The 72,089-nt window shown below is 35.3% G+C and overlaps 1 long non-coding RNA gene across 1 annotated transcript; it reads right to left on the minus strand.

Moving 5' to 3' along the window:
• Window positions 1–8,563: 8,563 nt before the first annotated feature.
• Window positions 8,564–36,348, minus strand: LOC141519977 (uncharacterized). The gene is made up of 4 exons (XR_012477493.1): window positions 36,115–36,348; window positions 21,437–21,816; window positions 20,954–21,105; window positions 8,564–8,928 (listed from the first exon to the last, which is right to left on the minus strand). It is a non-coding gene; the product is annotated as an uncharacterized LOC141519977 (long non-coding RNA).
• Window positions 36,349–72,089: the final 35,741 nt, after the last annotated feature.

A 72,089-nucleotide genomic window follows, 5' to 3' on the forward strand; every position in this document is an offset into this window, starting at 1 on the left:
GCAACACAATCTGAATGAAAATCATTATAATCTAATAGTTCTCTCTCAGGATAGCCCACAAAACCATTGTGCTTTCGGGAGCTAGAAGTAATTGCTTTAGGTGATAAGTAAATTTTTCTGCTTACTGATAAAGATTCCCAGGACTTCCAATATGCACATACTTTATTGCAACAGACAATTGTAGATTAAAAGAGGATAAATAAGTCTCCAGAGTTGGATTCACATATAGAATTGCATTTTCACTTCCTTTTCAAATGCTAAGAACCTCTGTCAGGTGCCCTGTTGCAAGTGGTGTAGGTAGTTAAGGCAACCTCCCCCAAAGTCATCTTCCCATCTACCTAGTAAAATGAATAGAGTGGATAATAAACACTTACATGACTACAATGCTGTCTTCTTTAGAGTCTTGGACAAAGGATTCATTTTAGGAGGACTATTTTATATGAAAATTTTTTCCTGGGAGTAACATTCCTAATTTGGGGGGGGGGGATTCAAGGTAGCTCCTTATCAAAAAAGTATACATAGAAAACTTTCCATTTCCCCTTTCTCTCTTCCAATCTTTGCTGCCAAGATAAAATGAATGATGTGCCTTGGGATTAGGTTGATTACCTCTTTCTAACTGATCACTAAGGTTAATTAGAGAACTATAGAAAACTGAACATAAGTGGCATAGAAACACATGGTTTTTCCAGGCCGTGTTGACAAAAGATTAATTGGGTGCCATTGCATTACTTACAGCTCTTTTCTTATAATTACACCCTCAACACAGGAGACTTAACTGCAGGCTCTTACTGTTGGACAAGATTGAAGGTATCACATATAGATTATTACTTCACTGTGAACAATTGAAAAAACTTGCAATAGTGTAATAAAAACTGTACCCTATCAGAATGCTAGAGTGCACCTTAAGGTCGTTTGCAATTGTGCTATATTTTAAACATTTTCCTATGGAGACCTTGGTTTGAAATGCACTGGTTTTTTAGGTTTTATGATGCATATTCCTATGGAACCAGATAGAAAGTATAACCAATATTTAACATATCTGGTATTATGGAAAGAACAATGGATTTGGTGACTGAAGACTTCATTCTAGTTCTGTCTCTACCCATTAAGCTGTATTATCTATTGATAAGGCATAACTTCTTTGAGCATTAGTCTCCTCATCTATACAAACTGTAGTATTTACAAAAACTTGTACAAATACAAATATATTTACTTTGACCAGAAAATCACAGGGTGTTGAGCAGAAGAGGGACCTAGACCAAATCTCTAATTTTATGAATGAGGAACCTGGCTCTCACAAAACTAAGTATCTTATACATTGGGGTGTGTGTGTGTGTGTGTGTGTGTGTGTGTGTGTGTGTGTGTGTGTAGAAGTTTTCCAAATTATGAAATCATATCAAATTATATCAAAATATAAGTAAAACAGGAATAGGATTGTATGTGAAACTGAAGATCTTTATTATGTAAAACTGGTTTTATAAAAGATTATAGGTGTTATAAAAGAGTATATTGTTATTGTTGCTATTTTTTCTTGGTTCTCAAGGGGGAACAGTGACATCAGGAAGGTGATATCTTGAATTGCAAGTGAACTGTATTTAAGTGAGGCAGGACTGTGCAAAGTCACCAGTCTCACTCTCTTTCCTCCAAGAGTCATCTGAGTCCAATGGCAAGACAGATCAGGATGCCTGGAGATGACCTCAGATGCCTTTTAAGTTTCAGTTTGTCTGAGGCAATACCATTCAGTGATTAAGGTTAGGTAAGAAATGAGGCAAAAATGGCCGATTTCCTATTCAAAAATCATCAGTCTGAGACAGGAAGACTTTTAGAGTTTATGACCAGAACAGAAACAATTGCTATTTACACTCAGTTTGAGTCATCAAAATCCAAAAGATGACCAAGGGAAGCTTGAATTGGGACTTATTGATTGTCAATCAATGAGAGCTTGAGTCATTTGAGTTTAAGGCAGGGTTAAGTAGGTTCATTTGAATCTCAATGTGTTTTATGAAAGCCTGATTTTTTCAGTGCTGTATTTCAAGAAATCATAAATGAAACTACTCGAGGCAAAAGAGTTGTGTCCCAGTTTTTTTTAAATGCTAGAATAAATAAGTAGGGAAAAGAAAAAAAAAACCTAGCCTGTGAACTCAAATATATCTTGTGAGATTTTAGTGACCAAAAATTACATTCCTTTTGGCAGGGTACCCACAAGTTAAGATATGACTCAAAGGGCAAGTAGGTGGCCCAGTGAATACAGTGCTACCCCTTGAGTCAAGAGGTCCTGAGTTCAAATCTAGTCTCAGACTTAGCAAAGACCTAGTAAGTGTGTGACCCTGGGCAAAACACTTAATCCTGATTGTCTTAAAATAAAAACTTATAATAGTTTCACCATGGTATTTTCAATCACATCCAATAGGAATTTCTTTCTGAACTTCTTTCTCTTCTTAGCATGAGGGGCAAAAAAGGCCTTTGATACCATTCCCCCCTTCTTTGTTTTTCTTTTTTTTTGGGCTAGACTTCCATCCCTTTCTTCTCCCTCCCCAAAGAAAGTAAAACACAATCCTTTTAACAAACAAGCAAATTTAAGCAAAAGAAATCCATATATTAATCAAATCCAAAAATGCATGTCATTTTCTGCATCTTTTTGACTATTACCATTTTCTTGGGATGTAACATGCTTCATCAGTTTTCTAGAATCATGATTAGTCATTACATTAGTAATTCTTAAGTCATTCAAAATTGTTTTCCTTTATAATGTTGTTACTATGTATTTTCTGGTTATTTTATACAGTGTCATCTTATATAAGACTTTCTATGTTTCTCTAAAACCATAATTTTAGTTACATTATATAATAAATATTTTATCACATTCATTCATATTGTTCAAATATCCCTTAATTTATGAACACCCCCCTTCTTTAAATTTGTTACAAGAAAAGAGTTATTTTAAATATTTTTGCATGTACAAATCTTTTCCCCCCCTTTATTTGATTTCTTTAGACCTAATAGTGATATTTCTGGTTAAACATACATACAATTTAGAGTCTTTTTGGTCACATTATTCCAAATTGCATTTCAGGATGGTATTGACTTCCTTCATAAATGTTATTTTCCTTTTTGTCATCTTTACCATTCTGATAGGTATAAGATGCTTTTTAACACACTCCTCACTAATTCACTTGGTGATTTCATTAGCTCCCATGATTTTAGCTATCATCTCTAAGTATCTCTCTCCTGAACTAATCATAGATCTTTTGGACATGTCAAACTGGGTATCCTGTGAACATCTCAAACCTGAATTGTTCAAAACAGAACTCCCCAAGAACTGTTGACTCCACTATGCTCCTAGTGATCCAAACTTTCAACCTCAGTGTCATTCTCAAATTCTTACTCTCCTTCACCTCCCATATCCAACCTATTACTAAATATCATTATTTCTACTTTTCTAGCATCACTTGCATATGTTTCTTTCTCTCTACTCATACAGGCACAACTGTAGTTCAAGCTCTCATGACCTCTTATCTGGACTATTGAAACTCCCCTTTAACTTATCTTAGGCAACTAATGGTACTGTGGATACATCAACACCCAATGCTTTTTGGGAAGCAAGGGATATTTGATTTCCAATTTGGTTTGAGACTTTCTAGCTATGTATTCCTCACTTAACTTCTGTTTCCTCATTTTCCTCAGATAAAAATACAGGGATAATAATGGTATCTATTTTGCAGGGGATCAAATGATTTGTAAACATAAAAGTGCTTTCTTAGCACAGTCTGGGACTTGTCTATGTAAATGGGCATTCCATTTTTCTCTTCTTTTCCCTCCCCTCTCCCAGACCTCATTGTTTCAAGTTTCCCCCTACTTCAATTCATTTTTTCACTTAGCTGTTGCCAAGGTGATTTTTCTAAAGCTTGTTTCTGACCAGGTGATGCCCTGCTCAATGAGTTCCAATGAAGATCTGTATTGCTTTCAGGATCAAATATAAACAAATGTTATTGTTAGGCATTTAAAACTTTTCCTGAGGCAGCTAGGTGATGCAGTGGATATAGCACTGGCCCTGGAGTCAGGAGGACCTGAGTTCAAATCCAACCTCAGACACTTAATAATTACCTAGCTGTATGATCTTGGGCAAATCACTTAACCCTATTGCCTTGCAAAAAAGAACAAAACAAAAACCAAAAATTTTTCATAATGTGACTCCTTCCCTACCTTTCCAGTCTTATGTCACTTCACTACCCTTTATGTACTCTAAGATTCAAGAATTCTTGACACTTAAAGTTGCATGAACATAATAAGCTCCATCCTTTTTCCTTTGGATTAGTTGCTCTCCATGAATGTCCTGCCTATTAAACTTGGCCTTCTTTTGTCTTCTGCTGGAGGTCTTTTGTACCCCTTTCATTTCCCCCAATTACTAAAGTTTTCTTTAAAATTGTCTTCCTTATACTCTCTATACATCTTAGTTATTTTCATATTGTCTTTTCCATTAGAATGGAAGTTGTTAGATATGAATTTGTTACTGTATTAGTTATAAGGAAGTTATACATTTAAAAGTAATTACATTTCATTGTTGTCTCTTTCATAACTCAGGCTTTTTGAGGTAAGGTGATTTTTTTTAAAGATTTTATTTATTTTGAGTTTTACAATTTTCCCCCTGATCTTACTTCCCCCCCCCCACAGAAAGCAATTTGTCAGTCCTTACATTGTTTCCATGGTATACATTAATCCAAATTGAATGGGATGAGAGAGAGATCATACATAACCTTAAGGAAGAAACATAAGGTATAAGAGATAGCAAGACAATAAGATATATAATAATAATATATCAGTTTTTTTCTAAATTAATGGTAATAGTCTTTGGTCTTTGTTCAAGCTCCACAATTGTTTCTCTGCATACAATGGTATTTTCCATTGCAGATAGCCCAAAATTGTCCCTGATTGTTGCACTGAGGGAATGAGTGAGTCCATCAAGGTTGATCATTGCCCCCATGTTGCTGATAGGGTGTACAGTGTTTTTCTGGTTCTGCTCATCTCACTCAGCATCAGTTCATGCAAATCCCTCCAGGCTTCCCTGAAATCCCGTCCCTCCTTGCTTCTAATAGAACAATAGTATTCTATGACACATATACCACAGTTTGCTAAGCCATTCCCCAATTGAAGGACATTTACTTGTTTCCAATTCTTTGCCACCACAAACAGGGCTGCTATGAATATTTTTGTACAAGTGATGGTTTTACCCTTTTTCATCATCTCCTCAGGGTATAAAGCCAGTAGTGCTATTGCTGGATCAAAGGGTATGCTCATTTTTGTTGCCCTTCGGGCATAGTTCCAAATTTCTCTCCAGAAAGGTTGGATGAGTTCACAGCTCCACCAACAGTGTAATAGTGTCCCAGATTTCCCACAACCCTTCCAACAATGATCATTATCCTTTCTGATCATATTGGCCAGTCTGAGAGGTGTGAGGTGGTACATCAGAGAAGCTTTAATTTGCATTTCTCTAATAAGTAATGATTTAGTGCAATTTTTCATATGGCTATGGATTGCTTTGGTCTCATCTGTAAATTGCCTTTGCTATTTGTCAATTGGGGAATGGCTTTTTAAAAATTGATTCAGTTCTCTTTATATTTTAGAAATGATTTCAGGTGATTTTTTTAAACCTTTGTTTGTATCCTCTGCACTTAGTACTGAGAGAAATTATTATTACTTTTCCCTCATATTAATAATCATTTATTTAATTAGAACCAGGATTTTTTTCAGAAGTTGTAATTTGTTTAGTTTATGAAAGACTTTGCTTATAATGAGATTGAATTAACTTCTCGTCATTCTTGTTCAGATCCCATCCAACCTTACAAGGCATTTAATCTAAGGCATGGAAGGCAATTAGCTCTGCACAGGTTTGGGTGGGCAGAAATTCTTTGATTAGATTGCCAAGGCTGGGCAACTTAGAAGTAACTGACATGATCAAAGTAACATCTCTCAGTCCCTTATTAGAATAGGTTTGCCTCCAGTTATAATATTCATTCTCTCTTATTAATTGTTAAATAATCAGAGTTGATTGTTACCCTCAAGAAGACTTACTCTTCCAAGGGCATATAAACTGTAAACCCATCACCATGATTCTTCTTTGACATTGGGAGTATCACTGACTCATTTTATTGGTAATATGCTAGTATTATTAATTAAAAGATTGATTATCCAGATATATTGTCTCTCAAACTTTTTTAATGTCACAACAAAATGCCCGGCACATATTAAGTGCTTCATAAATACATGTTGATTTGCTGAAGCTAAACCTCTAGAGTTTTAATTTGTATTTCTTTAATTACCTAGTTATTTATAGCATTTTTTCTCATATGACTTTTGATAGCTGGGTATCCTTTCTGTGTCAACTTTCTGTTCATATCCTTTGACAATTTATCTATTCAAGAATAATTATCATTCTTTTATATTTTAATCATTTTCTCATAAATTTTATGGATTCAAACAGAGTTTGAACCAAGATTTCCTAATTCCAAATCAAGCTTTATTTAACCAACTCTATAAATGACCAATCAATTTAACTTTTGTTTTTATTTATACCAAAACTTTTCAACTTTACATCCTCAAAATTATTGATTTTACTTTCTATGATCACCTTTATCCCTTGTCTGATTGGATATACTTTTATAAATCTGAAAGGTAATTTCTTTCTTGTTCCTCTGATTTGTTTACAATATGACATTTTATATCTAGGTCAAGTATTCATGTGGGATTTTTTGTTGTACATGGTGTGAAATTTTGAGCTAAACCTAGTTCTATCAAACTGCTTTCCGATTTTCACAACAGTTTTTGTTGAATCATGAGTTTTACTGAAGTAGGTGTGATCTTTACTGAGTACTATATTATTTTATTCCTTTGTTTCTGAATGTTGTCTGCTTAATCTATTCAGCTGACTCACTGCACTGTTCTATTTTTTAACCAGTACCAGATAGATTTGACAATTGCTGCTTTTTAATTCAATTTGAGATCTGATTGTAAGGTCTTTTCCCTCCTCATTTTTTAAAAAATAATTTGTCTTAAGAATGTTGATCTTTTATTCTTGCTTTTTTCCCTACTCTCTGAAGTAATTCTCTGTTAGTTTGATTGATATGTTACTGAATCAGTAAATTAATTTAGATATCATTTTTCGAATAATGACATTGATTTTATGTTTTTAAAAGTTGTTGAGCTTGACTGCTGGGTTTTTTCATCCTATAAGCAGATTTGGATGATTATACTTCAAGAAATCTTGTTATATATATGAAGCTGTGCTACCTAATCTGAGCATGTGTGGTTGTAAATTTCTTTGATGACTTCTTTATTATTTTTTCCAATCAAATAGCTGCACAGTTAACTCAGACCAGTTTCAAGTAAGGCTTAGAATCATAGAACAATAGAAAGTTAGATCTGGAAGAGTCCTCAGTGGTTAGTCCAACTCCCAGGCCAAAGATATTGATGACACAGTCAGGTTTAGAACCCAGCTTTACTTTCTCGTAAACCTTTGATAACTCTATATTTTTTCCATTTTTGACAGAGTTGTTTTTACTCTAACAACTTCTCTATCATGCTCAATTAGAACTCATCCTATTCATAATGATGCAGCCAGCCTCTCTGGCTGGTGTTTCCAGTGTTGTGAGAAGGGAACTTAGAGATCATATATCCAAACCCTATTGTTTTGTTGGCTGGAGGGACTAGGGTGAACATGCCTGAGCTCACTCAAGCTGTAAGTGGCAGAACCACTGATTAAAACCAGATTCCCTAACTCCAGATCTAGGTTTATTTAACTAATAATGGATAACTATGTATAACTGATTGATTAATCAACAAACATTTGTTAAGTGCTTCTCATACTAGGCACTGTAAAATACTAAAGTATAAGCCTTCATGAAGTTAAATCCTACTGGATTTAATAAAATTTTATTCTGTGGGTTTAATAAGCATGCTTTCTACTCTAACATGTTATCATAGAAATTATTAGAGGAATCAGGATTTGTTTTGACCTGTGTTTAATCTGACAACATTAATAGACAGAGGACATTGATTTTAGTTTTTAAGAAATTTTAAAAAAATGCCTAACCCTTACTACCAACACGACAGTCTCTCTAGGCAAGGACTGTATTTGAAGATTGATTCCTAGGCCCGAACAACTTTTCAGTGTAATTTCAACTTTATCGTTTTTCTCCTGACACACACACATTTCTAATCATCAAGTACTTTATAACTGAAAAGTGCAGGGCTTTTATTAACTTTTTAAAAATGTAATTTTGGAAAATTCCTATGGTATTCATCCTACGACACTGGCCTCTTGTATTGTAAGCCTGACCCATCTTTGAAACAAGTCTAGTTCTGAGACTGATGGTTAGTTGTACTAATCCTATCTTCCCTAAGGTGGAGCCAAGGAGGCTCCTTTGCTAAGAAGGATGATTCAGGTAAACATGTATATTGTCCTAAAATAATTGACTGTTATTACTAATTCCATTGGTTTCCCCATGGCCTGAGTAGTTGTGATGTAATAAGCTGGAGAAATATGAAAATGGTACTTGAACTGCCTCTTTTCCCCCTAGCTAAATAAAGTAGATTGAAAATTTGACTTGTAGTTCATATGTTAGTCAACCAGAATAACTAGGCTAAGGAGATAATTATATCTTTAGAAGAAAATAATAACCTTGTAATTTGGGGAGGGGTAACCCCACAATATAGTGATACTCTTTGAGAGAAACTCTTTAATTTTAATCAGAAGATACTGTTGGCAAAAATGTATTCCACCCAAGGAAGCATTATCTTGGAAATGAGGCCTTCAGCAAACCACTCTTAAAAGTGGGAAGAAACTATGCTTCTCTCTTCTGAAGAATCCACCCCAGTGGACACTGAAGTAGCAAGAGCTCCCATCAGAACAATTGAAGAACAGGGTTCAGGGATCTGTAAAACAGATTCTGAAGTTAGGAGTGCCTAGCCCAGCACCTTAGTAGGCATTTAATGAACAGTTAATGATTTGAATCGAAATAGCAGAAATGATACCAGATGAAGTGTTCTTATCTGACTGTGCTTGGAAATGTACAACATCATGGCCTTTTTAATTCAACAACTTTTTAGTTCAAAACCTTATATTCATTTATTAAATGTGGTAAAATGAATAGTCAGTCTTTGAGCCAGGAAGAAGATGGGTTTAAATTCTGCCAATGATACATAATATCTGTTTTTTTTAAACTTGTTTTCTAGGCCAGAATACAGAACCTGCTCATTGGGAAATATTTAATAGCATAAATAAAAACTCAATAAAACCTATATAGCTTATATTTTAAAACTAAACCAATATACACCTCCTGTCTGCCTTGGATGAATGATTTCCTGTCCTTGGGTCAGTTTTCTCATGTATAAGAAGAAGGGGCTGTGCCAGCTGACTTCTGAGATCTCTTCTAACTCTAGCCTTATGATCCTAGAATTTCAACATTTGAGTTGGAATTCAACAAATCAGTAAGATTGTAAAGGTTAGAGTAGAAGGAGAGAAGATTAGAATTCTAGGAAGAGAAAATCATGTGATTGAAGGTGCTGAAGTGTGAAAGCATATAGCAATATTCTGAGAATGGCAAGTTGACTAGTTATTCTAATTTCTAAAAAGTCAATAAATAATTTATCATATTATTTATTAGTGGAGATCAAAGTGGTAAAATCAGTTTTTACTTTACTCTGAAATTGATATTTTCAATATTGACCTTGTAAAGTTAAGTGGGGTTTATCAGAGCCCATTTCTAGAAGATGAAGTGGAAATTAAATTACCTGGTTCTAGGGTTAACATTGAGAATATTATTGCCAAATTAGCTCCCTTAATAAATGAATGAAGTATTTATTAAGCTTCATCCATTTGGATGTGGATGTGGATATTGAAACTTTGAATGAAATGCTCTCAATGTGAAGAACAGAAAAATCTGTTGCTTCATAGCCTGTAAACCCTTGTACAATTTTCTTTTTCATTTGAGGAATTGAATTAGATTTCATGTCCACTCTCTACCCTTCCTCTTTTCCCCCCTTCATTCCTTTTAAATAGGAGGTAAGAAATAAATCAGTGGGTGGTATCTTTTTTGTGTGCATTTGGCAGTATTCAAAATGTAAATAATGAATCTTTTCCCCCTCTCCCCTCCATCTGTAATTTACCTTTGAAACAATTCAATCTCAATAGATAGAGAAAAATATGGGATTACCTTTCCAACATTATGTTGGGTGGGACTTACAGAGAGTCCCCAATTTAATAGCTCCTGCTAAGACACACACACACACACACACACACACACACACACACACACACACACAAAACATCAAAGTACAAATATGTTTGTCTTTGTATCTATGTATGTGTATACATATATAGATATATAGATATATTTATCTGTATATATATATATATATATATATATATATATGTGTGTGTGTGTGTGTGTGTGTGTGTGTGTATGGTTTCAATCTTTTCTTGGTCTTGGCACATTCACAGCTCTCTAATCTGGCATGCTATAAAAGGAATCATGAATTCCCAGTCTTCAGGAACCCAATGAACAGTTGCCATTTCTAAGCAAAACTATAATCATAGCTGGTAATGTGTTCATGAATCAAAGACTCAATGGCTTAAAAGAGCCCTCAGAGGTCATCTAATCCAACTTTTCTCCCTATGCAAGAATTCCCTCTACAATATCCAGGCCAGGCTCTAATACCTCTAATGACAAAAGAGCTCACTTTCTAATGAGGCAGTCTATTTCATTATTAAACAGCTCTAGTCCTTAGAAAGTTCTACCTTAATGCACTTAGGTAATATGCACATTTCATCAAAAGCCTTTTTTTTTTCTTTTTGGCTAGGCTGTGCCTTAACCCAAAGAAGAGACTCTAGCAGTGATGATTTCAAGCACTTCAACCATGCAGTGAGATTTTGAGTTTTGTTTTGATCTTTATTTTTGTTTTGTTCATGTGAGACTTTTTAGGGACTTTCATTTTACAACTTCTAAGAGTGGCTGTGTATAGTTGGATATCATGACCCACTTTGTCTATATGTCAGTAATTTTTGTGCCTGTGTGGTTAAATTGTACAACTAAAACATGGGGCAAACAAATTAATAATAGGATAGCTTGGTGGTAAAGTGGATAGTGTTGGATCTGGAGAAAGCAAGACTCATTTTATGAGTTCAGATCTGACCTCAGACTTTTACTGTGTGACTCCAGGCAAGTCACTTAGCCATCTTTATTACAATTTCCTCATCTGTAAAATGAGTGGAAGAAGGAAATGGCAAACCTTTCCAATGTTTTTGCCATGGAAACTTCAAATGTTTTTCAGTCAAATGGGGTTACAAAAAGTCTGATATAACTGAAATATGACTAAACAACAGCAAAAAACAATTTTGATGTCTAGAGCAAAAAGAATGAAGTTTGCTTTCAGTAGTTGGGAGTTTTTATTATATTTTTAAGTTGAGAAGACAAGATGCAAATATAGGTTAGATGGCCTCTGAGGTCCTTCTATTGCTCTAACTTATATTTGTATCTTGTCTCCCTACCTTAAAAGTATAATAAAAACTTGTTTTTCGCTGTTGTTCAGTCATTTTTATAGCTGAGGAAACTGAGGGAAGCTAAATAATTTTCTTAAGATAACATACAGAGTATGTTAGAATCATGATTTGAAGCTATGTCCTTAAATAAACAAATTTGTTCTCTTTCCATTGTTCCATACAATTTTAAAGTTTGCAAAGCACTTTTTACTTGTTTCATCTTCACAACAATTTTGGGAGGAAGGCACTATTTTTCTTTCCATTTTGTAGATACAGACTTGAGGCAGACAGAGATGAAATGACTTAGCCATGAAGGATTTGAACTAAGGTCTTCCTGATTCTATGCTTTGTACCACTAGTTACTCTATGAATGAACCTCACACAAAATTTCCTTGTCTTTATTTAGAGACAAAAAAGTAAACAACTAAGATGGAATAAGTGTACATCTATTTAAAGTGACAGTGTCTTTCTTTGCTTGACCTGATCATGGCCATAATAATTATAGCTAATATTTTATAGCCCTTTAAGATCTGCAAATATGGTCTCATTTGTCTTCATAACAGCCTTGAGAGGTAGTCTTACTACTATTATCCCCACTTTCCTGATGAGGAAATAGGCAAATACATTAAATTAATTGCCCTGAGTCACACACAGCTGTAAGTATCTAGGGGTAGGATTTGAATTGAGGTCTTCCTGACTCCAGGTCCAGTGCTCTACCTCTGTGCTCCACTAGCTGCCTCACTTTACCTTATGTCTGAAAGCCGATTTTTTCAAATCTAACACTATTCTTGGGGAAGTGGAAAAGAAATGTGAATAGAAGAAAGGTCCAATGGTCCATTCTAAAGAAGTATAGATTCATGTTTGCAATTATTGAAGGGTGAAGATGATGCTGGTCTCTTGACAACTTACTGCATGGAAGATATAGTGCATATAGAATTGAAAACTAGAGGAGAATAGGCTCCTCTACTCTCAGGATTCCCTCAAAAATAATGGCTAGTTGGGAAGTTGAAAGTAATAGCAAGAGACACATTTATACAGCACTTTTTTAGCTTACAAAGTAATTTCTTCAGAGTAAACCTCTGAGGTAATAGCACAAAGATGATTTTTCTCATTTTGAAGCTTGCGAGAGGTAATGTTTAGTGAATAATTTACTAACTCTAGACTAGAACTCAGGTCTTTTGAAGATAGAGCTATAGGTCATCCATTGGTCTTATTCTTCCCAATTCATAATCACTTTGATGGGCTGGGGCCCCCAAAAGGTGACTAATTATTTCTCTGGAATGACCTTTAGAACTTTTAGGACTTGGAGTGATTTTCTAATGCTAATGCAGATAAACCCTCACAGACAAATTCTCCATTGATTAACCAGTTGATATCCAATAACAAGTCAAAATCAGTTTTAGAAATGGATTATATCAAAGAATTGTAGTATGAAAAATTGTTAAAATTTTTTTCCCTAAAAGTCTGAGGATATATTCTCTGAGTACATACAGGGTCCCAGGGAAAGTGTGCTACAGATTGAAGAACATATGTAGCACCCAAATCCTGGTTGGATGGAAATTCTTTTCTTAGTGTAGTTCTTAAGGAGTTTCTCTGAAGTGTTTATAGCTCTCTGCTAGACCCTGAGTGGGGATTTTTGTATGGGTTTTGGAGTTATACTTCTTTCCACATGTTTAGTTTGTCCTCTCAGCTCCTGATTGGATTCATTAATGTTACTGGTCCATTTTTTCTTATGACATTGTCAATGAGATTGGGAGGGAAAGTTTGAAAATTGCTTTGAGCTCATTCCCTCAAATCTTTCTCTCTCTGATTCACATGGTTCTGACCTCAAAATGTTCTCAAAATTCTGACTCCTCCCTGTTATCCCAAGTAGTTGCTGGAATCCTTCACTTTCAAATCTAGGTCCAATGCTTTGACTAATTTTTCCAACCAATCTTGACATATTTTTTATATTTTGATTTCACTTGACTTCAATCCTTCTCACCTTTTTAAACTAAATTGTTAATTTAACACCTTTGATTTGCTTATTAATTCAATAGAATTATTCACATCTATTTTACATATTTGATTGACTGATTGGTTCAATAGCTTCATCAAAGAGATCTCTTACCTGATAAAGAAAGGTATTAGGCTAAGAACATCTTATTATAACAAAGCACCCTCCCCCCTCCTTAACAGAGCAATCAATTTTGTGGGAAGAAGGTTTTTTTTTGCATGTAATCCTATTTCAGATATTTTCATAATCAAATGGACCTGAGTATCATTTTGCGTGTGTGTTTATGTGTGGGGGGATTATTTAATTCTTTTGTCTCACAGACATATCAAAGAAAACACATAGAGATTATATACCTAAGCACACCTCAATATTTCAAAGGATCTGTAACTTCCTTGATGTTGTTATTCACTCCATTGGCACAGTCATAACTCATGCATGCTTTCTCATATGTGAGATTCTTCTTTGTGTTCCCCTAGGAAGCCTTTCTATACATCTTTTACACTTCAAGAAGGGCAGCTGGGGGTGCAGTGGATAGAGCACTGGCCTTGGAGTCAGGAGGATGGGAGTTGGAACCTGGCCTTAGACACTTGACCCCTACTAGCTGTGTGATCTTAGGCAAGTCACATAATCCTGATTGCCTCACATTCACGGACATTTTCAGTTCTCCTGATTCATATCTGGCCACTGAACCCAGATGGTTCTGGAGGAAAAAATGAGACTGGTGACTTAGTACAGCATCCCCCTCATGAAAATCCAGTTCATGAGCTTGTCATGGCATTACCTCCCCTGATGTCATGATCTTCTTTGAAAATGAAAGACAAATATCATGCTTCAAGAATAATAATAGAACTTTCAGGTTGTGTTTGTATTTTTCCTCAAGTATTTCATAAAACTCGACTACTTCCTTTTCTTAGCATTTTTTTTAGTAATATCCTTTATGTCACTTTTTGAGTATAGTATCATTGGTTACATACTGAACATCCATGCATCATTTGTTTCTCCTTTACCTGTTGGGTTATGTGTAACTTTGTAGATATTCTAATATTTGCAAACTTAGAGTAACACCAGAATACTTATTTTGAAAAAAAAATGAATCTTTATACCAGGAAGAAGCTTAGAGATCATTAAAACACAGTCCAATTTTCTAAATGCAGTGTTTCATGTCTCTCTTTTTCATATTTAGTTCTGGGTCCAATTCATTACCATCAGGACTGCCTTTTTCAAATATATGAAATTATGTATGAACTCAATGAACTGACCAACAAATTGTAAATCCTAATATGGACAATGGGCATTTCCCCATCAATTTAGCTTTTTTTCCTACACAAAATATTAGACTGGATTATTTTCAGTAACCATAAATCCATTTGAAGAAACTGCATTGTTCTGAACCTTAATGCATTTAATACATCTCTTATAAATTGGAGAACTTGGAAGACCTCATAATCTATAGAGTATTTTTCTTCTATTTGGACTGTGAATCTGACAGCTTCTATAATGGTGGCAAACCTTTTGTGGACAAAACTAACCTGTCACTCAAAGATTTATGCTCATCAGCTCAGCAAATACCCCCCCTGGGTTTGAGCTCTCTGAACACTACCAGAACCATGATGCTTTCTAAGGCACAGAACATTCTCTTGGGGTGAACCCATTCCAGGGCAGCCCTTCACTTCACAAAGAAATCTCTCCCAGGACTCTCACTGGCTTCTCTGGAACTGTCACAACCACACTGGAAGCCTAGTGGTGCCCATCCCTTTATATCAGCCAGAGACAATGGAGATCATTGCCCATCCCTTAGCAAAGGCACTTACCTATCTCTCACTACTGGCTAACCCTTGCTCACATGGAAGCCTTCTCTGCTTTGTCTTGTGTTATCAACACTGGTGTTTTGCCTCACCGTGATGCCTCCCTGATATAGCAGGGACCCACATCCATAAAGTTAAGAGCTCCTATTTCCTATTAAATCAGGTCATGGGGGGTGTGTGATAACAGTTCTGGTAAAGTCAATGAAAAGTATGTCTTTTCACATTTCCCTCACTATTATCAACATACTGTGCATGTCACACCATCATTCATTTGATGTCATGGTCTTCTTTGAATACAAAATTCAGCAAGAGTAATGAGCACGTGTCTCTACTCTGTGTATCACTTGCAAATCAGAGACCACTGAACAAAACTTCTTTATGGTTGAATTTGTCAAGGAAACCATGTTGGGTTAGATACATAATGAGTAAGACAGAATTCTCTGTATCTTTCGGTCAATCCTGTGGGTATAAAGATGAATTAGTTGTGAAAATTTGTCTTTTTTTCTGAATTTTTATTGATAATGCCCTTAATATGCATTTGGACATTCTCAAAAAGATTTAATGATGATGAAAAATAGATATAGAAGTGGGTAGTTATTGATTTTCCCTTGATTGCCTTTTTGGACATTAATTTCATTTACAATTCTTTTGATATCTGATATAACTTATGAAATAACCTACCAATGCTTCTAAGTTTCTGGTGTATACAATATGTATTTCCTTGGTATGCATTTGATCTGGCTCAGCACTTTTTCTAACTATATCTTTCCAGGTACCATTTCTTCTTCTACATAGTGAATTTTTGGGACTAGGGCATTAGAGTCCTCTATCACTGATGATGGAAATAGGTAATTATAGAAATGATGACAAATTTGCTCCATTTTATGTCTCTTTGCTGACCTCCTGCCAGTTTAATCTATGAATGCTCTTAGGATGATGTGGCTCATTTGGTTTGCATGCTGAGATTTCTTCTTTTTTTTCTTTTTAGGCATTTTTCCCACTTTCTCCTTAAAAAAAATTTTGTAAGTTGATACTTAGAACTTTAATCAGGGCATTGGGCCATTGTCCTAACTGAATTTGGGGGATGCCAAATTTAGGGGGCATTGACAACATCCTACAGCAGGATCAAAACAAGAGTCTAATTTGATAATATAAGAAACAACCTAATGAAGGATTTAATTGAATTCCTTTTCTGCTCCATTTTACCCTTCCCAGAGCTAGTGGCTATCCTGATGCTTCTGTCTTTTCTATCATATATTTGTATCCTGTCTTTTCCTTGAAAAGTATAAACTAATGGCCAAACTGATGGCCTAATTCATTCTTCTTGTTCCGGAACATCAGTAATATTTGCCCTGATTTCAGAAATTTCAAGTTATAGATTTGAAAATATTGATCATACTTTTGGCATCTCCATTTGTGGATCATTCTAAACCAGTTTCATTCTTGGATACCAAGTGTCTACTGGATAATGACATCAGAATTTTTCTGGCTAAAGTAGATTATGGACTTTTTTTTAAGGAAGGGTACATATGTGTAGTGATTTATTTGCTTTGTTTAAATATCTGTAGGAAATGTGACAAAAGCAGCATCTTTTTCATTTTCTTTTTATAGTTTTTTTGGCACACATGGTTTCATTTGGCTAGATCAGCTTGAAGCTTTTGCAAATGTTTACAGTCTTGTCATTTCATTTTAATCATTCTGATTTGATTTTTATTTCAACATTTACTCTAACTAGTTGATATTCTGACTGAATATGGAGAACTATAGCTAATTCTATTATTCCCCACATTAATAATTAGTGTTTTAAGATTTATTTAGAATTTTTAGCTGCATACCATATTTATTTTCTTGCAACTTTTCTTTAAACGAATGTGTTCATGATTTATACCTTGTGGGTCATCTACAGACTTTTGACTTACTTCATTTATTGGATTTGAATATATTTTCCAGTTACATTTTTGAATATATTTTCCAGAGTGCTCATTGTCCCTCTGAAGTTACTATCAAAGGCCATGATATCTTGGTAAACCAAGTCAGTCTGTTACTTGCTGCTGTCCTAATCAAGTCCTTGTCTTCTTATAACCTCCTCAGTTTTTCTCAAAAACAAAACTCATCTATTTTCATGTTTACCTTTGAGCAAAGATATACATTTTATCTTCCCTTTTATTCAAATTGGAAAGGGAACTAGATGGTAAAAGTATTCCAGAACACACTAAATGTAATGGTTTTGCATGCATATGTGTGTGTGTGTGTGTAATAAAATACACACACACAGACACACACACATTATATATATACATGTAATTTCAACCTTAAAATCCTTGTACTCAAAATTCTTCATGTATTTATTATACCATGGTTTCTCCATGGCTAATGCCTTGATGTTGACTTTTCCCCCCAACATTTCGTTATTTTTAAATATTATTTAGGTGAAGTTTTGGCATTGTGACCAATTTAAGAACCTTAAAACTCACTGTTTTCATTAAAGCTGAAAAAAATCACTTTTTGCTGGAGGCACTGACTCCTAGCTTTTGAAAGTCTAATAGTTTCATGTGTTTGTTTTTTTTTTTTTTTTTTACAAAGGATGGAATTCATGATCACAGGGCTAAATAGTGTTGTTTTTGTCCTTGACTGAAATGTTACTGATTAATTCTCCATAGTTTACAGCCACAACACAACTAAAGTGTAGGAGGGAAGCAGATTAGTTTGGCCTGTAAAGGCATATCAGAAGAAGACTAATTCTTAATTTAACAACAGCAACAAAACAGTACCCAAATAGCATATTGAAAACTCCCCACCAAATGCAGTAAACGATTATACTTTTGTTTCAAGCTCTTTTTTTTTTTTAAAGACTCCTTCTGGCAAAGAAAGAAAAATCAGGGTGAGTCACAGGAAAAAATATAGTCAGATGGAAGCAAAAGGAGAACAATTTGTCAGTCAAGATATTATGATTTGGGGCCATCTGTGCATAATACCTAGTGATGAGTGATGAGGGATGCATACAAAAGTTCAAGTCCCATTCTTTCCCCCACCCCCCACCCCTCATGGAGATTACAGTTTAGTTGGGGAAATAAAATAGCCAATGGGTACCACTAGAATTCTGAGATAGGAGAGAATTATGGTAGTCTGGGGTACCGAGGGAGTAGGTAGGATCTGAGGTGAGCTTTTAAAGTAGTATTTGGAGAGGAGGTTATAGATGAGAAAAGTGAAGTGGAAAATCATAAAACAATAGAATTTTAGTGCTAAAAGTAAAAATATATTTATAAAATATATTTAAAGGATGGTATTCATTATGACTGAAGTTTCAGGATATAGATTAGTGAATAGTGGAACATAAAGATAGTGTGAGGCCTTAAATGATAGATAAAACAATTAGACATTATCCCATAGATGCTGAGGAGGTATTAAAGGCTTTTAATAATTAATAATTCTTTTTTTAAATTTATATTTAAGGCAATGGAGTTAAGTGACTTGCCCAAGGTCACACAGCTAGGTAATTATTAAGTGTCTGAGGCTGGATTTGAACTCAGGTCCTCCTGGCTCCAGGGCTAGTGCTGTATCCACTGAGCAACCTACTAGCTGTCCCATGAAGGCTTTTATTAAGAAAATGACACAATTAAAGAGATAACTTCTCAAACTTAAGGTTATGTTCTCTATAAAATGAGAAAAGGTTGACATCAAAAGTAATGAATGGCTTCTCTGTAAACAAAAATCTCCTTTGATAACTTTACTTGGGGCATGTAAATTATATTTTATATATATATATATATGTATACATACACATATACATATATGGGACATGTACATTATATATATACACATACATATATACATACATACATGCATATAAGTGTGAGTGTTTGAGTAAATACAATGCTGGATCAAGAGTCAGGAAGACCTGAGTTCAGAATTCCTAACACTGTTAGTTGGCACCATTTCTGCAACCTATTCTCTTAGAACCTCGCCTGGAGAACTGAAAGCTTAAATGATTTGCTCAGGGTTTCATAACCAGTATATGTCAGAGGAGGGAGTTCAAGCCAGCTCTTCTTGGTTTCATGGATAGATCCTCCATTCTTCCTTTGTTTATATAGAATAGTTACAAAATATAATGTATGAGGGGAAAGGGAAGAGAAAATAGAAATGAATGAAAGACAGTTCCTGCCCTCAAGAAATTTATAATTGAATGAGTAAAGACTACACACACACACACACACACACACACACCACACACACATCTATATGGAAGTTGAAGAGCTGGTACTGGGTCTTCATTACTTCCTACTTGGATTATTGCAAGTCTCCTAATTGTTTTTTAAAATTCCTTTATCTCTCTCTTCTTCATAGTTCTCTACTTTATTTTCCTAAATTGCAGGTTTGAACTTGCATATACTCTTGCCATGCCACAACTCTTCTGCTCAAGATGCTTCAATGACTCCCAGTTAGGGAAAAAAACAAATAAACAACAAATTAAAAAAACCCAAACTCCTCTTTTTGCAAACTGGATTCAGTTTTTACTTATTCCACATTCTTCCCACTCACACATGCTATATGACATTCAAACTGTCTTGGTTTCCATTTCTCAGACTTCTCCCACTTCCAATGTCATTACTCAGACTGTCCCCAATGCTTGGAATACTATTCTTCCTCAATTTTGCCTCTTAGAACCTCTAATTCCTTTCAATATTCAGCTCACATGTCACTTTCTTCAGGAGGCCTTTGCAGATTCCCCCAGTTTTTTACACTTTCAAATAACAATAAAATATCTATCTATCTATCTATCTATCTATCTATCTATCTATCTATCTATCTATAAACATATTTGCATATGTGTGTATGTTACCTTGGAAAATTAACATATTCACAAGAAAAATATACTATATTTGTATATATTATTATGAATGTGCTAATTTATCAAAGTAAAATATAATCTGCTTGAGGGGAAAGACTGTTTAAATTTTAGTTTTGTGTCAATAGTACCTACTATGGAGTTTGAAATATAGAAGGCAATGCAATTGCTAAATAATTATGACTAATTTTCAAAAGTTCGAGCATATATGGAACACTTTTAATAAATATAATTCTTCAAAACAAAATCTCAGTCATCTTCTAAAGAAGGAATTTCAGAAAATAAAGTCTTCTTTGCCTGACAAAGTTCATTAATTTATCATGGGCTCATTGCTATGGCAAAGCAGAGCCTGTAGCATTTACTAATGATGATATCATAATTCAAATCCATTCTTCCATATCTCTTTGGTACCTTTCTACTTGTCATAAATATTGAACACACAGAAAAATAAAACAAAGTTAAAAAAACTATCCCTAGTCCCAAAATCAAATATAACTCTTGTTAATAAATTATGAAGCATTCAGACACTTTGACTTTAAAAAATAAGTTAATGAGAATTGAAAGTGTTTATTTTCCATGCATCAGAGTGCCATAATATGTTTCAAAGGTTTCATGATCTTATGGGGGTGAGTTCAGGCTTCAACTCATATATTTTTTCATACTTCTCATATTCTCTCAGAAATTCTCCACAGATAATCTACTAGCATTTTAGCAATCTTACTCTTTTTTCCCTTCTTCTTCTGGGTACCAAATACAGTATTCTATTTACCTACCTTGTTTTCCATTTCCTGGATATCCCCGAAGTTCTTTCTTGTGTGTAGGTCATTGTTAGAAATCTACCATAGCCTACTTATGGTCACTGTGAAACTTTCTCTTGCTCTTTGGCTCACATATAATTTTAATTCTTCAGAGATTATGTCATACACTATAGAGAGAGCAAATGGTGATAACTATGGTAATAACAGTAATTATAGTAACAACAGTGTACATTTCTTAATATAGCACTTTAGTGTTTATAGTTTATCATCATAAAGGCTTAGTGAAATTTATATGGTAAATCATGTTATTCCTGCTTTACATAAGAGGAAACTGAGGAACAGAGACTAATTTGCATGTTCCATGTCATGTGACTAACACTTCAACACAATGACAGAACTGCTAAAATAAAAAACCCTGTGAACTGTTAAAATGAAAGAAACTCCAGGTCCAAAAGAGGGATCTGGTCATAGTTGATAAACATTATTAAATGTATTTACTGGCTGAGAACGAAAAGTTTGCAAGTTGGAACAGTGAGACAATATTCAATCTCTTCAAAGGCGATTTGGAAAGGGCAAGATCTTTATATTTTTTGAAACACATTAAATTGGTAAGACAGGTGACCAAGTTTGGGGGTGAAGTGATCTAGAGAAAAGATATCTGTAAATACAATAAATCAGAAAACAGGAGGATTTCTGCTCTTTAGATAAGTCAGGAGCCAAGATATTTGATTTTTCTCGCTGATCTGGTCAAGACTGGTTTCAGCAGATGTGGGCTTCTCTGAGTTCAGTTCAAATTTTCTTCACAAAGGGATCACTGATATGTCAAGCAACCTTGGACATCAGAATCCTCTTTTGATAGTTGTTACTGCCTCACTTTTCTGTGAAAAGATTTGTACAAACAATTGAGACCCCCCTGCACAAAAGAGAGAAAATAATTCCCCCATATAGTTTTTAAAATGGTAAATAACTTTTTATACAGTCATGTTTAATTCTTGAAATATTCCTAAGAAGTTGGCATGGTTGAGATTAATATCTTTCTTTTAAATATAAGGGATCAAAGTTTGCAGAGGTGAAATGACTTACTCATGGTCACAGTGTATGACAGAGCAAAGACTTGAATCTAGATTTTCTGTCTTCCATCCTAGTCAGTGAAGCATATGATTGAAGATGAAAGATCTTAGCAGTACTCAGTCATTTCTATAGGCAACATAGATATGTCCACAGGTCATTTCCACAACTATTCTCTTAGGCTCAAAGCATCAAATTATAGCATGGTGCTACCAAGTGATGGGATGTGCTAATAGGTCTATTTCATCATCAGCAAAACTGTTCTGCTTTTTCTTAATCATAGATGTTGCTGGAAGTTCCCATTCATGTGGATGGGATTCGTTCTTGATGTGCCCATAGTACCAAACCCTTTGTGGTAGCACATCCCCATCTAAAATAGACTTAGGAGCAGTTTGATGAACTCCTCAACTTTGGATACTTGGACTCTTTCTGACAGAAATCACGATTGAACTATTTATATGAAACCACCCCATTTCAGAATATACCACCACCTCCATCCAACCCCTCATTAGATGCAAGGTCTTATTTGCATCTAAAGTCCCAGTTCTCCCCGTGCCCTTTAATCATTTGCTGTCCAGGCAAAATATTTTAAAAAGAAGTAGTTAGAATGGATTTAGACTACAATTAGGAAAATCTGAGTTCAGTTCCTACTTCTGACCCTTAGTCTTACTATTTGTGTACCCCTAAGCAAGTCATTTAACCTCTTTCTGTTTCAGTTTTCTTATTTGTAAAATGAGAATAATATACCTATGTCATATGGTTGATGTGAAGATCAAATGAGAATTATGTCTGTATATATGCACATATAAATATATATGTATATATACATATATATATATATATATATTTATATATTTGCACACACATATGCAAATATGGGGGCAGGCCTCAGATGCTATTATCTGTGTGATCCTAGACAAGTCATTTAACTTTCCTTCCTTCAGTTTCATCATCTGTAAAATGAGCTAAAGAAGGGTTTAGGATGTTTAGGTGATACTTGGATCTCTGGTAGAAAGGCTGCTAGACATTTTCCAAGGCTACTTTTCAACTTTGTTTTCCACCTGTATGCATGCCAACAAACCTATTTTAAGGAGAACTCACACAGGGCAAGTACTCACAAGGGGATCAGAAGAAGTGATACCGAGACACACCCTGAAGGTCTAATTGAAGAACTTCAGAATTGCTTGTATAGCATAGGAAACACTGGCATAGGATCACCCAGCATGGTGAGGGTGCTGCACTCTATGAGGAAGCCAGCTCAAAGGAAACATGATATTCTTAAGTTAAGATAACCCATCCCAGGGGCAGCTAGGTGGCGCAGTGGATAGAGCACCAGCCCTGGAATCAGGAGTACCTGAGTTCAAATCCGGCCTCAGACACTTAATAATTGCCTAGCTGTGTGGCCTTGGGCAAGCCACTTAACACCACTGCCTTGCAAAAAAAAAAAGATAACCCATCCCAGGTGTTTCACATGGATTATTTGTGCTTGATCTATGGTAGAACATTCTGAACTCATAGTGGTTTGATCAACTACAGTGGGACACAGACTGTAATTTGCCTCAAATAATGTGATGTCATTTTGGTCTTCTTCAATAATGAAGGACAAGAACCAATCAAAGTGTACAGCAGTCACATGCTAGAGAACTATATTGGCAGTTGGGCTAGACCATGTTGAGGGAACTGAAAGGTTTCAAATCCTTTGATGAGTTAAGGGGGGTTTCTATAGAAATTTGAAAGCCATTTGTTCCAGCAGTCCTAGAGCTTGGTTAGCCATTGAAGATGTCAAGATCATCCACTATATCCTGAGCCATCACCAATCACCTTGACGTTTGTCTTGCCTTTGACTGCAATGACTTTGGAGGAGAAAGCAAAGCCTAGAACTCCATCCAATTCTGCCTTACTTAAATCCAGTTCATGTGTGAGTCTAAAGACATTACCCATACCATTTTACCATTTTTACCTACCTGATAGTCCTATAATGACAGCCAAATGATGAAGCAGCAATTGTGGATACTCTAGGAGTTTTAATCACAACTCTAATCACAAGTGGCATGGGTTTCTTACTCTACCAATCAAAATTCCAAAAAATTACTTTAATGAGTTAGAAAAAATTGTAAGTAAATTCATATGGAGAAATAAAAAGTCAATAATTTCCAGGGATTTAATGAAAAAAATGCAAAAGGACGGGGCTTAGCCCCACCTGATCTAAAAATTGTGTTATAAAGCATAAGTCATCAAAACTGTTTGATATTGTCTAAGAAATAGAGTGGTGGACCAGTGGAATAGACTAGGTGCAAAAGTAGGAGACAATTATAGTAATCTGCTGTTTGATAAACCTAAAGAGTCCAGCTATTGGGATAAAAACTCTCTCTTTGATAAAAACTGCTGGGAAAATTGGAAGTTAGTATGGAAGAAACTTAGATTAGACCAACACCTCACACACTGTATCAAGATAAGATCCAAATGGTTGCAGGATTTAGACATAAAAAACAATACTATAAGCAAATTAGAAGAACAAGGACTAGTCTACCTGTCAGATCTATGGAAAGGGGAGCAGTTTATGACTAAGGAAGAGATGGAGAACATCACCAAAAACAAGCTAGATCATTTTGATGACATTAAATTAAAAAGCTTTTGCACAGATAAAAGCACTGTAACCAAGTTCAAAAGAAATGTAGTAAATTGGGAAACAATCTTTACAACTAATGATTCTGACAAAGGACTCATTTCTAAAATATACAGAGAACTGAGTCATATTTTTTTTAAAAAGCCATTCCCCAATTGACAAATGGTCAAAGGATATGCAAAGGCAATTTACAGATGAGGAGATCAAAGCAATCCATAGCCATATGAAAAATTGCTCTAAATCATTAATTATTAGAGAAATGCAAATCAAAGCTTCTCTGAGGTACCACCTCACACCTCTCAGACTGGCCAACATGACCAGAAAGGATAATGATCATTGTTGGAAGGGTTGTGGGAAATCTGGGACACTATTACACTGTTGGCGGAGCTGTGAACTCATCCAACCTTTCTGGAGAGAAATTTGGAACTATGCCCAAAGGGCAATAAAAATGAGCATACCCTTTGATCCAGCAATAGCACTACTGGCTTTATACCCTGAGGAGATGATGAAAAAGGGTAAAACCATCACTTGTACAAAAATATTCATAGCAGCTCTGTTTGTGGTGGCAAAGAATTGGAAACAATTAAATGTCCTTCAATTGGGGAATGGCTTAGCAAACTGTGGTATATGTATGTCATAGAACGCTATTGTTCTATTAGAAACAAGGAGGGATGGGATTTCAGGGAAGCTTGGATTTGCATGAACTGATGCTGAGTGAGATGAGCAGAACCAGAAAAACACTGTACACCCTATCAGCAACATGGGGGTGATGTTCAACCTTGATGGACTTGCTCATTCCATCAGTGCAACAACCAGGGACAATTTGAGGCTGTCTGCAATAGAGAATACCATCTGTATCCAGAGAAAGAGCCGTGGAGTTTGAACAAATTTCAAGGACTATACCCTTTAATTTAGGAAAAAAACCAGATAGCTTATTGTCTGTTCTTGTTATCTCTTATACTTTTTGTTTCTTCCTTAAGGCTGTGATTTCTCTCTCATCACACTCAATTTGGATCAATGTACAACATGGAAACAAAATAAAAACTGACAGATTGCTTTCCATGAGGGCAGGGAAGTAAAATTGTAAAACTCAAAACTCAAATAAAATCTTTAAAAAATAGGGTTAGTTTCTCACTAGACTGAAGCAGCAGTAGGATTCAGCAGCCTTTTTGAAGGACCTCTTGGTGTGAGGAAGGGATTAGAAAAGGTGCCCTAAAAATTGTTTGGTGTACCCAAACCTAGTCTGCTTGCCATGGCAGGTAGGGATCCTACATTGCAATCAAAACACACAAAAAAGTACAAAAGCTTTTGCAAAGATGATTCCACTCATCATCATCAGTAAGTTTGTTTCTACCATGAATTCTTATGTGATCAAAGAAAAAATTTATGAAGACCTGATATACTTCTTATCAATGTGTCAAAAGAGGACAAGCTTTAGGTTCAGAGCAGGCACAGACTATCTGACATGCCAGGGAGGCCTTGGGAGCAATAGAGTTAAGTAGGGGAGGAGGAGTCATACATAGCAATAGTGGTCACTTGCTCCTGAAGTCTTTAGGCATCTCATGACCTTCTCATCTCTAAGACTATCTTCCATTTGTCTAAATGTAATAAAATATGTATGTATTCTTTTTGCAAACATTGGTATTTAATTAAGTCATTGTAAAGAGAGAAGACAAATAGGCTGTGAGAATGATGAAGGTGATGTATGGTGCAGAGTAATGGACAAATCACAGACATCGTCTCTCAGCTAAACATTCGCATTCAATAAAATAAGTGACCCCAAGGCAAGATGGCTACAAAAATACTTATTCTCAACAGATTAATGTCCTTCTTAGTGGATGAACAGTTTGTTGTTTACTTGGAGAGAAAGCTGAGTCAAAACAAGGTTCACAACAGCAGAGCATTAAAAGAGTTGGCAGCTTTCAGAGATTTGTTGTACAGTATTGTATTTACTCATGTGGGGCAGAACACTCTCAAATATCAAGATTTATTTGACAGAAATGATAGGGAAAATTCAGAAGCTGCTAAATGATAAACAAGAACTTCATAGGGTTTACCAGCAAGAAGGTGGTGTTTTACTTCATCAAAAGCAAAGTTAAAGCAAAGTTTAGAGATGAAGGATTCTTGACTCAGCAAGAAGGCAAATGAAATTTAGTTTTATACTAATAATAACAAAACAAAGTGCTTTTATGATTACTTGAAGACTATTTATGACTCAGAGAGCTATGGTACATCTCAACTCAGTGCTGATGGAACCATCTTGATTAGTAAGTAATGAGAACATGATCTTGAAGAATCCTCAACAGACTATCATCAATGAAGCCATTGACTGAATATCTTAAGTTGAAGTCATTTCCTCTCTAGTCAAACTTCTAAGTGAAGAATGGTTTTGAATGCCATTAAGCTCCTCTGGTGTGGCAAAGTATCTGGTGCTGATTCTGTTCTAGCTGAGATTTATAAGCTATGGGTTCTACTGTCCACTTAAAAACTGATAGAAGTGTTCAAGGTTATATGGCAAGAAGATGTTATCTCCCAGGAGTTCAAGGATGCCTCCATTGTCCATCTCTATAAAGGAAAGGTATATAGGTTTTCCTGCAACTGTTAGAGATGGCAGGGGTAGGGTCTCTCTCTCTTGGTCATTGCTAGCAAGATCGTTTTTTTTTGGCAAGACAATGGGGTTAAGTGGCTTGCCCAAGGCCACACAGCTAGGTAATTATTGTCTTGAACTCAGGTACTTCTGATTCCGGAGCCGGTGCACTGTGCCATGTAACCGCCCCACTAGCAAGATTTTTAATAGAGTCCTCCTTAATAGGCTGATTTTTCACCTGGAAGAAGATGGCCATCTACCTGAGAACTAGTGTGGCTTCAGAAAGAGCCAAGGAAATGTCAATACGAGGTTTGTTACTTGACAACTCCAGGAGAAAAGTCAGAGTTCTGTACACAAAGTTCATTGATCTAATGAAAGTTTTTGACATCATCAATCATGAGGGCTTATAGAAAATTGTGGGAAAATTTGGTTACCTGGAGGGTGTGGAAAATGGACAATGCTCTCATGCTTTCCTAGTCACCAATGTAGTGAAATAAGAGTATGTGCTTGCTTCTATCCTTTTTCGCATGATGTTTTCAGAATTCTTCATTGAGGACAAAAATGATATCAAGGTCACTACTACATTTATCATAAATTTCTTAACTTGAAAAGCCTATAAGTCAAGACTGAAGTGGAGGAAGAGTTAGTACATGAGTGAAAAGAGAGCTGGTACACAACCTTCTGTTTGAAGATGATTGTGCACTCCATTCACACTCTGAAACTCAAACACAATAAGGTATGATTTGATTCAAGTCACTATTTGTGCTAATTGTGGCTTAAAAATTGACATCAAAGGGGTGGCTAGGTGGCGTAGTGGATAAAGCACTGGCCCTGGAGTCAGGAGTGCCTGGGTTCAAATCAGGTCTCAGACACTTAATAATTACCTAGCTGTGTGGCCTTGGGCAAGCCACTTAACTCCATTTACCTTCCAAAAACCTAAAAAAAATTGACACCATGAAAACAGACAGCACAGCACTGTACCATGCATACCTGAAATCATTGATTACAGAAAATGGAGAAATTTTGAGTGTTGTGTATAAGTTAACTTACCTTGGCAATATACTTTCCAAAAATGTACACATAGATGAAGTGATTGACACATACACATTACCAGAGCTAGCTCAGTGTTTGGAAGGTTCCAAAGGAAAGTGTGTGAGAAAAGAGGTAATAACCTGACTAATATATTGAAAATCTACAGAACTGTTGTGCTGACCTCACTGTGAGAGCTGGACAGTATCAAGTATCATGCCAAGAAATAGAATCGTTTCCATTTAAATTGTCTACTGGACACTGAGGTCCTTTTTTGAGCTGAATTGCCAAGCATTCAAACTCTGTTGGAGAGAGTTCAACTACAATGCGCTGGCCACATTGTTTGAATACCAAAGGTACATTTTTCTAAAAGACTATCTTATGGAGAACTTAGACAAGGGAAATGCTCTTAAGTGAAGCAATACAAGGACACTCTCAATGTCTCTTGGAAGAACTTTAGAACTTTAGACTCAATTGGGTGACATGGGAGACACTGGTAGAGCACTAACCAGCATGCCATGCCCATATTAAAGAAGGAATTATGTTCTATAAGCAAAGCAGAATCAAAGTACATAGACATATACACATATGCATACATAATTATCTCTATATCTATATCTATAGAGATACATACACAAAGGCATATGTAAGAATATATTTACATATATAATCACATTTTACATGCTTTAAAATGCTATATCAATGATAGCTATTATTATTAATAGGAGAAGCAGCATGTTATCATGGGAAAAAATGTCATTTGACTGGAGTTGCAAAATCTGAGTCTTATTCAGTTAAGTTCTAAGAAGGATCCAGGCACTGACTTTGCCACCAACTTAATGGTGTCACTTTGGGAGAATAATATCCTCTTAGGGGATTCCATTGCCTTTTCTGTAAAATGGCGAGATTGAGATAGTTTGTGTGATCCTTTTCAACTCCAACAATCTCTACTTCCTTGGTTCTAATTTCACAGTAAAGTAACCCAATTGTTTGTGGTTTGGACCATCTCCCCTTTTGTTGGAATATCAATCATAATTGAAGTATTGACCATCAAGTCCAGCCCTTAAGGTCATTTCTAGTGTCCTCACATGTACTTAAGAGTTTAAATGGGTATTATTTCTGCTCTAGTTTCTAACATAGAAATATACTGAAGATAATCAAGTGGGAGCAACAGAAATTAATTCATATAAAATTCAGCAATCAAATTGTTGGAAAAAGTACTTTGCAGAAATCTCTTTAAGTTTGAACCCTCTTTCCCAGGTGACCAAGATGATATGTAGAGAGTGTACCTCTGGGTACTGGAGAAAAAATATTTGTACTTCTGCTTTTGCTTTATCTTCTCAGTAATTGTCCCATAGTAAAAACTATATGATTATTGGCTAAATGATAACAGGGTATCAACTGCTAAAGACTATATGCCATAAAAGGGAGAGATTAAAGAGCTAGTGATTGATATTGGGAAGAATATATCAAAATGGAGGTTTGAGCTGATAACAAAAGAAAAACACTTCCAACCCCTTCAGGAGTCCTTCTAAAATCCTAGGGGAGAAATCTTAACTTGTTCAGAGACCACTTCATTTGTAAAAGAGGGAGCTGAGATAAGGATCCTCAGTTTCTAAATAGGCTACACAATCAAGTCTTATTTATTTTCATCTCTCCTAGTGTACTATTGAGTATCTACTAAGCCTGGTGTCTATGCTTGCATAAGGAATAGAAATACAAAAGTAAAAATAGTCCCTATCCTTAAGGAGCTTGTGGGTCTGGTAGAGGAAGTTGTATGGTTTGTATATAAGCATAGATAAAAGTCATATAGTATGTACATATGAAGTTGTATGGTATCTACATAGAAAGTTGCACCATATGTATCTAAATAGATGTATTTCATGTATACAAAATGTCATTAGGTATTGTACATTCATAATAAATGATGGTTGACTGAATGAACATATGGATGAATGATAAACAGAGGGATGGTTCTTGTCATGTTCTTTCTGTGTGGGTTTTTAACAAGTCCATCTAGATCTGACTTTCCTTATCTATAAAGTTAGATTAGACTAGATGACTTCTATTATTCCTTCCAAGTCTAATTCCATGATCCTATGATTTCACACTGTGGCTTGATATCTGGATTCCCTGTGTTCTGCCTATTCTAACCTCTCATAATAATATGCTTCTCTATAGTTGTCTGACATTCCATGTTCAATTGGCAACCCTGGCTCCATCTCATGGAGAGAGGCCTCAGTGGAGGTTCTTCTCATAATGACTGACCATTAAATTCTTCAGGGAAAATGGACCACAATTGCCTGTTAATTAATCTTTGTCTATGGTACCATATTCTTCCTCTATTCCTTTTATCTCCCTCCATTCCCAAAGCACAAAGTGTATCTATTACCCTACAGGTGACTTGGTAAATAGCCAGTTGCTGCCCAGGATAGTTGAAACTAGAAGCCAGTGCTTCTCTTAATTTTTGCTGAATTTTGATACTTTTAGTTTTTTAAGCATTCATACAAATACCAACTGCGGTGACTTTGACATGCAAACTGCAGTCAAGGCTTAAGACTAGCCACTTACCTGGGCTGTTAATTAGTATGAAAAAGACCTCTCTAAAGGGGAAAAAGCCCAACTACAGGCTCTATACAATTTGGCTGTTTCCTCTTATGTTAACGTAAGTAGCATTTTTGAAATACTTTACCTGTAGGTTTCCATACTAATTAATTCCTTTGGCCCTAAAGCAGAGAACAGTTTCCATAACCACAAAGTATTAAAGTCTGCCTTTTCCCCAGTTAAGGATCCTTTTCTCTGAGCCCATCTCTTTATTTTGTTAATGTATTACTACTGGCAAGGAGGATGAAATATTTAAACCCATGAACTTGTAAAAGCGAATTTTTAGAATCACATTCATCCAAGCAGCAAAACACTAGATTACATGCAGCTTTCTGTCTATACCTTTAAGAAATATGCAAGAGTAGGGGTGGTATAGCTGGCAAAGCAGTAGTCCAGAAGAAGGGGATTCTTAATGCAAAGTTCAGAATTTTTTGATAAAAAAAGTATTTAATATGATTTGTCTCTTTTGTCTCTTTTGTAATCCTGTGTATGTTATTTTATGTATTCAAAAACATTATTTTCAGAAGGGATCCCTATGCTTCTCCAAATGGACAAGGAGTCCACTGCACCAAAAAGCTTAAGAATCTTTGCTTTAAAGGATCATCTAGGCCAACATCCTTATCTATCTATCTATATATCTATGTATCTATGTATCTATGTATCTATGTATCTATCTATCCATCTTTCTACTTAATTATCTGTCTATATCTGTCTTTATTTTTAATGCCTTTATGTTTAATATTCCTTGCCTATCTAAATTCTTTTAAAAATATTTTATTTATTTTCTTTTCCAATTACATGGAATAATCATTATTTTTAAACTAGGCTTTGAGGGATTTTTAAAAAAATTTTTGTGAGGCAATGGAATCAAGTTGACTTGCCCAAGATCACACAGCTAGTAAGTATTGTCTGGGGTTGAATTTGAATTAGGCCTATGCTCTATCTACTATGTCACCTTGCTTCCCCTAGGCTTTGAGTTTTACATTTTCTCCCTTCCTCCCTTCTCTCCCCTCTTTCCCTGACAGAAAGAAATATAATATAGGATATATATGTATAAACCTGTTATACATAGATCCATATTAATCTTGTGAAAGAAGAATCAAAGTGAAAGAGAAAAAAATTCAGAGAAAAAATAAGACAATTTAAAAAAATTGAAGATAATAAGCTTAAGTCTGGATTTAAACTCCACAATTCTTTCTCTGATGGTATTTTCCCATCAGAAGTCTTTTAGAATAGTCTGTGATTATTATACTGCTGAACAAGTACATCATGGTTGATTATCTCCTAATGTTGTTGTTAGTGCCAATACTGTTATTTTACAGATGGAAAAACTGAGGTATGGAGAAAATGAACTATTCTGCTGGTGTTTTGGTCTCAACTCTCTCAGGTCCTTCAATACATCCTTCATTCAGTTCCTTAGTACTTTTCCTAAAGCACAGGTTTGATTATGCCTCCAGGATCAAATGTAAAATACTCTTAGGCATTCAAGGACCTTCATAACCCAGCCCCCTCTTACTTTTTCCTGTCTTTGCACAACTTATTCCTTGCCAAATACTCTTAGATCTAATTACACTGGCCTCCTGGGTGTTTGTTCTCTTTTCTGACCATTCTCTCTGACTGTCTTCCATGTCCTCCATTCCACCTATTGACCTCCCTGGCTTCCTGTAAGCATAATCTCTCTGTCTCTGTCTATCTATCTGTCTGTCTGTCTCTTTTATTGAAAGTCTCCCTTATTCCTCTTAATTCCAGTACTTTCCTTCTATTAATTATTTCCTATTAAACCTGAGACTAGTTTACTTTGTGAGGATTTGTAAGCATTTTGTCCCCCCCAACAGACTGTGAAGTCCTTGAGGGCAGGGACTGTCCTTTACTTCTTTGTTTCCCAGCACTAAGCTTAGTGACTGCCACTTAATAGATACTTAATAAATATTTCTTTATTGATTAAATTTTTGTAAAATTACATAAACATGGGCTTGAAGGCAGGAATGGTATTTCTGCCCATCACATTCTGAAGCGGCTGACTGTAATCATGTCAGGTTCTTTGCAGATTTAGTTCATCCAGCAACAGAAGCCAACTAGATTTCCTGCTTCTTGATTTCTCAGCTGCTTTTGCCAAACCATAAGTATTCTGAACCATCTCTTTCACTCAAACATCCTTGGCATTTTCCAATTCAGGTTCCTTCTCCTTGCTTAATGGGCTGTTCCCACAGCATCTTTCTCCTAGTCCCATTGACTGAAGTTCTTTGCCTCCCCAGGAATTCTTCCCCCTAAATCCAACAAGTTTGGTTTCCCACTGCATTCCTGGCAATGTATCAAGATATTCATTTACTTGTCTTATTTCAAGCAACCTACAACTTCCTTTGAAAAGGCACATGACATTTGACAAACCATCACTAACAGGATGGTTTTTTCTTTTCCTTTTTTTTGTATTCTCCCTGCATTTTCACCTTCCCACAATTTCCTACCATTATTCCTACTTACAGTGATTTCTGTTACATTAAGTTATCATTCTTTCTTTGGTGAATAGGTGCATTATGCACTCAATTCTTCAGCCCTCACTCAGATGTACTTCAAAGAACTGGAAAAGCTAACCTTAATTGGGTATGCAGTTTAGTTCCTAGAGTACTGGGTAGCTTGTTCATGGACTTAAGTGCTCATCCTTGTTACACATAACTCTCTGTGTGGCCTGAGGCAAGCCATTTTGTTTCCCCTTCACTTTCTTTACTGTAAAATGCAGGCATACTTGCCTTCCATTGCTTTCACAGAACTACTGGAATGATTAAGATCACAGAATCATGAATGCAAGAGAAGAAAAGTATCAGAGAGGTCATCTATTCAACCTCTTTCATTTTATGAATAAGGAAATAAGCATATGTAGTTAGGCAACATATGAGTGGTAGGTAAAATCCAGGTTTTCTGAAATATGAGCAATACTATTCCTGTCATAAACTCATCTCTGATGTTTGCCCTCCATTTCCTGTCTTTGTCTTTGATGTTTTCTGTCCCCCATGCCTGTAAGATGTCACTTCTCTTCTATCTCTCTTGGGAAAGTTTTATGACTCAGCTCAAGCATTACATGAGTCCTTTTCTCTACCATTTGCTTCTCTCCTTCCTCTCCTAATACTAACACTATCAATCTTCTTCTATCACTATCACTAACTTCTGTCTTATATTGTTTTTATTGATTTTGATATATTTTATGTATTCTTGTATTTATCATCTTTCTATCATCTATTCACCTCTCTCTCTCTCTCTCTCTCTCTCTCTCTCTCTCTCTCTCTCTCCTGTTGTTTCTCTCATCATATTGTATAATTCTTGAGGACAAGGACTGTTTTTGTCTTACTTTTAATCCCCAGTGCCTAATATAGTGCCTGAAACATCATCATTGGTGTTTAATAATTGCTTATTGATTTTCTAGCTGATTTTCAAAGCCACAGGAGCCTCTTATATCAAGAAAAACAGTTGAAATAGTAGTGACTCACATAGCCTGTGTGACATAGGGAATAGCAGTCCAAACCTAGGGTTCAGTCATGTTTTTAATCACTGACTGACTGACTCCACAATGTTTGATAGGTCAGTAGATAGATTTGTGTGTCACTTTCCTCTTCTCTGAAGTAAGGAAGTATTAAGATCTGAATGGGATATGTTATTTGCATATATATGTATATATATATATATATATATACCCACACTATCTTCTTCATGGAATTATTCTGAGGTGAGCCAATCAACAAATTTAATTGACTGAAATCTAATTGAATTTCTTCCAGCTAACTTATTATGGGACTACTCAAATAACTAATGTTAAGGTAGTAAAACTTTGTTTGAATGCTGTTAAAATTTAAAGGGATCATTGACAAAAATTGTAGTCTGGGTTTAGCACCCAGTTGACAAGAATAATTAACTACAGGGGAGATACTATTCTGTGGGGACTTTCCACATCCCATGAACCCTCCCTAGTCCAACCCCTAGCCAACCCCTTTCCAGAAGCAGACTTGTAAAGTCTTGTGAGCACCTCTCTGTTCTCAACTGAAATGCAGGTACATTTCTTATTAATTGTCCCAGGCAATTGCTAGATATTGTTCTGTTTTATTAAAGTTTATGATGTTAAGTGGGACCCATGGAAATTGTGAATATTGTATTAGAAAGACAGCAAAAAGTCCCTCAATAATGAAATAGCTTGCCAACTGTCTTTAAAATTTCCAAAAACATCTAGGATATTCTTCAAGTTACGAAGACTAGAAATACCTTATCATATTCATTATTAGGTGCTTTTTTCTCTCTAAGAAAAATTATCATATAATTCCCTATGGATTTTATTGAAGCTTGACTTCTGCATGATTCTGTTCTTTGTAACTATTACTCTATAGTGAGTCCATGAAAATCCTAGCAATCTATAGGGATAGCACACCATATTCTGGAGGACTATTAGTTGAATTTAGTCCATTGATCACCTCAATTCACTTAGGTTTCTTAGTAGAATATTAGTTCCTTGAGGGTAGGGATTATTTCTTTTTTTTTAATTTTTGTATTTTCAATGCCTAGAAGAATGCCTGACATTGAGAAGATGTTTAATCAAAGTTAATTTAATTGACTGAATTTATCCATCACATTCAAAACTTCTCTGTTTGCTGTGGATAAGTTTATTATTTTCCAGGAATGATGTTTGTCTTTCCTTCTCAAAAAAAGACCATGACATCAGGGAAGTGATACCATGTCAAGGACACGAATTGGATTTGAATGAGGGGGGCTAATTCACCAGCCTCACTTTCTCCTCCAGAGTAATCCGAGTCCAGTGACCAGATATGAATCAGGAAGACTGGAGATGGACCCGGATGTGAGGCAATCAGGGTTAAGTGACTTGACCAAGGTCACACAGCTAGTGAATGCCAAATGTCTGAGGCCAGATTCGAACTCCTGTCCTTCTGACTCCAAGGTCAGTGCTCTATCCACTGGACCAGAGTTTGCTCAGTATGGAGACTTGGTAGTAAAGTGTGTAAGAGAAGAGGTATTAGGCTACAGAGCTACTGTGCTGACCTCATTGTTGTATACCTGTGAAACCAGGACAGTATATCAGCTCCATGATGTCATGAAACTGAATACTTCCATTTAAATTGCCTTAGAAAAATTCTAAAATCAAACTCTAAGGTCATTTTTTGAGGTAAACTGCCAAGCATTCAAACTCCTACAGAAATGAACTATTCACATTGTTCTAAAGCCAAACCTTCCTTTGCAAAAAAGATTGTTTTATGGAGAACTCACCCAAGCCAAGCAGTAATATGGTGGTCAGATAAAAAAATTCAAAGACACTTTCAAGGTCTTTCTTCAGAATTTTGAAATTGATTGTGATGTCTTCATTAGAGAGGATGCTATGTTCTATGAGCAAAATAGAATTGAAATAGTTCAAAGGAAACTTAGGATGTCCAAATTTAGAGAATCCAGCCTAGGTGGACAATCTGTGCTTGACAGTAAAATCATATTGGCCTGATTGGTCCACAGCTGGCCACACTGTAAGATTCTAATATAGTGATGTCATTTTGGTCTCTTGGGCAACCAGGGACAGCAGCCAATCAACAAATTTAATTGAATGAAATCTAATTGAATTTCTGCCAGCTAACAAGTTATTATGAGACTACTCAAATAGATACTTTACAATAGATATTTTTTCTTTGATTTTTGTAAAGATTACTCAGTCTAAAGTTTCTGAATCCTTTCCTTATCTACTCTCCCTGTACCTTGAGGGCATCAGATTTTAAATTTTAGTCCTTAATGAATATTATAATCCTGGGTATTTCACAGCAGGTACCCAAAAGGATATCATTGTCTTATATACCTGATATGTCTGATAGGACAAGACCATTGCCATTCAGATGAAGGTCATTTCTTAGTTATCTCTAGTCTAGTATTCCAGAGATCGATCCTCTGCACGTTCTTCAACTCATTTATTTCTTAGGAAGGAATATGATGGTTTTATCAGTGTTCAAAGGGAAATTTCTCATAAAGTCATTTTTCTCATTTTTCTCATTTTCTCATTTCTCATAAAGTCATTTTTCAGAAGAAACAGTCTCAGAAGTGACTTGCTCAAATTTATACAGTGAGTTAATGCTGTGAGTATTAGAACTCAGTACTCCTGATTCCTGATCTAACCCCTCTTCCACATAACCCTCCAAGTGCAGAAAGAGGTTTAAATAGCACATGCAATTCTGGAATCCTTCCATTCTACTTCTGAGACACTTTGGACACATCAAGGTAGATTGGAACTGTGTGTCCCTACCCACTCTCAGGAACTTACAAGCAAACCCCAAATAAAGCAAGTTTAATTACTAGTCTTTTGACATACACCCCCATTTAAAACATTGATTCGTTCTAAAGATATTTGCTTCTGATGGTTAACACAAGTAACAGATGTTCTCAGGATCAGAAAACAGAAGAATATGTAACTATTTATGACACGCTGTGATTTTAGTTCTTAAAATTTGAGGTTGAATAAAATAAATGTGCAGAATACAGAGAAATTAAATGTGTAGGAGAACTTTAAGACATAATTTTTAAAATACAGCCTCCAGATTCTGCTGGGGATTTGTTCCCAAAGACTATATTAGGAGCCTAGAAAATGAAGAATAGGGAAAAAATAAGAATTAACATAGTCTAGTGGCCTAAACACTGAATTGGGAGTTGACAGACCTGGGTTAGAATCCTGGCTTTGCTATTAAATTGGATTTGTGCTGTAGAACAAGTTAATTCATTTCTCTAGGACTCTCTGAGACTGAACTAAGTGATATTTGATTTCCCTTTTAGTCATATAAACCTATAACCCTAACTTGGGATGATTATGGAAAGCCTAAAGTGAGTTGTATATGGCCTCTGCTGTCACAAGTCCACCCACAGCAAGACTACATTTTTCATGAGGAGTCTTAAGTGTTTACTTGCGAAGATTCCTTTTAGTACTAAATCTAAGTTCCTATAATCCAATCTGATCCATTGGAATTGGGGTGGAGGGAGAAATATTTACATAAGGACTATCAAATACTATGTTATATGCTTTTTACAAATATTATCTCATTTAATTCCTATGACAACCCAATGAGGTAGGTACTATTGTCACCCTCATCAGTCGGGAAACTGAGGCAAACAGAAGTTAAATGATTTGGCCAGAATTATAGATATTTGTTTAATATCCTTTATGTCCCACAGGTGGAAGATGTAATTTCTCTTATTTTATCCTAACTCTTAGGAAATCATATGAATATTTATTCTATCATGTTCTGTTTGGTATGTGCAGGAAAAAAATCGATCTGTTTATTAGAGTTTCATAGACTAGAATAATAGACTTGTAGTAAGGAAGATAAGTCCATAATCTGACACTGCCATTAAAGACCAGTAAGGGGGTAGCTAGGTAGTATAGTCAACAGAGTACCAGCCCTGGAGTCAGGAGGACCTGAGTTCAAATCTGGCTACAGACTTTGGGCAAGTCACTTAACTCTGATTGCTTCACTAAGAAATAAAAAGGCAATATGGTCACAACCTTTCTGAGACTGACTCATATAACTCTTCTTTTTAAAATTTAAGGCAACGAGGCTAAGTGACTTGCCCAAGGTCATACAGCTAGGCAATTATTAAGTGTCTGAGGTAGGATTTGAACTCAGGTCCTCCTGACTCCAGGGCTGGTTCCCTATCCACTGCACCACTTAGATGACCAACTCATACAACTCTTAAAAGCTTATTGAACTGTGCCAGTCTACTGAATTTTTTTCTTATAGCTCCATTAATTTACTTTAATCTTTAGTTTGTAAATATAAAAATACAATACTTATTGAAATCTATATGCTTGTAGTTTTAGTACACAAAAAACAAATTATTTACAAAATTTTACAGTTTAAGAAAAAACTTTATACAAAAATTATATAAATCCTTGTTCCCTCTATCCTTTTTAAACTGTCGAGACTCAAAACATTCACAATAATGGATCTTTCAAAATATATACTGACAGCCACAGACATTAAGAACATGTCATTAGAGGGGATGGGAGAGGAGCAAGATTGCTTATCTAAGTACCCCATTCTAGTATTGTCATTCTTTCATAAGATCATTTTAACGTTAATGTTAGTAGAAATACTCGAATAACCTAGAAAGAGAAGTCTTCATTTAGGAAGGGAAAGTTATAAAAACTTAAAAGGGATCCTGGTTTCATATGTCACTGCAGGAAAAATGGGATGTAAAGAAACACAGATGATACAAATGTGGCATTTAACTTCTTATGGCTAAGTAAATCTAGCATCCTGTTTGTTTTAAGTTCCTTACTTGACTATTTTTGCTCTGAAGAATAGTATTTGCCAAAAGAAAATATAATCCCTGATAAAAGTGAACACCCAAGAATCTTCTAAAGTCAACAAGAAGCTTCAAATGTTCACATCATATAAATGAATAAGAAGCATAGATAAATGCAGGTGCACATATTCCTGAGTGACATACTTCAATTATATTAATCACAGTTAATTTCTCCAGGGGTTTTTACAGCATAATATCACTCCTCTACTGTTTTGTTTAACATTCAGAACACAAAGACATTAATTTTACATATATATATATATTTACTTAACAGATAGAATCTATATAAGTGTACAGTTAAAATGCACACAGTGAAGAAAACTGCCTATAAATATGATGCGTGTATGTTCATGGACAATGAAAAACTACAAAATTATGAAAATGCATTGTTCTCTATTCAAAGCCAAGCTAGTACCTTCCATTTAGAGAATTTGTTATTATCAGCCCCACCTACCACACCAACTTCTCCATCATGGATTAAATTCAGGAAAAGGTATTTAGAGAATCACGTGAAAAGGAATCGTGGTTTCTCTTGATGTATATGATGCCTATATTATAGATTTTCCAGAATTGTGACCTTGTGTAATAGCATAATAGGAGATACTGTTGGATTTCTAACTGTTCATATATTTAAATTCCTATATGTAATGTTTGTTTTACTGATTACAACCTGAATTTCTAAGAAGCATGTTGACTTTTGCAATAAAGATACAATATGGAATAGTTCAAAATTGGAAGAAAAAAAATTCTAAAAAAAAGTTGGTAATTTAAAAAAATTTGGAAAAAAATCTAAGAACCATTCCACAAATTACCAAAAAATGCTTATTGACTGAATTGAAGATGGGTTCCGTGAGAAGAGAAAATTCTCCCATATTGAATAAAAGCTCAATATCTACCTCATAGGGTTGTTGTAAGACTCAAATAAGATGATGTATGCGAAGTGATTACCAAACTTTAAAGTATAGTATTTTCAGATTATATTAGTTAATGGAAAATCAGTTTGCATCTGTGGAATGTTCATTTTGTTTTGGGATTTTCATGAAATTGGAAGGGATTATACATATTTTCTGATTAGAAACTTTGATAAATTTTCCAAAAGAGCAGAAAAAGAATTCCAATTTTAAAAATCAAATTTTAGCTTTGACATTTCAAATTACATCTTTGACTACCTTCTACCGTTTGGACGTAAAATTTTCTCCTTCCAAGGAATTTCCATGTCATTTTTCAAAAAATTAGGTTCAAGCTTCTGACTTTATTATATCATCTATCTATCTATCTATTATCTATCTATCTATCTATCTATCTATCTATCTATCTATCTATCTATCTATCTATCTATCTATCTATCATCTATCTATAGATATATAATCTCCAGGACAAAGACAAGCCCATGTAGCATCTGCAAAGACTGACTTATTTTAAGAATTCTTTTGAGATAATTTTTTTTGCAATTGTGTGCCAAAGAGCAGTGGAAATTCTTCCCTAACCCCAGACCCACCACTGAAAACACACTGACATAGGACAGATGGATTGAGCAATTAGCAAAGTAATGAAGAATTTGTTGATGTTTGCTATTGTAACAACTAGTTGGTAATGACACTTTCATATTAATGATAAATAATAAAAATAAAGCACATTTTGATGCCAAACTCATTATGCTGGAAATCACTATCTCTCTTTCAGGTAACTGATTTCTGCTCTTGGAAATGGTCCTTTGCATTTTGACTTCATTCCAGAGTCCGGCTCACTTAGGATATTAATACCTGGGCTTGTTTTTTTTTTTGTCTATCTCCTAATTCTGAATTTTCCCAACATAGATTCTCATAGAAATGTTTCAGAGTATGAAGGGACTTCATTCAATCAACAACCTTGATCTTCATCATAGTCATGATAGTTGAGACAGGGACTCATATTCAATTCAATTTTCACCTATTTATTAATTACTAGTTATATACATTGATTAGTAGTAAGCCCTCAAGGAGCTTATATTCTGTTCTAGGTGATATAATTTGTAAATGAATATAATATCTATCTATCATCCATCTATCTATCATCTATCTATCTATCTATCATCTATCTAACTATCTATATAAATAAAGTACAAAAAAGTAATTTCAGGGGGGAAAATGCTATGACTAGAAAGATTGGAGATATTTCAGGGAGAAAGTTACCCCTGAGCTGCACTTTGAAGGAAGCTGAGCATTCAGAAAGGGCAGAGTTGGTGATGGAATGAAGCTCAGACATCCAGGATCATGTGAGAAATGGAAGTTATAATGGGGGTTGTGGGCAATAATTAATAGGCCAGTTTGACTGAAATGGAGAACATAATCAGGGGAATTCAATGCTAGCAAGGTAAATATGAAGAAGAATCTTGTATTTTTCCATTGAAGTATTAAGGAAACACTGATTTTTGAGTATGGGAGTGACATGGTCAGATTTGCATTTTACAAGCTATTAATTTGGCATCTATGTTTAGGATAGATTGAAGTGAAGAGAGATTAGAATTAACAAGACCAAATTGGGAGACTATTGCAATGGTCCATGTAGGAAGTGATAATAAAGTCCTGTCTGAACTAGAGTAGTAAGAGCTCCCACTGAAGGAAAACAGATTGCTCTTTTGAATTTGTTAGATCACTGTAAATGGAAGGTCCTGGGGTCTATTTCTAGCAGGCAGACTTTTTTGCTCCCTCACTATAGCATCAGTATCTGACTACTCAGTTAAAGATGTCAAGGAATCTTTAAACATGGAATGGTTCAAGTTTTTGATCCTCAGAGGCAAAATGGGGATTGCTGACTTTAGACCTGCAGATCAGCTGAGCGCCAAGCCACTTATCCTCTTATATTTAGAGGACTTCTTTGAAGTGTTAACCTTTGAAATTAATGGTAGTATTCCTCGTCAGCAATCAATTTTTAAAAAGTTACTCAGAAGATTTAAATCATGCTAAACTTTTAATGAAAAAGTACTCAAAGCAGTCACGCTTAAATGTTTTTTCTTTTGAATTGATCCCTTCCTTTCTTTGAAAAGGGTGTGACAGGACCTCAATAGAAGCAGACTGCTAAGGAAAATGACATTTTAGGAATTTGGGAGAAGTCATTTTTGAACGAGTAATTTTCTGACTGAGAGCTCCCTGGAAGGATTCATTGGCAGTAAAATATAAGTATGCGGGGGAAGGGTGTGTTTGAAAATCATGCTGACTGAACTATTGGCTACCCATTCTTTTTACTGCTGAATCACTGAATTTCAGAATTGAAAAGATATTTTAATGTAGCACCAGGCTCACTGGGCTGTTGTGTGACTCAAATGAGATAATGTATGCACCATGCTTTGCAAAATTTAAACAGCTGTATGAAATCAAGCATTATTATTCCAAAGGATCTAAGAGTATACCTAGGACAACCATATTAGGATTAGAATTACATTCACCATATACTCCAAAGTGATCATAACATTTTTGCTTTGAGTCATCCAGTGCAGGGGGGAACCTGCCTCCTCCTGAAGCATTCCATTCCACTTGGGGATGGCTTAATAAACTTTCCCTTACCTCTAAGGGTCCCTTTGTCACTTTGAAACTTCAACACTGTCTCCAATTCAAGATTCTGAAATCAAGGAGAACAGATCTTATAGCTCATGCCACCCTTCTTTTTAACCAATCCTTGTAGCATTATTAAGGTCATTCATCATCTTTATCTTTACCCTCCTCTGTAAGTTCTTTAGAAGATCTATTTTCCTCCTAAAATGTATGTTACTCTTGGAACAAATAACACAATATTCCAAATGTGATAAGACCAGTGCAGAGTACCCTTGAATAGCACTTTCCTAGTCCCGAACCTTCAGCCTGTAGTAGTAGCATGTACTTGCATCAGTTCATTTGGCTGCCAAATGTGATTAGCTAGCATTGGATTTGCAGTCTGATTCTTTCTCAGATGCAGCTCCGTGTTAGCATCATTCTTCCATCTGTACTTAGGATGTTGACTTTTTTTTGAATCCAATATTTCTTCATTAATTTTATTCGATTGGATTCTGCTCAGTGTTCTATCCTATCAATCTTTTATCATTCAGACTTTGTCATACAATGCCAGATATCCATTCCAGGTTTTTGTTATTTCCAATTTTGTCATCACTTGTGCCTTTATGTAAAAACACACAGATACAGATATATACATACATATACACATGTGCTCATGCATAAATATAAGCATAAACATCTATACATATGTATATATTATTTGAAACTTATATGGTATACCTATCTATCTATCTATCTATCTATCTATCTATCTATCTATCTATCTATCTATCTATCTATAGACAGAGTTCCCTGGAGCACAATACTAGAGAGAGACCTCTGTCCAAGTTAATTTAATTTTATTCATGTTTAGCTTTTAGTACAGCATTTCAATCAGTGGATCCACTTTATTATACTATTGTGTATATTTTCATCTTTTCCACAATGATTAGCATATAAAATTTAATAAAATCTTTGATAAAATCTAGGAAATTACATTTTCGACATCCTCTGATAAGAGGGGGATCAAGTCAAGCTATTAAAAAAGGAAAGAAGGTTATATTGAGTAACCTATCCACAATAAAATCATATTGGCTAAGAGTTGTGAATTGTGAACCAGTGATCTTGGGTTCAAATATGACTCTATGACCTAAGTGAATCATGTAACATATCTGGTATTTTAGTTCAGCCTTAACTGTAAAATAAGTGGTATAGATTAAGTGAGCTGAAAGGTTCCTTTCAACACTATATCTGTGATTCTATAATCCTCTTATTAATTACTTATTTCTTTTCTAGGTGCTCACTAAACATCACTTCAGTAACATGTTCTAGATTTTTATTAGGAAACAAAGTCAATCTCATCACCATAGTTCTGAAGGATTTTCTTTCAAATTGGGACATTTATTCTTTTGCAGTCTTCTGGAAGTCTCTGTTTCTTCATAATCATTCAGTGATCACTGACAGTATCAACTTTAAAAGGAAGTAAATATTGAATTACTAGAGGATACTTAGAGGAAAGATGTGGTCTCTATCTTCAAAGAGTTTAAAATCTGAATGTGGAGGTTGTGGGGAGTCAATAACAAAGGCAAATTTATATTGACTTTCTTTTTTTTATATAAATTCATTTATTTATTTTTCCAACTATGTGAAAAGCCAGTTTCAAATATTTATTTTTGTAAGATTCTGTAAGATTTTGTAAGATTCTGAGTTCCATATGCCCCCCCTTCCTCCCTCTTCTTGACAGTGAGTAATCTGATATAGGTTGTATATATATAACTAAGTTAAACACATTTGCATATTAGTCATGTTGTAAAAGAAGAAGAATCAGAACAAAAGAAACAAAAAAACAAAGCATAAAACAAATTTTAAAAATTGAAAATAGAAAATGCTTTGATCTGCATTCAAACTTGGTAAGTTCCTTCTTAGGCTCTGAATGGTATTTTCCAACACAAGTCCTTTAGCATTGCCTTTGATCACTATACTATTGAGGAGAGCTAACTTATCTTAGTTGATCATTACGTAAAATGTTCTATTTCTGTTTACTTCACTCAACATTAGTTCATGTTAAGTTTTTCTCGACTTTTCTGAAGTTTGCCTGTTCATGATTGCTTTCTTATTTGTTTATTTTTATTAAAATTTTTTTAACAAGGCTTTTGTTTTATTTTTACAATTATATGAAAAGATAGTTTTTAATATTTATCCTTTTGAAAGTTTTGAATTCCACATTTTTCTACCACCCTACTTTCTTTCGCCTCTCCCTGTGGCAATGAGTAATATTTTGTGCATCTACAATCATGTTTAATGTTTTTTCATATTAGTTTTGTGAAAGAAGAATTAGAACTAAGGGGAAAATGTGAGACAATGAAACAACATAAAGGAAGTTTTTAAAAATGAATATATATATAAATATAAACTGAATTTCAAAATACTTAATTTAAGGAAAATGATTAAAAAGCTTCTAGCTTACTATTAGAGAATCTATGAGTTCCCCCATTCAAATATTGTGTAGAGCTTTCATGGTACTGGAAAATCAGTGTAATTAGTAGAGAATAGCTCTGGTCTTGAAGTCAGAAAACCTGGGTTCAAATTCTGACTCCATTGTGTAAGTGGAGGCCCCTAATAGTGTGGCTCTGGAAAATTACTGTATCTTCCTTATTTTTATAGCAAATTGGGAGTTCTAGTTATCTTACAGGATTATTTAGAGGAAAGTACCTTTTAAACCTCAAAGTGCTTTATAAAATAAGAATTTTTATTATTTTAATTGTCTTCAAGCTATCACTAATTACCATATAAAATGAAAATTCACCTTATACAGTCTCGTGTGGAAAAATTAATATTTTAAGATAGCTTTACCCTCTTAAGTGCCAAAGAAATCAAAGAGTAGAGTTATTGTGAGAATTCAGAGGAGGAAGATAGAGAAAGACAGACATGTAGAGAATAGATGTTCTTAGAGACTTACATACCTCTTTTAAAAGTCCTGTCCCAGGGTGGAATATTATAGCATGTATTTATCTGGAGTCCAGAAGAAGGAATAGAAAATAACAAATATCTTATTGATCCCTTGAATCAATCACTAAGTCTCTTCAGAGATTCTCCTCAGTGCCTAGTCCTGTGTTGACTTCTATGAAGGGATCATGGGAATGGGGCACAATGAAATTAAAAATGATTGTGACTCTTGTTGGAAAGATAAAGCAAACCCATATAGAACACTCTTGAATCCTATGATAGGGGCCATATAAATTAACTCCAAGTGGAACAAGAATCCAAACAGAGGGAAAGGTCATTGTTGTCTAGAGTGTTTAGAAATCATTTGATGGAGGAAATAGGCCTTAGATTGCCCTTTCAAGAATAAGGAGTCTTTGGAAAGGCAGAGAGTGAAAGGAGAGAATTCTTGATAGATAAAAAAACCTGGAGTTGATCTGTTTAGGGTGGAATAGGAAATTAACAAGGTAACTGATTTCCAGGTTATAGAGGGTCTTAAAATCTAGGCAAAGGAATTTGCAAATAGAAATATTACTGTATTTGGTGTCAGAATATCCAATTTTGAATCTTGGCTTCTTTTTCATTATGTGACTTTGGGTAAATCACATTTTTCTCAGCCTTAGTTTCCCCTTTGGTAAAATGAGGATGATAATATTTATTATATTGTGGGGAAGGAGAATGTGAGTAAATCTCATCTAAGGAAATTAAAATCTTACTGTCTCTTGGATAAGGACAACTCTCTAGGACTGTATGTTAAAGAAAAGAAGCCAAGAAGAGTTTCTGTACTGGGAGTTATCCCAGATGAAGAAACCCTCCAAAAGCAAAACAAAATTTAAAAGGAAAAAATTCTATAAAGAAATAAATAAATAAAGGTAAGCTATGATATTAATGAAATAGGTAACTATTATAGATTCTTGAAAAATTACCTAATAAGAAGGGCCTTTAGAATATAATGCTTTTGGGGCGGCTAGGTGGTGTAGTGGATAAAGCATAGGAGTACCTGGGTTCTCCGGTCTCAGACACTTAATAATTACCTAGCTGTGTGGCCTTGGGCAAGCCACTGAACCCCATTTGCCTTGCAAAAAAAAAAAGAATATAATGCCTCTAGAAATAAACTGATTTTTGCAGCAAGAGCTATTGGCAGATGTGAAATTTTAATGGAAGTCTCTCACCTTTCCCCCTCCCCCCTCCCCAGGCTGTTGATGAAGGATTAATGATTTTCATATTATCTATCCAATTTTCCTGAGAGTTGGCAGCCATAAACTTACTTGATGGTAGGAAGCTAAGGTTATCTATACATTAGAATGTATTCCTTGAGACTGACTCACATGGCAAAAGAGAATGAGGTACGAGTCATTATTTAAACTTAAATGAATTAGAAAACAATCATTTGCTTTGTAGAATAGCTGGGTGCTACTCCCATTGAGACCCTAATTCTGATTTCTCTTCTGTTTCCTGTGCTATGAATCTTTTTGCCCATCATCATTCTTTATCATCAACCATTTCACTGAGAAGCACCTAGCAACTTATCTCTTTGTTGCTAGAATATCCCAAATTCAGTCTAAACTTTAATGATTTTGCATTTTTTTTTGATCTACTGTGCTTGGAATAGCGCAGGATTATGAGTTACATTCTAAGATAAATTCATTTTTTTTGGCTATGTAGAGTATCAGATCTAAGACATAATAGCAATGGGAAATGATAGAGTTTTGACACTCAGGACCCTGCCAACACATTTCATTCTTTACTTTATTATGGCTTCATTCACAAAAACTGACAGACAAGGCATGCCCCAGGACCCAGCTGGGAGTGCCAGACTGGGAAATAGGGACACATGTCAGTTCCATTTGGCTTACCCACCAACATGCCAGGGTTTGTGAGTTTGCAATGAACTGAGACTACTTGATTTGTTTTACTAGTGAATGAATCCCAAGCTCCAGCTGTGCCAACAGAGGCAAGTATCAGTTTAGTGATAGAATGGATTTGATTACCTAGATACCATATCAGAAAAAATCATGTCCAAACCTATTCATTTTAGTGATGGGATAGGAAATTATTTGGATTATGGTTTCAGTTCTCATGTGGCTCCAGGGTAAGGGAGGGCTGGCAGTCCTCCTTGGCCAAAAAAGGTTAGAATCAAAATAAGCATCTATTTTGGAGGTACATGTGTGACTGAATAGACATTACAGTGTACATTGTAAGCATCAGATTATGATTGGGAGCAGTATGACATAATGGAAAGAGACCTTGCTAGCTGTATGACTTTAAACAATTTACTTTTTAACCTATCTGAATGTTTTTTTTTATTTGTTTGCGAAAGGAGAGGAGCATATCAAATGAGGTAACAGAAATTTGAAACAGTCAAAGATTATATAAAGATGAATAGTATAAGCAGTTATTATCTACTATATATCAGGTGCTGTATTAAGAAAGATACAAATATTATTTCATTTGATTCTCACAACAACCTTAGGAGAGGTAGGTGCTATCATTTTTACACCTGAGGAAACTGAGGTAAACAGCAGTTAAGTGACTTACCTAATGTTGGAAACTGTTGTGTATGGGAACAGTAAATTATCTTCACCTGGTGTCTTTGAACATCAGAAGCTTGTTCTACTAAGTACCATGGGAGTGGGAGTGGATTAGAGACTGGAAAGGTATTTAAGCACTGATGTTATGGTAAATAAATGGAGCACTTGGAGATCTTGATGGTGTACTTGTCTCCTTTGTAATCCTTGTCTCCCTCCCCTCCAACACTCTCCTGGGGAAGATGAGGGAGTCCAGAAGTGGGACTCAACATAGGAGTATGGAATAGGGACTCTACAATCTAAGATCATACAACTAGTAAATATCTGAGGCCACATTTAAATTCAGAATCCTGGTGTAGTGTTCTCTCCACTGGGTCATCTGACAGGGATGAATGCTATCATGTATTTTGAGAAACCATAAAGACAAGACTAGGTTTAGTAGTGATTGAAATATTGTGCTTCTGGCACATTACTGATCATATGACTCTGGCCAAGTAATTTTACTTCTCAGGACCTTAGGGAGCTTTCTAAAAACTAATACAGAGCATGTGGTCATCTGACAATAGAAAGAGTTACCTTACTGCCAATTGCCTAAATATGTAAGATCACAGTCAAATATGATACATACATGTGTGTATACATACATATGTATTACATTGTATATTATCTCATTTCATTCTCATAATAATTCTGTGAGGCAGGTGTTATTAGTTCTCCCATTTTATAAATGATGGAACTGAGGCTCAGCTAAGTTAAAGGATTGGACCATGACTGTATGGTGAGGAAGAATCAGAGGTGAAATTTCCACAAGCTTTCCACAGAAGTTCTATTCAAAGTAACTCTTTGTGTGGTTTAAAAAAATACTTTGAGGATACCACTGTAATTCTCAATTTGTCTACCGTATTACTCTTCACTTTTATTTTTTTTTAGTTTTTGCAAGGCAGTGGGGTTAAGTGGCTTGGCCAAGGCCACACAGGTCATTATTAAGTGTCTGCATCCTTCACTTTCTACATGACTAGGCACATCTCCTTGTACATTACAAAGTCAGAAGATTCTAAATAAGAAGTTAGAATATTGGCAAATGATTTAGTTTCTGGGGTTGTATTTTTTCCTTTGGTCAGATGGGGGTGGCTGGGTTGATAAGATGTCTCTTCCAGCTCTAGGTCTATAATTCTTTATGTTGCTTTTAGGCCATTTCTTATTTGTAAGCCATTGTTGGCAATATGTTAGATCCTACAAACACCTACCATATGTCGCCTACATTTTTGTATTGCCTTTGGGAAATGAAAGAATTTTGCTTCTTCCAAGATTCTGTTGTTCCATGATTCATAGGCATATAACATCAGCCTTTTCAAAATCTATTAACTTATCATTTCCTGAGGCTGACCCCCCAGTTCAAAAACAAACAAAAACCTGAAAATAATACAAAATAATTTGATGATGTAATAACACTATTGACACTGGTTTTGAGGTTGGGGGGGCAGTTCTGTATGTAATGAAATTGCTTCATAGTGACTCTTGTCCCCTTACACATGGCATCTGATCTGGCCATGTTGCCAGGTAGCCAGACTCCTATGGGGGAGGCAAGATGAATCTTGTACATTATATCTATGGCTCCCTAAAGCACAGCTTGCTCCAATTGATTTTAAATCTGCCAAAGAAGGAATCTTTATCTCTAGGCTATGTTCAGTATATAAGCCAAAGTGATAATGAAATGCTTCCTGAATAACAAATTCTCATCAGCAACTGCTTTTTTTTGTGAGACCATTATAATAACAATAATAATCCTTCACATTTGCATAGTCCTTTACACTTTACAAAGCCCTTTTCACATCCATAACTTATTTGATCTTCATTACAGTTTTGAGAGGCAGGAAAGGCATTCACAGTGGAGCAGGGATTTTTATCTTCAATTTCCAGAAACTGAGTCCCAAAGTGACAGGTTAAGTGATGTAAACAGAGTGAGTAGCTTTTAGGTGTTAGAACTAGGACTTTGAATCCTGATTCCTTGTCAAATTCTCATATAATTCTATACATCAAATATTAATTAAATACCTGCAAAATGCCAGAGACTGTGTATGCCTAGACATATAATGATAAAAATGAAGCAGTGCTACATCCAAGAAATGTACTAGGTTGTGGCTTACAAAGATAAAACTGAAATAGCTCTGGCCTTTGAGGATTTTACATTCTACTGGGAAAGATACAACATGTACAAAAATAATTAAGATCAGACAATACACAAATTTATTTTAGGAGAGAAAAAAGGAAATATACTGAAGAATTGGAAATCAGAAAAGGTCACTTGTAGATGTCACTTAAATTTTACTTTGAAGGAAGCTATGGTTTATTCAATGTGGAATTGAATGGGAAATGCATTTTAGATCCAGGGGATTATTTTGAAAAGGTATATAGATAGGCAGGGGAGAGAATGTGTTTTAATGGGAAGAATTAGAAGATAAGTTTTACAGAAACAGAATGAAGAAGGTGGAACCATACAAAATAAGAAGTTAGGAAATATATTGCAGTTGGTTTTCTGATACATCATTATTAGGAGAGATAAATCAGTTTAGTTTGATGGACAGAATTGTACTTACTTGAAGGGCAATTGGAATTTCTTCTTTCAAGGAAGAATATTAGTTTCTTGAAATTGTGCCAAGTTTAGGAGGAAGTTGTTTTCTCTAAAGGTTATTTGATTTCATTCCATTTAAAAGAGCACTGGACCTGGAGTCCAAAGACATGGCTTGAAATTGGTTCTACCAAACTCTGTGACAAATACTTTATCTCTTTGGTCTCAGTAAATGGGCAAAATGGGCAGATTAATTCTTGTACTTTATACCTTTCAGTATTGTTATAGGTTAAATAGATGATACATAGGCGGAGAGATTAAATATTTCTCAGGTGCTTCTTGTGTGCTAAGCTTTGTGTTAAATTCTGGGAAACAAATAGAAGCAAGAAAAATAGTCCCTGCTCCTTTTTATATAATTATCTCCCCCATTACCTGTGAAAATAATTAAAAAATTTTTTTTGGTTTTTGCAAGGTAATGGGTTAAGTGACTTGTCCAAGGTCACAGAGCTAGGTAATTAATAATTGTGTGAGTCCGAATTTGAACTCAGGTTCTCCTGACATCAGGGCTAGTGCTCAATACACTGCACCCCCTTAGCTGTACCCCCAGATGTTTTGTTAAAAAAGGTTTGAGTGCTAAATTCTATTCCCCTCTCTCTCCCTTCCCTCCCCACTCCCAGATGGTAAGCAATTTTAAAGGGTGTGACATATTTGAATATTTTAAATATAGAAAATAAAAGGTAGATAGAGAGTTATTGGATATTATAGAAAAGGAATAATTCAGGATCAATCTCCTGGAGAAGATTAGAGGGTATGGGTTCATGCATGTGCAATCCTATAAAATATTACCATATTAGAATTTTATACAAGAAGACTCAAAAAAGAACAAGAGAATGAAAGTGAAACATATCATTCTTCAATATTCAATAAATTTAATAAATATCAGTTCTGTCTGTAGAGGTAGGTAGGCTTACTTCATCACAAGTCTTTTGAAATTTTCTTGGATTATTGCTTTGCTGAGAATAGCTGAGTCATTCACAGTTGATCATCACACAGTATTATTACTGCTGTGTACAATGTTGTCCTGATTCTGTTCACTTCCCATTGCATCAGTTAATGTAAGTCTTTCTAAATTCTTTTGAAATCATCCTGCTTGTCATTTCTTATAGCACAATAATATTCCTTACCATAATATACCACATCTTCTTTAGATATTCCCCAATTGATGAACATCCCCTCAATGGCCACTTCTTATCCACTACAAAAAGAACTGCATAGCCCTATTCACAAGGAACTCACAATAAAATTGCAGAAGATAATACTTATAGGGGTGCAAAAAGTGGGAGAGGAAGTTGATTGGCTTATTTTGAAAAGTCCTATTTTAGCCATTTACATTTCCCAGACTTCTTTTAGGGTCTTATAAAGATGAGAATCTAGGAATAAAGATATTAAAGTTTGTGTCTGAGGTATAGAATGTTCTATTTTGTTGTTTTTGCTTAATATGATTTTCAGTCATCTAACAAGCTTTTTTTTGTTTTGCTGAAACTGAAACTTAGTAGTCAAACTATTATGTCAGGTTATACAAGAATATACAAGATAGGACAAGGAAACAACTCAAGGCTATGGAGTGACAATCTTTTACAAACTAATTATGTAGTCCTTTGTTCTATCAAAGATTTCTGGCTTTATGGAACTCTGTCTTAAAACAAGAATGTAAGATTATCATTGACAAAAGTATATTAACTTAGATTCTTAGAGACAAATGTCTTTAAGACAAAAAGTGTGTGATCCACCCCCGCCCAAATAAAACCTCATGGCTTTCTAACTTCTTTCCTGAACAACTGTTACCATTATAGTTTCCCTTCTCCTCTTTACTCTCTCAATCTGTTCTTTGCATCACTGCCAAAGGTCACTTCCTAAAGGATCAATCTTTTTATTACATTCTCATGTATTCAATAAATATTTATTAAGCACCTATTAGATGCAAGTATATATATATATATATATATATATATATATATATATATATATATATGAAATATATAAAGCTCTATATTAGGTAATGGGGCAGATAGGTGGTACAATGGACAGAGCACTGGGAATGGAATCAAGAAGACTCATCTTTATAAGTTCAAATCCAGTCTCAGATACTAACTGTGTGACCCTGGGAAAGTCACTTAACTCTGTTTGCCTCAGTTTTCTCATCTGTCAAATGAGTTGGAGCAGGAAATGACAAACCACTCCAGAATCTTTGCCAAGAAAATCCCAAATAGGGTTTGACACAACTGAAAATTACTGTACAATTAAAATTAGGCACTGGGGAGACAAAGATCAACATAAGACAGGTGTACAGTTTTTCTTGATCTCTCTCCTCAAATTAGCTACTATTTATACAAGATGTGTACATGTGTGTAAATTTTGTAACCCTGAGTAGAATTAAATCTTTTAGGCAGGCATAGGTTTTCTTTTTTTCTTGAATCTCTGGTACCAAGCATTTAGTTGGTGTTTAAATATTAAATTGATCTCAGGAATTTGAACTAGAAGGGGGGAGATGAAGATGCATCCAAATAATTCTGCTAGAAGAGAATGTGAGTTTAGTGAAAAAAATGTCTGAGCAATGCACATGACAAAGTTTAGGAGGTAGTCATTATATCAGCGATGGGGTTTGGGGATTGTCAGGGAATGCTTTTGTGGAAGAGGTGGTACCTTTCGCTTGGCCTGAGGGGAAGGGAAGAAGATCATCAAATAGATATATAAACTAGAAGAATGAGGGTCCATTTTAGAGACTGGGAATTTGATGACTCAGAGAAAGGAGCAGGAGGGACAAGAATGATAGGTTTTGACTTAGAATGAACTCAGAGGAGAAAAGTCCTATTTATTTGCCAAGTTGGGATGCTGCGGATAATTGCAGGTACAATCAAGAAAGGAAAATAGAAATAGAGAGGGCTAATAACCCATAGAATATAATAGGCAAAAAGAGAACAAAATCGAAACATCTTAACTCAGATATCTATTTATGAATGTGCAAAATATGGATATGAAATGAACTAGATATTCTAATATATTCAACCTTATAAATATCATTGAGATTTAGTGTGATGAGACTACTGATTGGAATATAGTTATAAAAGGGGTATTTTTCAAATATAAATTATTAATTATACTTCAATCAAATTCAGCAGACATTTCTTGAGTGCCTACTATGTGTAAGGCAAAAACTGTTGCTTTATATTTCATAGAATATAATTTAAATCCAGAATTTAAATCCTTATGACTACATGATCTTACTCCTCTCTTTCTCTGCTTCTTAAAACCTCTTGACATCATTCTTGTATTTCTGATTCCTTTACTATCAAGGCCCTAGCCCTCTATGTGCATCCTTTTCCCATCCTCTGTATTCTTTAGGAGACTGGTCCTTCAATTATCCCTGTTCTATAACATCCAATAAATCTCTATCCTCAACAATGCATCTCTAGAACTTACTATCAAGTTGTATTATATCTTTTCTTATTCCCTTTCAACATAAAATGTGTACAACACTTTGCAAACTTTAAGAGTTATGCAAATGTTAGTTATTATCATTTTATTTAATCAACAAGCTTCTAGAAAAAAACATTAATGATACTTTTGCCTTCTCTTCACACATCTCATTCTTTCAATCCTTTGAAATATAGTTCCTCATAACTGATTAATAAATCATTCTCCCTAAAATTAGCAATGATTGTCATTTTTAGTCCCTATTCTTCCTGACCTCTTGCCAGCATTTAACACTGTTGAATACCTTCCACCCTTTGATATCCTCAGTTTTATTTTTTGTGTTTTTATAAACATTTATTCTCCCTCCTGATTCTCTTCCTAGATGTCTGACCATTCCTCAGTTTTTTTTTGCTGTTCATTATTCATATCATGATCACTTTTTTTTGAGGCAATTAGGGTTAAGTGACTTGTCCAGAGTCATATACACAGTGTCAGTGACTGAGCTCAGATTTAAACTCAGGTTCTTCTGACTCTACAGCCAGTGTTCTATCCACTATACCACCTAGCTGCCCCATGTTATCATGATTGTTAAACTTAAGGTTCTATTCTGGGTTGCCTTCTCTTCTCTTCTCTTCTCTTCTCTTCTCTTCTCTTCTCTTCTCTTCTCTTCTCTTCTCTTCTCTTCTCTTCTCTTCTCTTCTCTTCTCTAGTATCATTTGGAGATCTTATTAGATCCTAAGGGTTTAATGATACCTTTACAGTTGATTATACATCTACAATGAGACTATCACTAGTGTCTTTCTTGAACTTTAGTTTTATATTACCAACTAATTTTTGGACATTTCTGATTCTGTTCTAATAAATGTTTCAATCTCAGTATGTACAAAGCAAAACCTACTGTCGTTCTTCCCAAACCTACCAATTGGTTTAATTTCTATATTTTTATTGAGGAAATCATTATTCTTTCAGTCTCTCAAGTTCTGTATCTCTATTGTCCTCTTCTTACTGTCTATCACACCACATAGACCCCCTTTCGTGAAATGCATTTCTTCTTCACCTTCTCCTCTTAGAATCCTTTACTTTCATGAAGGTTTAGTTCAACCCATCTAGTTCAATCTTTTCCCGATTGTCTCAGCTGTAGTATACTCCATCCTCCAGCTCTTTGTACATCCCTATTGCTTGGATATGCTTATCTTATTCCTTATTAAAGAATGGAAGCTCAATGAGGCAGAATAATTTCATTTTTTTACTTTGTATCTCCTCACCTAAGCACATTGAAAATATTGTGCCTTGGCACATATAAAATATTTAATAAATGATTAATTAGAATCAACAAAGTTTGGTAAGCAAGTGGGTATTGGTGGCATACATTTCTTTCAAAAATTTTGCCTAATTAATGTTTCCAATATGTCCTCATCAATATCATTAGAGAACTCCTTTTCCCATTAGAATTGTTTCTCTTTACATCTTCAAAATTTAATGCTGAATGATTCTTGTTTCCTTGATGCTGAGTCACTGCACAGAAATTTAGTCTATTAGATTTTATCTATCTTTACAATCTAGTATGCACAGGAGAATATTCCTGGGTTTCATTTTCTTCTCCATCACAAATTCCAATGTGGGATGGTGACATTTTCCCAAGGTTGGGACCTCTTCTAGTAGAGTGACCAGACATACTAAATAGCAGTTTCCCTTGTTGTCTAGTCCATATTTTGAAGGCTGGAATTATAATTTAAAATGCTCTGATGTTAGCAGGACTCCAGCTGATTGTTGAATATTAGTTGTCTTATATCACTGATAAATTATATTGACATATCATACTTTTGGTCTTTTTTTTCTAAATTATTTCCTATTTCTGTCTAGTTGGTCTATAATATACAACCACGGCTATATAACTTCTGTTTTTCCCTTGATTACACAAATGATTTCTCTCGCAGGATTCTGTTTTTTTCCACATGAGTATAGCTTTCCATACATAATGCTACTCTACCTTTAGTCTTTTTTATCTATCATGTTTCTTTTGCATGAAGCATTTGCTTTCAGAATGAATGCTATCTATTTCCTAAGCATCGTTATATATCAAACACTTTGCTAAGCTCTGGGGATATAAAATCAAGTTAGATAGTAAATATAATGGAGTGATGGCCAAAGAAGGGTTTATGATCTTGTGAATCAAAAAGATTATACTGAACAATAAAATGGTATGATGAATGGCTTGACTTCTATTCATGGCTCATGATCTTATATATTGGATTGAACAACTATAGAAGCAGGGGGAAAAAGGACAAAAATAATTAACTTAAAGTTCCAATGATATCTAAATCACTTTGGCTTATGATCTCTTATTCTCCTTGTCACCCATTCTTTGTGGGTTTTTATAGCTGAGGCTAAAGGTTTTTTATTGTTGATTCTTTACTTTGGCTTTGTCTTGTCTGAAAATTTATGTGTATCACTATTATTATGCTCCCATAATGTATGTAGCTACAGCATATAAACCATACATATATACATACATATTTTGGTAAATATAAAGGTGGTTCTTATCTTTCTTTTCAGTTTTAATTCTTTTTGTTTAGATTTATAAAAGATAAGGTAAATATGAGCCCCTTATAAGTATCCTCTATCTCTGACAAAGCACATGTTTTTTCAATATTTCAAGGCATTGATTGTTCAGGAATTCAAATACTAGCTCAGTCTTCATCTTCTTAACCACATGTTCAATCCCCAGATCTATCTTTCTCTTCTGAAGCCATTTCCTTCCATTGGCAGCAATGATGCAAACACCATCTGGATCCCTACAGCCTTCATTTTCTTGCCCAAGACTTTGTTATCTTTAACATTTTTTTCTAGAGTCTTCCTGACAGTATCTTTTATGCCAAAATGAATTACCAGAATTTATTCTTTTCTTACCTTTGGTGATGCCTTGGGGAGACAGAATATCTTTCTAAGTCTGTTATCAGTTAACCTCAGTACCCCAGAAGAAAGAGTCAGTGGCTAACACTTCATTTATCTCTTCTCCCTTTGACTTGTACTATGTAGTCTTTCTTCTGATAACACCAGTGGATTCCAATCATCATGCCTAGAAGCAGTGACTTCCCCCTCTGGGGAGTTCTGATCCCTCCTCAATGGGAAAAAATCCTGCTGCTTGGCTCCTGGCATTGAATTATATTTTTCACTTTCTCCTCTGGCATATTTTTTCACCTTCTTCAGGGGAGACTTCAATGAGTGTCTCTATGCAGACGATTCCTAAGTCTAGGCTCTTTCTCTTGCTTGAGATTCAGTCCCATTTCTCTAAGTATTTTCTAATCATGTATCTAACACTTCAAGCTGAACATGTCCTAGACTGAACATCTTATCCTCTAAATTCACCCTCCTCTCAAATTCCATTTTTCTGTTTACCTCACCAATGAGTCCTCCTGAATCCTTTGGGTTTGATTTCTTAGAATCACATTTAACTCTTCTTATTTCTTCTCCCTCTACATCTAATGAATCATCAAACCCTGTGGATTCTACCTCTACTTTTCCTTGTGTTCTTCATCCCCTCTCAAAACATATAGTTGCTATCTGAGGTCAGGCCCTCACCATCACTTTTCTAGAGAATTGTAATGATCTCTTTATTGATCTTCCTTCTAATCTCTCCTCTTTTCAGTCTATCCTATATACTCTTGCCAGAATCCTTTTTATAATGCACAATTCATGCCCCTGCTCAAAAAAACATTCTGAGCATCTCCAAGCCTAGAAGGATAAAATACAAACTGAAATTTAAAGCACTCTAAATCTAGCTTGCAAGCTAGATTTCAAGGATTTTTCATGACATCACGTTTTGCACTTTACATTCCAAACTGGACTTTTATTGATTTTCCAATTTCATTCTGCACTCTCCCATATTTGTGCATTGCTTAAAACATCATGAGTTGAGGGAAAATACTATTATCTCATGTCTGTTTATTGAAATTATTCTCTTCCTACAAGGTCCACCTTGGGTGCCATCTTTTCTAGGAAACTTTCCCTGGTTCCGCTACTTAAAAGTTTTTTAATCTTCAAATTTTCATGCAATACTTTGTGAGTTTCTTTTTTATACTTATCACATTCTATCTTGTCTATTTGTTACTTTTTTCCTATTGATTTTAAGGCCCTTGAGGGCTAGGACAGATTTGGGTTTTCTTTACATCCTAAGACATTGTTTTCCCTACATCTCATTATCTCTTAGCTGGAAATTCTACATCGGAAGAAACATCTCATACATTATTGGAAATCATGTTGGATGCTGTATCAGATGGTGGATTTCTATTGCATTATTTTTTACCTTTGCCTTCTTTTCTTTGTGAATGTTTTTATTCAAATTGATATAAGATAGCAGAAGTGAAGACTTATAGAGTTTTGGAATTAGAAGGAACCTCAGTGGACATCTAGTGCAACCTACCTGCTATACCATCTAGTCTCTGGCTGACTACTTCCAATGAGGAAGATCCCAGCACATTCTGATATAACCCGTTATGCTTTTGCACAGATCTAATTGCTATGGTGTTTCCTTTCCATTGACTAGATTCATATTTTTTACAACTTCTGCCTGCAACATCTGATTCTTCCCACTTGACTAAATAAAACATGCTATGTTTCTATTTGACAGCCTTTCAAACAACTTTAGTGTGCCCATGAACCTCTTTCTCCCCAGTTTACCTTATATGGAAACAAAATCAATGCCCTTCATTCTTTTGATTTCTCTCCTCTGCACACAGAACTGCACATAAAACTTCAGTACTGATCTGACCAGAATGCTGGTACCTTTAAAATTATGAACATGATCCTTAAATTCAGCTGCCTCCTTTCCTTATAATGCAACCCAAGAATTCTTTTGGAGTACCCAAAATAATTGTTATTTACCTTTTCAAAAAATTGATTTTGGGGGTGGCTAGGTGGCACAGTGAATAGAATACCTACCCTGGAGTCAGGAGTGCCTGAGTTCAAATCTGGCCTCAGACTCTTAATAATTACCTAGCTGTGTGGCCTTGGGCAAACCACTTAACCCCACTGCCTTGAAAAAACCTAAAAAAAGATAAAAAAGCAAAAGATTGATTTTGTGACTATTACCACAGTTTTGAAGGGCTATTGAATAGAGTAGACTGATGGTTTCTACTCTTTTTTTTCCCAAGAAAAAAGAAGGATGATAATTTAATTGAAGCAAGAGAGTTTTATACCAGCTAAGGGAAAGCTTGAGAGTTCCTAGGATGAGCTGCTCTCAGATGACGTTTTTAAAGAATGGATCCAATTCAACTCTCCCTGCTGTGGGTCTGTACAATACTGTCTAAAGTTAGGAAGCTGAAATAGAAGGTCTCAAGAGATCCTTCCCAAACCTCCTAATCTTTTATTTCTCTGTCATCAGAATTTGATCAGCTTTGAGGCAAATGGGAAAGAGGACCAAACTCAGAGACACGAAGAATATGCACAACAATTATGTAACTTATTAGTGCCCCCATATACTATTATCACTAAGATCATAAATTATAGAAAAATTGCTGATTCCTATTGTTCAAAGAAACTTTTTTTCAATAGAGAGTTCCTTATTCCAAGGAAATCATAGGTCTAGACAAAAAAATGAGATTATTTTTAGGTACTCCCAAGTATAACTTTTTAAAACTCAGAATCCTTACCCTAACTCCACCCTTAAGATAATCTGGATCTACCAAAGCAAGACTACCACTTCTTAAAGTTTTAGGAATATCCCTGAGGGTTTGGGGAAATTCTTCTGAAATGTAGTTGGCTTGAATCCTTATTCTATTCTGTTCTCCCCCTGATACCGAAGAGAGATATAAGGGAAGTTGACCTCTAGTGTAAGGACTTGTTGGTTTCTTTTTTAAGGGATGCTCATCAACCTGTGTTGTCCACCTTTCACTGAACTTCCACTGTGGCTCCAAGAAGCTATATAGCATGTACAGTGTTCACCCCTTGGTACATCACTTTGGTCCATCACCTTGGCTAAACAAGATGAGGGTAATTGATGGACTTCAAATCCTTCACACCCAAGGATGTGAAAACTTCTCTTGGTGGAATGGGTGATTAATACATTTTGTTCCAATGGCCATGAAAGAAGCTGAAGGAGGCAAAGTGGAGTGCTTGGTCAGACACTGAAGATACTAAAAGCATCCAATTGAGCAAATTCAAGCCATTACTCTATGATGCCATTGGTCTTCTTCAAAATGAAGCATGAACAACAACAATAATTATAATAATAACACTCTACCTCTTAATTTCATGTCTTTTCACTAGCTGTCTAAAATATTTGCAATGCTCACCTTCTTTTATACTGACTATTGACTTCTTTGGCTTCTTTAAATCCCAACTGAAATCCCTCCTTCTGCCAGAAGCTTTCCTCAACTCTTTGTAATTCAGTGCCTTCCCTCTGTTAATTATTCCCTATTTATTCTGTATAAAACTTTATTGTTATTCAGTTGTTTTTTTGATCATGCCAAACTCTTCATGACTTCATTTGGGATTTTCTTGGCAAGGCACTGAACTCATTTGCCCTTTCTCCAATTTATTTTACAGATGCAGAAACTGAGTTGGACCCAGTTAGTGAGTTGCCCAAGCTAGGGAGTGCTTGAGACTGAGAGTGTCTCAAGTCTTCCTGATAACAAATCCAGTCTTCTATCTACTGAGCTACCTAGCTGCCTCTTATCTAAGCTTCTTTTGTATAGATTTGTTTGCATATTTTCTCCCCCATTAAATTATGAGCTCCTTGAGTTAGGTTCTGTTTTTGCCTTTCTTTATATTCTCAACACAGAGTCCAGTGATTGCGCATATAGTAAGTCTTTAATAAAGGCTCATTGACTTAACTCTCTAGGGCTATATAGAGAAAGCACAGGTCTGTATTGGTAGAGGAAGATCCTCTTCTCATACTGACTTTACCAATGAATTCACAAGTCTTTTTCTTAAAAAAAAAATGGGGCGGGGGAATATATGTCCTAAGAACATGAAGGCAAAAGCAACATCTTTCTTTAAGGAGGTTAAATTCTACTGGGAGGTAGTAGTGGTGATAGTGTGGGTTTACATATGTAAGTAGATAAATAAATGCAAGGGAGACAGTATTTGTTGTTGGTTCCTGCTTCTTGAAGAGAACCAATGACTTCATGAAGGAATGTTTTGACATGTATATGAATTGGATTTTAAATAAGGCAGAACTGCTCAAAGGGGATCAGGAAAGGCTCTGTGAAGGAGGTGATGCCCATGTATGGAAGGAACATATTCCAGCCATGGAGGTACATGATAGGCAGGGGCTGGACTATAGTCTATAAACAACAGTAAAATCAGTGATCTCACTATACCACACTACCTCCAACTCCTGACTTCTTGATTTATCAACTGTGTGATTTTTGGCAAGTTCTTTAATCTTTGTGAACCTCAGTTTCCTTTTCTTCCCCTAAAATAGTGTATATAAGAATCTTTGTTCTCCTAACCTCACAAAACTCTTAGGAATATCAAATGAGAGGTTTTTTACAAGTTTTTATAACTATAAAGCACAATGTACATTTAAATTCTTTTTAATAGCATCTCTGCTATTATTCTTTTGTTCCTGACTAAAATTTTCTCTTAGCTCTACCTCAATATGTGAAATTCCTATTCTTCTTATGGATATGAACTTCTGCCTTGTCTTTACCAAGAATTTTATTCTGATAATTCATCTATAGAGATCTCTCCCTTCCCTTATTCTGATGTGTACATGGTACCCACTGGATAAACTGTCTTCAGTTTAAATTTTTAGTGTCTACTAAATTGTTCCCCAATTAGCTCATAAGTGTTGATTTTGTCCTCTAGTAAGATTGTGAATTCCTTGAAGGTATGTATAATTTTTCTTTTTGCATGCCCTTTTGGTACCATGTTGGTGGCGAGGTTCAATATAGAATTATTGAGTTGAATTCAGTGGAAACAAAATTTTCCAAATTGAAGCACATTTAAGTATTCAGAGCATAAATTTCAAAATGAGCTATCACAAAATGCCGGAAATGGGGGGGGGTTGTTTGGACATTTGTAACAACTAAAACAAAATTGCTGGCTCTTAAATGAAAGCAACAATTTTGAGAAATAATTATGGACCTTTGGAAGTTGCCAGTGAGTTGTTTAATTTCTGAGTACAACTGTGTTATCTGTGTGCTGTAGAACAACATGGTGAAGTTTGCTGATGGAATTGTAAAACCCCTCAAAGCAAAAATGAGAACTCTCTTTTGAAGCAGATGGCAATTTGATGGTTCAGAGGCAAACCGTTACCCTTCTGTTTCCCCTTCTCTCTGCCACAACTCATGTGGATGAAGAGAAAAGGATCAGGAGTGAGAATGTTCTGCATTTTCCTCCCATCTGTTGCTGTTAAGACAGTGTGATGGTAATGTGGGAATCAATGTGTGATAACAAGACAGGTCTCAGAATAATGGGATCTTTTGGTATTTAGATACTAGAATTGGTAGTGCAAAGCCCAGGGGAAAAGATGGCAAATTTCCTGCTCTGTAAACCTGGAAATGGGATCAGATGATGTCCATGAAGCGGTCATGGCAAACTTCCATGAGTTAAACTGTAAAGCAGAATTTCCTAGGACCATAAATTACTTTTGCCTTTTGTTCTTCACTAGAAAATATAGGTTGTCATAGGGGTCAGTGGAAAGATAATCCACTGTTTTGCTTTCTGAAGGTTTTATTTCATCATGATATGGGAATATTTTGAAAGATTACATGAGACAGAGTTTGGTGTGGTGCAAATTGGTGAAAGAAGATCTGGATTCAAATTCTACTCCTGATACTTACTGGCTATATTAGTCAGGGCAAAGTCCTTAAATTTTCTGTGATGCTTTCTCTTCTATAAAATGATTAGGAGGATTGGATGGTCCCTTAAGTCTATTATAACCCTACATCTATGATTCTATAATTAAGATAGCCTGAAATGTTGATTCCCTAAGCAAAGTTTGGGAATCCTTTGGTTATTTCAATGATCTTTCTAGAGTGTCACAAAATTTCTCAAAGCAACAATAGTAAATGTATCAAATTAAAAAAATACCTAAAGTATGACTTACAGAATCAGGAAATGAAAAAGTTTTACACAAGATATCAGTTCCAGAGTCACCATAGCTCTAGAAAATGTTACTATTCATCTCCTTAGTTTGGATGGGGAAAGAAAGGAAGGATACCTGAAAGGTTTAACTAAATAATTATACACTTAAAAAAGGAAATACTTCAAATCACCTTCCCCAAGATAATACTACTAATTTTTGTTTAGAGAAATAATTTAAGCCCATTTAGTTTCAGCTGCTCTTAAGATACTATATGATTCATCATCAGAAATGTCTAGTTAGACTTTGTTGCGGTTGTTTAGACACAATGGTTCTCCTTTATTGAATCTTTCATTCATGAGGATCCTCTGAGGGGACAGGTCAGAAACTAAGCCTGTTTGATATTTCTGGCAAACCTTACAGGTTATGCTGGAATATATTTGTATGTGGATTAGAGTGGAGGGAACAGTGCCTTGGGGAGGTGGACCATGTCTTTCTCTATTCTCTGTTTATTCAAATTTAAATGCTGAGTCAATTCTTCTTCTTCTTCTTCTTTTTTTTTAGGTTTTTGCAAGGCAAATGGGGTTAAGTGGCTTGCCCAAGGCCACACAGCTAGGCAATTATTAAGTGTCTGAGATCAGATTTGAACCCAGGTACCCTGACTCCAAGGCTGTTGCTTTATCCACTACACCACCTAGCCGCCCGGAGTCAATTCTTAATCATGTATCAGTAATCAAAATACTATTTCTTAACCCTTTTAAAACATTACTATATGTTTTTCCCAAAGATCTAATGGTATCAGACCAATTTTAAGTATCACAATTCCTATACTTCTGATGATTGTAGCAAGTGCTATCTCTTAATTTCTTTCTTTTTTTAATCAAAACTCAGGATATATTTTTAGTAAAGGTATACATCCAATAATTTTTTTCCCCAGTGTTGTTTTGTTTTTTTTCCCTAATGAAACTTTGCATTGAAGAGACAGTGTAGCATAATGAATAGAGCTCCTTAATTAAGTTGAGAACTTGGGTATGAACCCTACCTTTGATATATAGTAACTTTTTGGTCAAGGGCAAGTCACATTCATTTTGAGGCCCAGTTTCCTCATCTGCAAAATGATTAAAATAATAGCATTTATCTCACAGTGTTGTGGTGGGGATTACAGGATGTAATGCCTATCTTTACAAAGTAAAGTAATCAGCCACTCTACATTTATTAAACACCTATTGTATGATTCAGTTTCAAATAAGATAATATCTGTAAAGAGTTTAGTATAGTTCCTGGAAAATTGTGGTACTTAATCAATGCTTATTCTGTTTCCCCACTAAACACCCATAAGTACAAAGAATGAGATAATCCCAAACCAAATTTTAATTTTAAAGCTCTGCATAAATTTTAGGTAGTATGATTATTGAGACACTGAACCAGCCAGGATCAGTTGTATGTTGGTTCTGTAAAGTCAGCACAGTTTATATAAGACATTCACTCTGGGTACACCATATTCTACCAGTTACCTTCCTGAGAGAGGTCCCAAAGTTCTGAGAGACTTGAGTTTGAAGTCACAGGGCCACAGTTTGAATCCTGACTCTGCCACTTATGTAACCTATATGGTCTCAAGAAAGTCACTTGAACTTTGTAGACCTCAGTTTCTTCATTGGTAAAGTGAAGGGATCATACTATATGGTTTCTAAAATCTCAGTTTTTGTTCTGTGATCTTCTGAACTGCCCTTTCCCTCCTACCCCTTCATCCCCCCAATGAAAAATAAACCAAACCAAACCCCAAACACCTATTTCCTCAGGGACTTAACCATAACATACTGTCAAGAAGAAAAAGTCTCTGATAAGGAAATTCACTGTTGTAGCTGTATCAGGCTAATGTATAGCTGTGCTTTATTCCTCTTGAATCTCCAGGATATAATGTTTGCTTAACTCAAAGAGAGAAAACTCTAAGGGTACCATTTTAGGTCCAATGGAAGGTAGTTTTGTGTGTGAAGATGAAAATGTGGTAAAATTTTTATTGGAGCTTTGCAAGTCACAATATAATTGCCTGATCTTCATTTCTTAGTGAATTGGATGAAAATTTTCATTTTTTAATAGAATAAAGACTCTCTGAACCCTCCTTGTTTGCATTATTTGTGCATGTATACATACATGCATATACATTTGTACATGTATACATACATACATAAATACACATCCACACACGTATATATTTATAGATATAGATATGTTATCTACTACTTGCTAGTCTCTGTGTTGTATTTTTTACAAATATTGTCTTATTTAATTTAAACTAAATGTTCATTGTGATGCCTTCTAACTCTGAAATATTGCGATTATGTTTTATAGGAGTCAAAAGATCTAGAGCTAGTTTTATTTCTATTAATTATTGGTATTTATATAGGTACATATTGTACTTGAAATGTTAGTTTATTTCATTCATACAAGGACTCTATGAGATAAGAGCTAGAATAATCTCATTTTACAGATAAAGGACCTAAAGACCTTAAATTCTGGTCTTCTTGACTATTGCTCTATTCATTGTACCATTTGATTGTCTCAATAACTTTCTGAAGGTCTTTAAATGTGTTATTAGCCTTTCCTCCTTTGAATAATGAAAGGTTTGGGTTAGATGATTACTAAAGTACATTATGGACCTGGAGGTTGGTTGGTAGTCTGATAAGAACATTTCTTAAGTCAGGCACTGTGATAGGTGTTGGGGATAAAAAAAGAAGAAAAAGATAGTCCTCAAGGAGCTTACAATCTAATAGAGGAGTTGACAAACCAACAAATATGTATAAACAAGCTACTTATTGTAAAAAAAATAAGAGAAGACATTAGAAGCAGGAATGATTGGGCAAGGTTTTTCATCAAAAATGGGATTTTTGGTTAGTACTTGAAGGAAACCATAAGTCAGTAAGTAAAGGTAAAGAGGGAGAGCATTCCAGACTTGGAGGACAATTGGAGAAAATCAAGAATCTGAGAGATAGAGTATCTTGTTCCTAAAATAGCAAGGTGGGGGAGTATTAATGATTTAAAGAGTAGTACATATTCAGAAGGAAAGTGCAAGAAAACTGGAAAGGTGGATGTGTGTGGCAGGGGTGGAAGGGATGGGGCAGGTTATAAAATGATTTCCAAGTTGATAAAACTAGTTCTTGAGTTAGGACGATATGATTTAAAATCTGGCCTTCAGATACATATTAGCTGAGTGATCCTGAGCAATTCACTTAATCTCTCTGCCTTGATTTCCTCAGTCATAAAATGAGAATAATAATAGAACCTCCCAAGGAAGCAGCAAGATAGTGCATTAGATGTGGTACTGGACCTGCAATCAAGACAATTCATCTTCCTGGGTACAGATCTGTCTTCAGACACCTACTAACTGTGTTACCCTGTCAATTCACTTAAATCCTGTTTGTCTTAGTTTCCTCATCTGTAAAATGAGCTGGAGAAGGAAATGGCAAACCATTCCAATGTCTGCCAAGAAAACCCCAGATGAGATCTCAAAGAGTTGATTGCAACTGAAACAAATGAACAAAAACATCAAAACCTCCCAGAATTGTTGTGAGATCAAATGAGATAACAATTTTAAAGTACTTGCACACCAGAGTTCTTAACAAATGCTTGCTTCCTTCCTTCTACAAATCACAGAGATGCTTGTCCTCATCAACAGGTGATCCACATCAGTTTTATCAAATATTCTGAAAACTGGGATTCTTTCTCCCAATACATCCAGGACTATAAAAACTGTATGTTGCTCTGCAGACATAAGAGTATTCACATTACTTTCAAAAAGGGGAATTCCCTTTTGGATTTTTTTGAATCTTATCTCAGTTGAAATGTAAACATCTTGTTTTCAGACCTTTAGTTCCTAGAAAGCTTCAGGACTGGGAGATGGTGCTCTTTGGTTTGCCCAGTGACTTATATAGCTCTCCTTCAGATTTCTGGAAACATTTGTCTGGCTGTTCAGTTTTCATGACAAAGTACACAGCTGGATAAACAAAGAAAGGACCTTTTCTGGTATAGTACTGTCTCTGAATAAAAAGTGGCTTTTAAGTGTTACCTAGAAACCACTTTTCCAGGCAAGGAAGGAAAACGTCTCTCAGAGTTTAAGATTTTTTTCCCCCTTTTTAATGCCTTGGTGACTATGAGTCAAAAAAATGTGAACTCCACAGGGACAGAATCTTTCAGAACTACCTACCTTCTCTGATCCTAGCCAGTTGCCCATCCTTTGAAATAGTTTAGCATGTAGACCCCAAATGCTTCCCTTCCCTCACAGTGTGGCAGGCAACTATCTCCTCCTTTGTTTAACCTAACTTTTCTTGTTTAAATTTAAAAATCATTTTCTTAAGGTATTGTTTATCATGAAAATGCAGAATAAGTGGTTATTATTGACTACAGTATAACTAAAGCTAACTGTTATATTTTCCCTTCCTCCAGCATCATGTCCACCCTTTGCCATTTTCTTCATTCCTTTGGGTATAAAAGGATTTGTTTTTAAAGGGGCTCCTGTCAAAATGTAAGTAGCCCCAGGAATTCTGAAGCCCAATTCAACAAATATTTAATACCTCACATTTCTCTAGAGCTGTAAGGTTGATAAAATATTTTTCTTGTGAGAGAACAAAGCAATTGAGACAAATAATTACAAAAGGGGATTTATAGTAATGACTAGATCTCTCTCCAATTAATTAGGGAGATAGAGTTTTCTAGTATTAGGTATAGAAGGGGACCAAATACAGAAGATTTCAGAAAAGTAAGAAGGTGCCAGATAAGAGAAGATAGATTGAGAAGGGTAATAAATGTTACTTGAAATATTAGAACCTGAAAACTAGAGGAATTCTTTATAGTACTAGGTGTGAAAAGGAGGGAGTGTTATATACTGATAAATCAATATTAGCAGTATCTGAAGGCCTCCCAAGGTGGCACTGAGCATGCTCACATGTTCTAGGAGGAAGTGCACCCATATATCTCAAAACAAAAGTACACTCTATTTTCATCAGGCTTGTTGAGAAACTCATTAAAACAATGATAGATAGAGAGTTCTTGATAACCTCTCCTTAGAAATATAATGCAAATTAACCTAAGATAAGAATGTTAGAGGAGTACTATTCCAGCTAAATAACTATTCCCTGACAACCTTTGCAGTGTTCTCTGAAACAGCCTTACATTAGGGAACCTGGGTTCAAATATTAGCTCTGCTGCTTGCTACCTCAATGATTTTGGGAAAGTCACCCCTGCTATCAAATGATGAGAATAAGGTAGATCATATCTGAGTATCCATTTAACTTTAAAATTTTGAAAATACCATGCATTATGCATTATGTGGAATAGGAAAATATGGGTGTTTCAGTTTAATTTTAGATAATATTTTGTAATTCCAAACTCAGCAAATGTTGGGCAACCTGACACTAAATTTATACCATCCTCTTTTCTTGCCCTCTCTCCTTACCTTGGAGATCAAGAAGTCCTTGAATAAGACCCTTCTCATCTGGTAATATGAATAAAATGACCCTGTCCTTATCTGGGGACCAAAGTTCCTATTCTTAAATATGATACCCAGAAAGCACATGGGAAAAGATATTGTGATCAAGTGAGAAGACTACTAGACCCAGAATTGAAAGATCTGGATTGGATTCTAGGATCTTTTGCTTTCTAGAAATGGAATCTTGTATCATTTAGACTCTGAGATTCAGTTTCTTGATTTATAAAAATGGGATAATGCTATTTATACTACCTACTTCACAAGGTATTTGTGAGCAAAATTCTTTGTCATCTATAGAATGCTATAGATACTAATATTAAATAAAGAAGAAGGAAAGACCAACTATAGTTGAATGAGGAGATGGGAAGAGGGGTCAGTCACATCCTGTCTTACTATAGAAGTCCCTGGCAAAAACAAAATCCATCTCAGAGTAATTCCACTGTATATATCAGTACCTGGAAACCTTCAGAAGTCTGGAGTAAATAGCCAGAAGGAAAGAGAATCCAGTCCCTGTTTTCTTCAACTAATAGATGAAGTCACAAAGTTCCTTGTAGCAGTTGAGGCTTGAGCTTCTCTTTGTGTTTTTTGGATATATTTTTGGTCTAGGCAGGAGGAAGAAGAGAGTGTTTGGGAGCAGTGGGAGCTTCAGGAGCAAAGGATTTTTTCTGTTTTTTTTTCTATACTTTTCTGTTTCTTTGTCTTTTTCTTTCTTTTTCTTTTCTTTTCTTTTCTCCTCTCCTTAGAAGCAGCCCAAAGAGCGGGTATATTCTGTGTTCTGTTTATTGTGAGAGGAAAATTGAGCCAGTGGAGGGGGGAGAGGGACTGCTTTAATCCTGCAATTGAAATTCTGAGGAAATTATTGAAAATTCAGGGAGGCAGATGAGTATTTTATTTTGCTGAAACTTTTGAGCCAGTATTGTCTCCTGAGTGGCCCTTGGCAACAAAAGATGGTTCTGAATTCCTTTTGTTCTAATCCTTTCATCTTGGTCAGAGAAGAACCAAAGCCTGAGTGCCTTTTGAAGCTTTTTTTCTGCGTTAAAAAAATAAATGCAGTTCTTCAGAGCAATGGACCCAAGGCTCCTCTAAGTACTAATAATGGCAGTGATACTCATGCTCATTCCTGTGCCATTGCATGTTATGTGAACCCACAGAGCTGATCCATGGGGTAGAGCCTATGTAGGAAGATATGGCTTTCTTTTGCATATATTACTATGTATATTCTATCATCCTCAAGCTTGGTAAAGGGAGTGTTCTAAAAATTCTTTTCTCTTTTAAAATTCCATAGGATCCACAGATGTAGATCTGAAGGAGGTCTCAGAACCTTTCTAGCTCAACTCTGTCATTTTACAGCTGAGTCAACCAAGTGAAACCCATGGACATAGTCCAACTTCACATGACTTATAAGTGACTCATAATAAGAGGCAACTAGGTGAGAATATATATGTGTTGGTCTTGGAGTATGAAGTCCTGAGTTTAAATCCTTCTCGAGACACTTGTGTGGCATTCTGAACAAATTACTAATTCAATTTCTTTATAAAATGGTGACAATAATAGTGCCTCTTTCTTCATGGATTAAAGGACATAGCATATGTACTTTGTAAACCTTAAAAGCTATATAAATCCTAGTATTGTTGTTATTATTATTATTAATTATCAAGGGTGGAATTTGAATGCAGGACCTAGAGCTGAGGGAATATAGTAGGTGATTTTATCTCATTAATGATTACATTGATGATTCTCTGTAGTAACAATTCTATATAAGTTTTCCAGTCATTTTAAAGAGGCCTAAAATCAGTTCCTGTTCCTGTCCGATTCAGGACCTCTCCCAAAATTCTGGGGTAGTAAGGAGATCTTTGAATCATTGATTTAGTAATGGAAAGGACCTTTAAGGTCCAGTAACCAGGCTTGAATGGAATGGTTGTCTCCAAATATAACCCTTTTTTCATTGTCTCATTGAGTCTTGAATCACCCTAGGAATTAGGAAGTCTAAGTGCTCCTTCTAACTCTGCCATTGAGTAGCTAAGTGACCTTGAACCTCATTGGTTCTCAGTTTCCTTCCTTCCTTCCTTCCTTCCTTCCTTCCTTCCTTCCTTCCTTCCTTCCTTCCTTCCTTCCTTCCTTCCTTTCTCTCTCTCTCTCTCTCTCTCTCTCTCTCTCTCTCTCTCTCTCTCTCTCTCTCTCTTTCTTTCTTTCTTTCTTCCTTTTTTAGATTTTTTTTTGCAAGGCAATGGAGTTAAGTGGCTTGCTCAAAGCCACACAACTAGGTAATTATTAAGTGTCTGAGGCTGGATTTGAACTTAGGTACTCCTGCCTCCAGGTCCAGTGCTCTATCCACTGTGCCACCTTGCTGCCTTAGTTTCCTTATTTATTATTATTATAAGGAAATTATAACTAGATGTGTTTCTGCATGGAAGAATTAAAAAAAAAACCCTGGATTTAGTTTCAGAAGGGCTGGATTCGAATCCTAGCCTTTGCTATCACTACTAGGATGACTTCAGGTCAGTCACTTGATCTCTTGGGTGGCATTTTCCTTACTTATAACATTGAACTAGACAAGGTCTCTTTCAAGCCCTAAATCCCATGATCTATAAGATCCCTTTTGGATCTAAAGATACATGATCCTAAGAAGAATTTCCATCTTTTATTCCAGTGTGGGTATGTTTTGGCAAGAAGAAATTTTGGTGCTTAATATGTTGAGCTTCCCTCCAATATCAGCTCAACTTCCAGTTTTCCCTTTAGCCTTTTCATTTATTGTGACCATAGCCATCTATTGCCAAACCCAGATAGTAAGGGATAGCAGTAACAACAAAGTATTCAAATATATCTGTTCTGCCTATAACAAAATGGTGGGATCAGGAAAGTGTGTCTCTTAGTCTTCAACCTTCCTTTTCTCTTTTTTCCCCATTAATAATTGCAAAAAAATTAATCCTTAATCTATGGCTAATTTTTTTGTTAAGAGTTAAATCTATAATGTCAATTGGTTTTTATTAGAGGGTAATTTTAACAATTATGACTGTCCACTTGGCCCTTTGTTTTACTACAAATGTTTCTCAGCTAGTGGAATCTTGAGTTCTAATCTTAGCATACCTCAAAATTCATCGATTGGATTTCAATTTCTTCACCTTTATTTCACCATGAACAAGCACTGCTAGAAAAAATATAATTACTTTTCATTTTTAAGGACTAGATGCTGTCAAAGAAATGCTCATTCCTATCCAATTTATGTACCACTCAACACCGGAGGATGCTATTTAGGACTCTCAGAGATTTAGCTGTCTCTTTTCCTTTAGTTTTCTTTTTGAAACTGGGGTAGAGAAACTGCCTCCCACCAAGGTGT

Source organism: Macrotis lagotis, chromosome 4, assembly GCF_037893015.1.
Source record: "Macrotis lagotis isolate mMagLag1 chromosome 4, bilby.v1.9.chrom.fasta, whole genome shotgun sequence".
Lineage (NCBI taxonomy): Eukaryota > Metazoa > Chordata > Mammalia > Peramelemorphia > Peramelidae > Macrotis > Macrotis lagotis.